The 72089-nt window shown below is 46.7% G+C and overlaps 2 long non-coding RNA genes and 4 pseudogenes across 3 annotated transcripts in view; 2 read left to right on the top strand and 4 right to left on the bottom strand.

Moving 5' to 3' along the window:
- LOC143958950 (uncharacterized) overlaps window positions 1-30637 on the top strand; it is a 61590-nt gene extending 30953 nt beyond the window's left edge. Inside the window, exon 3 of the long non-coding RNA XR_013270160.1 lies at window positions 30126-30637. This is a non-coding gene — a long non-coding RNA (uncharacterized LOC143958950). The remainder of the gene's footprint in view (window positions 1-30125) is intronic.
- A 13123-nt stretch (window positions 30638-43760) lies between these two features.
- Window positions 43761-43879, bottom strand: LOC143959059 (5S ribosomal RNA; annotated as a pseudogene).
- A 776-nt stretch (window positions 43880-44655) lies between these two features.
- Window positions 44656-44774, bottom strand: LOC143959018 (5S ribosomal RNA; annotated as a pseudogene).
- Window positions 44775-45061: 287 nt separating this feature from the next.
- LOC143959091 (5S ribosomal RNA) lies at window positions 45062-45180 on the bottom strand (annotated as a pseudogene).
- A 2823-nt stretch (window positions 45181-48003) lies between these two features.
- On the top strand, window positions 48004-64233 carry LOC143958949 (uncharacterized). Of its 2 annotated transcripts, none has more exons than XR_013270158.1 (3): window positions 48004-48234; window positions 58869-58982; window positions 64038-64233. It is a non-coding gene; the product is annotated as an uncharacterized LOC143958949 (long non-coding RNA). The 2 variants fall into 2 exon arrangements; XR_013270159.1 differs by having other exon boundaries at window positions 48004-48280.
- LOC143959086 (5S ribosomal RNA) lies at window positions 59261-59378 on the bottom strand (annotated as a pseudogene).
- Window positions 64234-72089: the final 7856 nt, after the last annotated feature.

Raw genomic sequence — 72089 nt, 5'->3', positions numbered from 1 at the left:
CCCAACTCTCGGGTGGGGAATCGCCTTCAGGAATTTGCAGCCCAATGGACCTCTCTACTGTCCGACCAGTGGGTTTGTGAGCTGGTTTCATCGGGATACAAGATGGCGTTTCTTTCTTGTCCACCAAACAGATTTTTGCCCTCCAATGTACCTCTACTTCCAGCTCACCGGAAGCCCTGTTCGGGGGCCGTACAGGACCTGCTACTGCGCGGTGTGATAGTACCTGTACCGACTCTGGAAAGGTTTCAGGAATTCTACTCAAATCTGTTTGTAGTCCTCAAAAAGAAAGGGGTATGTCCAATCCTGGACCTCAAGGCCCTCAACAGCTTTGTGAAATTGCAAAGGTTCAGGATGGTATAAGCACTCCATCAGGGGGACTTCCTGGCATCCCTGGATATCCAGGATACGTGCTTACCTGTACTCATATGCTTCAGGCATCAGATTTCTGCGATTTGCATTTGGAAGAGCACTATCAGTTTGTGGCTCTCCTTTTTTGGCCTTGCGTCAGCACCCAAAGTTCTTTCAAAGTGTTAGGCCCAATTCTGCTGCTGTTAAGGCAACGTGGAGTCACAATCGTGGGTTACCTAGACAACCTCCTGAGAGCAGCTTCCGCCTCAGACTTAAGGGAGGGTGTAGTGATCACCATGCAGACTCTCCGGGAGTTTAGTTGGGTGCTGAACCTAAAGATGTTGGCGTTGGTGCTGACTCAACACCTGGAGTGCCTGGGCTTGCTGTTGGAGTCCTCCAGAAGCAAGCGGTTTTTATCCCTTCAGACAAGCTGCAGACTGTTCAAACTGCAGTGAAGTTGATAAACTGCATATGGTCGTTGCTGCGCTTCTGCATGCGCTTTCTGGACCTCAAGGTAGCCACATTCGAGGTGGGACCGTATGCTCAATTTCACACGAGTCTTGCAGAAGGAGATTTTGTCAAAATGGAACAAATGATCCCTGGATTGTCAAATTGGGGTGAACCAGTTAGTCAGGGATTCCCTTCTCTGGTGGCTGAGATCTCTGGCCAGATTGTTCCTTCCTCTCAATTGGACAGTGATCACAACGGATGCCAGCCTGACCGGTTGGGGGGGGGGGTGGGAGTGCTGGGTGTACAGTCGGCCCAGGTCCTTTGGTCGCGGGAAGAATTCCATCTGCCAATCAATGTGCTAGAGCTTCGGGCAATCAGACTTTGCCTCTCCATATGGTCAATGAGGCTACAAGGGCAGGATCATCAGACTTTGCCTCTCCATATGGTCAATGAGGCTACAAGGGCAGGATCCAGTCAAACAATGCACGCAGGAAAATGTCAGGAAAGACTTTATAGAACTGAACTTTATTGGGGTTAATCGGAAGAATTTTAAATGATGGCACTTAGAAATAAAGTAGCGGCTAGTGTGCCAACATCCCTGAGATGGATCTCACAAAAGTGAGTATACCCCTCAGTTTTTTAAATGTTTTGTTAGCTTTTATGTGACAACACTGAAGAAATTACACTTTGCTACAATGTATAGTAGTGAGTGTATAACAGTGCAAATTCGCTGTCCCCCTCAAAATAACGCAACAGCCATTCATGTTGAAATTGACAACAAAAGTGAGTAAAACCCCTAAGTGAAACTGTGTCCGATTTGGGCCCAATTAGTCACTTTCCCCCTCTGCTGTCATGTGACTCATTAGTGCTGCAAGGTCTCAGGTGTGAATGAGAAGCAGTTGTGTTAAATTTGGGGTTATCGCTCACTTTCATACTAGTCACTGGAAATTCAGCAAGGCACCTCATGGCAAAGAACTGAGGACCTGAAAAAAAGAATTGTTGCTCTACATAAGGATAGCCTAGGATAGAATGCAGAGACCCTGAAACTGAGCTGCAGCATGGTGGCCAAGACTAACTGCATTTTAACAAGACAGGTTCCGCTCAAAATGGGCCTCACCATGGTCGACCAAACAAGTTGAGTGTGCTCAGCGCCATATCCAGAGGTTGTCTATGGGAAATGTATGAGTGCTGCCAGCTTTGTTGAATGGGTGGGGGTCAGCCATTCAGTGCTCACACCATAAGCCACACCTCAAATTGGTCTGCATGGCTGTCATCCCAGAAGGAAGCCCATTTAAAAGAAGTGCAAAGCCCGCAAACAGTTTGTAGACAAGCGGAATAAGGACATGGTCTGACCATGTCCTGTGGTCTTAGACAAATATAAACTTATTTGGTTCAGATGCTGTCAAGCGTGTGGCAGCAACCAGGTGATGAGTACAGACCAGTGTCTTGCCTACAGTCAAGCATGGTGGTGGGAGTGTCGTGGTCTGTGGCTGCATGAGTGCTGCCGGCACAGGGGCGCTGCAGTTCATTGAGGGAACCATGAATGCCAACATGTACTGTGGCATACCGAAGCAGAGTATGATCCGCTCCTTTTGAAGACTGGGCTGCAGGGCAGAATTCTAACATAACAACCCCAAACGCACCTCCAAGATGACCACTGCCTTACTAAAAAAGCTGAGGAAAGAGGACTTAAGTGGCAACCTGTGAAGCTCTGGTGAACTCCATGCCCAAGAGGGTTAAGACAGTGATGGAAACAATTGGTCCAATTTGAACATTTTCACTTGGATTTAAAAAAAATGAGGGGTGTACTCACTTTTGTGTGTGTATTTCTATATTGCCCTGTTTCCCTGAAAATAAAACCTAGTGTGATTGTCTGTGATGGCTGCAATATAAGCCCTACCCCCCAAATAAGCCCTAGTTAAATTCCTTGTAGGTCTTATTTTCAGGGTAGGGCTTATTTGGAAGGTAGGCCTTATATTTTATTCACCTTCTGACACAGCTCCTCTCTTTAGCCATTGGGTTGTTAGGACACCTTTAGGAGAGGACTAGGCATAACATGTAATGAGAACTCAGAACTTCTAGTTCCACCCAAGGGGCGGTCCCTTAGGTAACAACCCCTCAGCCTGCCATGCAGCTTCAGTTTTATTTTGCCTAGTGGAGAAGGACCTAGGAACCCTGCAGGCCCATCGGTCCATTTTTTATTTTTCTGCAGAAGCTTTGCTTTTTGCGCAAGACAGCAGATCACAGCATCTGCTATCAACAGCCGGCTGGGTGACAGGCTGGATACCCTTATCCTTGTAGTCCAGCCTGGTCAGCAAGCGCGTGCAGACCAGAGATACGCACTGGGCCAGCCACGACGTACCTCAGCTCCAGGTGGTTAATGCTCTGGAGCACACACATGACCGGGGTACTGATATCTGCATCAGTGGGCCGGGCCAACAGCCACCCTGTACTGATCGGCGAGTGGGTTTGTGATGGAATGTCTCCCAGCTCTGCAGGACTGGTAAGTACAGCTCTACCTGCCTCGGTGGGGCTCAGCAGCTGGGAATTCCCTGGGAGGTCTATTTGGGGGTCCCTCACCACCTCTTCTCTCCCTGTCCTCATCTCCCCCCCCCCTCCCCGTGGGGATGCTACGTGAGTCTGCTGAGCCGTGTGTCAGATGCAGAGGCTTTCTGGGGGGGGGGGGGGGGTCTGTGCTGGCTGTGCCCTGATGTGATTCTCTCCCTGGGGGGGGTGTCTGGTGGCTGTGCCTGTCGATCGCTGCAGTGCTGTTCGCCACCATTTCTCTTCCACTGTCCACTGTATACAGTGTTCGGCTATCTTGGGTGAGGGCAAGGAGCAGCATGCTTTCCTGGAGCTTGGCGGCCATTTTCCCTGTTTTTGTGTGGTTTATACTTTGTATGCTCGGTGGCCATTTTTCTTGGCGCCAGAACACCTTGTGGATCAGTTCAGCGCCATAGGCAGCAACTCTAGACAGCGCAGTGTGATCTCCTATGCACCTGGGGGCTGACAAGGGACACGGGCACTACTAGCTGGACAGCGCAGAGCCAGTCAGGGTGGTGAGTCCTGCGGGAAAGAGCCTCTCAGCCAGCAGCAGTTAGGAGGGTGGGACCATCACTGTCCTAAGTCCCCATTGGGTGGCAGACAGGGGTAGGGTCAGCATTGCTTCAGAAACTGGTGTTTCTTCCCCCAAAATCCAGGCAATTGCAACCGGTTCGCCTGCAGATGGATGCTTTGTCGGTTTCCTGCCCCCCACCTTCCTCCGGGGAGAGCTCTGACAAAGACTCGGGCCCTGCTGAGGCTGGTGACCCCTGTTCTGTCGTTTTCAGATGACACTGAGTCCGGTCCATGCGCGACAAAGAGCTTGTTGAAGCACTTATCACAGCTGTGCGTGATACCCTGAAGATTCAGGAGCCAGCAGATCCCTCTGCTGATGTAGCGGTCCCTTTTGGGTCCCGTAAGCCAGCCTGTTAACCTAAGGTGTTCCCGTATCTGACTTATTTTGACAAGTTCATTTACAAGGAATGGGGTCGACCACAACAGACCTTTTCGGTCCCCAAATACATTGCAGTGCGTTACCTCCGGTCGTGGACCCCCCAGTATCCAGGTTAAACAAATTCACCACGATCCCGGGAGAGGGGACTCCTGCATTTAAGGACCCCACAGACAGGAAGGCAGAGGCAATGGCTTGTTTCTTTACGGTTGTGGGGTCAACCATGCAACCAGAACTGCCATCTGCACTTGTCTCAGACACTAACTGATTGGGCAAAACTGTTGCACTGCGAATTGGGAGAACGGGCTTCTCCTGTCTGCGTGGAACTAGAAGACAACTAGTGCAAGACCTTAAGTACGTTTGTGACGCAGCCCTGGATACCCTGCCTCTGTTATCCAGGGCTTCAGTGTCAGCAGTGGTGCTGAGGTCCCTGATTTGGTTAAGATGCTGGTCTACAGACCAGGCATCCAAAAAAGCCCTGACGGATCTTCCCTTCCTTGGCGATCAGCTCTTTGGATGACATTATTAAAAATACCACAGGTGGTAAGAGTAGTCTACTCCCACAGGCCAGGAAGGCTAAGTAGCCATGCTGTAGACAAGGGCCCTCTTTATCCGCTCACAAACTGCTTTTTCGTCTGCCTGGGGCTTCGTCCAAGTGTCCCCAGCACGACAGGACGACTTCTGAAGGACCCAAGAGTCCCTGAAACCGAAAGCCTGTGAGCAAAAGTGCTACCGCATGAAGGTTTGCCACCACCCGTGACACGGTGGGGGTTCGCCTTTGGGAGTTTGCAGCCCGGTGGACCTCTTGGCTGTCTGACCAATGGGTCTTCGATCTGATTTCCTCCTGCTACAAGATAGTTCCTCTCTTGGCCGCAAGGGACCTGCTGAGTCGTGGGGTGATAGTACCTGTTCCGTAATTGGAATGTTTCCAGGGGTTCTACTCAAACCTGTTTGAAGTCCCCAAGAAGGAAGTACCTGCACATACCCATATGCCTCCGGCATCAGAAGTTTCTGCGACTTGCAGTCAAGGAAGCCCACTACCAGTTTGTGGTGCTCCCCTTTGGTTTGGCATCAGCCCCCGAGTCTTTGCCAAGGAATTGTCTCCTGTTTTGGTGTTGCCGTGGGATCGCGATCGTGGGATACCTAGACGATCTCCTCCTGAGAGCATCTTCCGCTTCAGAGTTAGGATGTGGCGATCACCATGCAGACCCTGCAGGAATTTTGGTGGCTGTTGAAAGTAAAAAAACGTCTGTGATTGTACCAACTCAGCGTTTGGAGTACCTATGTTTACTGCTGGACTCCACGGAAGCGAGTGTTTCTCCCTTCAGACAAGCTGCAGACTCATGTTAGTAAAACTGCTAATGAACCGCAGGTAGTCGTCGCTATGTTTCTGCATGCAAGTCCTGGGGCTCATGGTGGCCTCCTTTTTGAGGCAGTACCGTATGCCCAGTTTCACACCAGAGTCCTGCAGAAGGAGATTTTGTCAAAATGGGACATATTTCCGTTGTCCCTGGATCGGCAGATTCAGTTGAGCCAATTAGTCAAGGATTCCCTGCTCTGGTGGCTGAGGTCCCTGGCACTTCCATCGAAGTTGCTCCTACCTCTGAAATGGACACTGATCACAACGGACGCCAGCCTATCAGGCTGGGGTGGAGTAATGGGAGTTCAGTTGACCCATTGTCTCTGGTTGGTGGAGGAATCCAAGTTGCTGGGCAATCTGCTCGAACGGAGAGCGATCAAGCTATACCTCTCCACATGGTCGATAAGACTGCAAGGGCGTCTGATCAGGATCCAGTTAGACAACACCACGGCTGTGGCACACGTCAATCACCCAGGAGGAACAAGAAGCTCGGCCGCTGCACGGAAGGTCGCTCCCATACTTCGGTGGGCAGAGCGACATTTATCGGCCATTTACATCCCGGGAGTGGAACTGGCAGGTGGACTAAGTCGCCAGATGCTGGACCCAGGAGAATGGGCGTGGCATCCGTAGGTGTTCACGCTACTGTGCCTGCGGTGGTCCACACCCATTCTGGATGAAAACCTGTTGGAGTGTGCAAAAGACCTGAAACTGGGACGGAGATTTATCTTTCAACAAGACAATGATCCCAAACATACAGCAAAATCTACAAAGGAATGGTTCACAAATGTATCCAGGTGTTAGAATGGCCAAGTCAAAGTCCAGACCTGAATCCAATCGAGAATCTGTGGAAAGAGCTGAAAACTGCTGTTCACAAACGCTCTCCATCCAACCTCACTGAACTTGAGCTGTTTTGCAAGGAAGAATGGGCAAGAATTTCAGTCTCTCGATGTGCAAAACTGATAGACATACCCCAAGCGACTTGCAGCTGTAATCGCAGCAAAAGGTGGCTCTACAAAGTGTTAACGCAAGGGGGCCGAATAATTTTGCACGCCCCACTTTTCAGTTTTTTATTAGTTAAAGTTTAAAATATCCAATAGATTTCGTTCCACTTCACAATTGTGTCCCACTTGTTGGTGATTCTTCGCAAAAAATTTAAATGTTATATCTTTATGTTTGAAGCCTGAAATGTGCCAAAAGGTTGAAAAGTTCAAGGGGACCGAATACTTTCGCAAGGCACTGTATTTCTCCAGCAAGGAGTTGACCAGAGATTGGCATTAAGCACCATCAAAGGACAAATTTCAGCATTGGCTGTCTTTTTTTTTTTTTTTCCCCAACAACCCCTGTCATAGCACTCCTTAATGAGTACCTTTGTCCAGGGGGTTCCAATGAGCAGAAGTTCCACTGTAGGGTGTAACCCCGCTTTAAGTATGCCTGTGATGTGGCCCTGGATACGGTCCCCCTGCTCTCTAGAGAATCGGTATCGACAGTGGTGCTATGGCGCCTGTTTTAGCTGAAATGCTGGTCTGTGGACCAGGCATCTAAAAAAGCTCTGGCGGATTTGCCCTTCCAAGGTGAGAGGCTTTTTGGAGCTTCGCTGGATGACCTATTAAAAATGTTACCGGTGGGAAGAGCACGTTGCTCCCACAGTCCAGGAAGGATAAGGAGCCATGCCATAGGCAAGGGCCCTCTCTTTCCGCTCGAACTGCTTTTTCGCCCGCCTAGGTCGGCAGGTAAGTGCTCCCACTCAGACAAGGGGCCTGCTGAATGACAAAGTATTCCTGGTTTTGCAAGCCAAACAAGTCTGTGAACAAACATGTTACCGCATGAAGGTTTGCTCCTGCCCAACTCTCGGGTGGGGAATCGCCTTCAGGAATTTGCAGCCCAATGGACCTCTCTACTGTCCGACCAGTGGGTTTGTGAGCTGGTTTCATCGGGATACAAGATGGCGTTTCTTTCTTGTCCACCAAACAGATTTTTGCCCTCCAATGTACCTCTACTTCCAGCTCACCGGAAGCCCTGTTCGGGGGCCGTACAGGACCTGCTACTGCGCGGTGTGATAGTACCTGTACCGACTCTGGAAAGGTTTCAGGAATTCTACTCAAATCTGTTTGTAGTCCTCAAAAAGAAAGGGGTATGTCCAATCCTGGACCTCAAGGCCCTCAACAGCTTTGTGAAATTGCAAAGGTTCAGGATGGTATAAGCACTCCATCAGGGGGACTTCCTGGCATCCCTGGATATCCAGGATACGTGCTTACCTGTACTCATATGCTTCAGGCATCAGATTTCTGCGATTTGCATTTGGAAGAGCACTATCAGTTTGTGGCTCTCCTTTTTTGGCCTTGCGTCAGCACCCAAAGTTCTTTCAAAGTGTTAGGCCCAATTCTGCTGCTGTTAAGGCAACGTGGAGTCACAATCGTGGGTTACCTAGACAACCTCCTGAGAGCAGCTTCCGCCTCAGACTTAAGGGAGGGTGTAGTGATCACCATGCAGACTCTCCGGGAGTTTAGTTGGGTGCTGAACCTAAAGATGTTGGCGTTGGTGCTGACTCAACACCTGGAGTGCCTGGGCTTGCTGTTGGAGTCCTCCAGAAGCAAGCGGTTTTTATCCCTTCAGACAAGCTGCAGACTGTTCAAACTGCAGTGAAGTTGATAAACTGCATATGGTCGTTGCTGCGCTTCTGCATGCGCTTTCTGGACCTCAAGGTAGCCACATTCGAGGTGGGACCGTATGCTCAATTTCACACGAGTCTTGCAGAAGGAGATTTTGTCAAAATGGAACAAATGATCCCTGGATTGTCAAATTGGGGTGAACCAGTTAGTCAGGGATTCCCTTCTCTGGTGGCTGAGATCTCTGGCCAGATTGTTCCTTCCTCTCAATTGGACAGTGATCACAACGGATGCCAGCCTGACCGGTTGGGGGGGGGGGGGAGTGCTGGGTGTACAGTCGGCCCAGGTCCTTTGGTCGCGGGAAGAATTCCATCTGCCAATCAATGTGCTAGAGCTTCGGGCAATCAGACTTTGCCTCTCCATATGGTCAATGAGGCTACAAGGGCAGGATCATCAGACTTTGCCTCTCCATATGGTCAATGAGGCTACAAGGGCAGGATCCAGTCAAACAATGCACGCAGGAAAATGTCAGGAAAGACTTTATAGAACTGAACTTTATTGGGGTTAATCGGAAGAATTTTAAATGATGGCACTTAGAAATAAAGTAGCGGCTAGTGTGCCAACATCCCTGAGATGGATCTCACAAAAGTGAGTATACCCCTCAGTTTTTTAAATGTTTTGTTAGCTTTTATGTGACAACACTGAAGAAATTACACTTTGCTACAATGTATAGTAGTGAGTGTATAACAGTGCAAATTCGCTGTCCCCCTCAAAATAACGCAACAGCCATTCATGTTGAAATTGACAACAAAAGTGAGTAAAACCCCTAAGTGAAACTGTGTCCGATTTGGGCCCAATTAGTCACTTTCCCCCTCTGCTGTCATGTGACTCATTAGTGCTGCAAGGTCTCAGGTGTGAATGAGAAGCAGTTGTGTTAAATTTGGGGTTATCGCTCACTTTCATACTAGTCACTGGAAATTCAGCAAGGCACCTCATGGCAAAGAACTGAGGACCTGAAAAAAAGAATTGTTGCTCTACATAAGGATAGCCTAGGATAGAATGCAGAGACCCTGAAACTGAGCTGCAGCATGGTGGCCAAGACTAACTGCATTTTAACAAGACAGGTTCCGCTCAAAATGGGCCTCACCATGGTCGACCAAACAAGTTGAGTGTGCTCAGCGCCATATCCAGAGGTTGTCTATGGGAAATGTATGAGTGCTGCCAGCTTTGTTGAATGGGTGGGGGTCAGCCATTCAGTGCTCACACCATAAGCCACACCTCAAATTGGTCTGCATGGCTGTCATCCCAGAAGGAAGCCCATTTAAAAGAAGCGCAAAGCCCGCAAACAGTTTGTAGACAAGCGGAATAAGGACATGGTCTGACCATGTCCTGTGGTCTTAGACAAATATAAACTTATTTGGTTCAGATGCTGTCAAGCGTGTGGCAGCAACCAGGTGATGAGTACAGACCAGTGTCTTGCCTACAGTCAAGCATGGTGGTGGGAGTGTCGTGGTCTGTGGCTGCATGAGTGCTGCCGGCACGGGGGCGCTGCAGTTCATTGAGGGAACCATGAATGCCAACATGTACTGTGGCATACCGAAGCAGAGTATGATCCGCTCCTTTTGAAGACTGGGCTGCAGGGCAGAATTCTAACATAACAACCCCAAACGCACCTCCAAGATGACCACTGCCTTACTAAAAAAGCTGAGGAAAGAGGACTTAAGTGGCAACCTGTGAAGCTCTGCTGAACTCCATGCCCAAGAGGGTTAAGACAGTGATGGAAACAATTGGTCCAATTTGAACATTTTCACTTGGATTTAAAAAAAATGAGGGGTGTACTCACTTTTGTGTGTGTATTTCTATATTGCCCTGTTTCCCTGAAAATAAAACCTAGTGTGATTGTCTGTGATGGCTGCAATATAAGCCCTACCCCCCAAATAAGCCCTAGTTAAATTCCTTGTAGGTCTTATTTTCAGGGTAGGGCTTATTTGGAAGGTAGGCCTTATATTTTATTCACCTTCTGACACAGCTCCTCTCTTTAGCCATTGGGTTGTTAGGACACCTTTAGGAGAGGACTAGGCATAACATGTAATGAGAACTCAGAACTTCTAGTTCCACCCAAGGGGCGGTCCCTTAGGTAACAACCCCTCAGCCTGCCATGCAGCTTCAGTTTTATTTTGCCTAGTGGAGAAGGACCTAGGAACCCTGCAGGCCCATCGGTCCATTTTTTATTTTTCTGCAGAAGCTTTGCTTTTTGCGCAAGACAGCAGATCACAGCATCTGCTATCAACAGCCGGCTGGGTGACAGGCTGGATACCCTTATCCTTGTAGTCCAGCCTGGTCAGCAAGCGCGTGCAGACCAGAGCTACGCACTGGGCCAGCCACGACGTACCTCAGCTCCAGGTGGTTAATGCTCTGGAGCACACACATGACCGGGGTACTGATATCTGCGTCAGTGGGCCGGGCCAACAGCCACCCTGTACTGATCGGCGAGTGGGTTTGTGATGGAATGTCTCCCAGCTCTGCAGGACTGGTAAGTACAGCTCTACCTGCCTCGGTGGGGCTCAGCAGCTGGGAATTCCCTGGGAGGTCTATTTGGGGGTCCCTCACCACCTCTTCTCTCCCTGTCCCCATCTCCCCCCCCCCCTCCCCGTGGGGATGCTACGTGAGTCTGCTGAGCCGTGTGTCAGATGCAGAGGCTTTCTGGGGGGGGGGGGGGGGGTCTGTGCTGGCTGTGCCCTGATGTGATTCTCTCCCTGGGGGGGGTGTCTGGTGGCTGTGCCTGTCGATCGCTGCAGTGCTGTTCGCCACCATTTCTCTTCCACTGTCCACTGTATACAGTGTTCGGCTATCTTGGGTGAGGGCAAGGAGCAGCATGCTTTCCTGGAGCTTGGCGGCCATTTTCCCTGTTTTGTGTGGTTTATACTTTGTATGCTCGGTGGCCATTTTTCTTGGCGCCAGAACACGTTGTGGATCAGTTCAGCGCCATAGGCAGCAACTCTAGACAGCGCAGTGTGATCTCCTATGCACCTGGGGGCTGACAAGGGACACGGGCACTACTAGCTGGACAGCGCAGAGCCAGTCAGGGTGGTGAGTCCTGCGGGAAAGAGCCTCTCAGCCAGCAGCAGTTAGGAGGGTGGGACCATCACTGTCCTAAGTCCCCATTGGGTGGCAGACAGGGGTAGGGTCAGCATTGCTTCAGAAACTGGTGTTTCTTCCCCCAAAATCCAGGCAATTGCAACCGGTTCGCCTGCAGATGGATGCTTTGTCGGTTTCCTGCCCCCCACCTTCCTCCGGGGAGAGCTCTGACAAAGACTCGGGCCCTGCTGAGGCTGGTGACCCCTGTTCTGTCGTTTTCAGATGACACTGAGTCCGGTCCATGCGCGACAAAGAGCTTGTTGAAGCACTTATCACAGCTGTGCGTGATACCCTGAAGATTCAGGAGCCAGCAGATCCCTCTGCTGATGTAGCGGTCCCTTTTGGGTCCCGTAAGCCAGCCTGTTAACCTAAGGTGTTCCCGTATCTGACTTATTTTGACAAGTTCATTTACAAGGAATGGGGTCGACCACAACAGACCTTTTCGGTCCCCAAATACATTGCAGTGCGTTACCTCCGGTCGTGGACCCCCCAGTATCCAGGTTAAACAAATTCACCACGATCCCGGGAGAGGGGACTCCTGCATTTAAGGACCCCACAGACAGGAAGGCAGAGGCAATGGCTTGTTTCTTTACGGTTGTGGGGTCAACCATGCAACCAGAACTGCCATCTGCACTTGTCTCAGACACTAACTGATTGGGCAAAACTGTTGCACTGCGAATTGGGAGAACGGGCTTCTCCTGTCTGCGTGGAACTAGAAGACAACTAGTGCAAGACCTTAAGTACGTTTGTGACGCAGCCCTGGATACCCTGCCTCTGTTATCCAGGGCTTCAGTGTCAGCAGTGGTGCTGAGGTCCCTGATTTGGTTAAGATGCTGGTCTACAGACCAGGCATCCAAAAAAGCCCTGACGGATCTTCCCTTCCTTGGCGATCAGCTCTTTGGATGACATTATTAAAAATACCACAGGTGGTAAGAGTAGTCTACTCCCACAGGCCAGGAAGGCTAAGTAGCCATGCTGTAGACAAGGGCCCTCTTTATCCGCTCACAAACTGCTTTTTCGTCTGCCTGGGGCTTCGTCCAAGTGTCCCCAGCACGACAGGACGACTTCTGAAGGACCCAAGAGTCCCTGAAACCGAAAGCCTGTGAGCAAAAGTGCTACCGCATGAAGGTTTGCCACCACCCGTGACACGGTGGGGGTTCGCCTTTGGGAGTTTGCAGCCCGGTGGACCTCTTGGCTGTCTGACCAATGGGTCTTCGATCTGATTTCCTCCTGCTACAAGATAGTTCCTCTCTTGGCCGCAAGGGACCTGCTGAGTCGTGGGGTGATAGTACCTGTTCCGTAATTGGAATGTTTCCAGGGGTTCTACTCAAACCTGTTTGAAGTCCCCAAGAAGGAAGTACCTGCACATACCCATATGCCTCCGGCATCAGAAGTTTCTGCGACTTGCAGTCAAGGAAGCCCACTACCAGTTTGTGGTGCTCCCCTTTGGTTTGGCATCAGCCCCCGAGTCTTTGCCAAGGAATTGTCTCCTGTTTTGGTGTTGCCGTGGGATCGCGATCGTGGGATACCTAGACGATCTCCTCCTGAGAGCATCTTCCGCTTCAGAGTTAGGATGTGGCGATCACCATGCAGACCCTGCAGGAATTTTGGTGGCTGTTGAAAGTAAAAAAACGTCTGTGATTGTACCAACTCAGCGTTTGGAGTACCTATGTTTACTGCTGGACTCCACGGAAGCGAGTGTTTCTCCCTTCAGACAAGCTGCAGACTCATGTTAGTAAAACTGCTAATGAACCGCAGGTAGTCGTCGCTATGTTTCTGCATGCAAGTCCTGGGGCTCATGGTGGCCTCCTTTTTGAGGCAGTACCGTATGCCCAGTTTCACACCAGAGTCCTGCAGAAGGAGATTTTGTCAAAATGGGACATATTTCCGTTGTCCCTGGATCGGCAGATTCAGTTGAGCCAATTAGTCAAGGATTCCCTGCTCTGGTGGCTGAGGTCCCTGGCACTTCCATCGAAGTTGCTCCTACCTCTGAAATGGACACTGATCACAACGGACGCCAGCCTATCAGGCTGGGGTGGAGTAATGGGAGTTCAGTTGACCCATTGTCTCTGGTTGGTGGAGGAATCCAAGTTGCTGGGCAATCTGCTCGAACGGAGAGCGATCAAGCTATACCTCTCCACATGGTCGATAAGACTGCAAGGGCGTCTGATCAGGATCCAGTTAGACAACACCACGGCTGTGGCACACGTCAATCACCCAGGAGGAACAAGAAGCTCGGCCGCTGCACGGAAGGTCGCTCCCATACTTCGGTGGGCAGAGCGACATTTATCGGCCATTTACATCCCGGGAGTGGAACTGGCAGGTGGACTAAGTCGCCAGATGCTGGACCCAGGAGAATGGGCGTGGCATCCGTAGGTGTTCACGCTACTGTGCCTGCGGTGGTCCACACCCATTCTGGATGAAAACCTGTTGGAGTGTGCAAAAGACCTGAAACTGGGACGGAGATTTATCTTTCAACAAGACAATGATCCCAAACATACAGCAAAATCTACAAAGGAATGGTTCACAAATGTATCCAGGTGTTAGAATGGCCAAGTCAAAGTCCAGACCTGAATCCAATCGAGAATCTGTGGAAAGAGCTGAAAACTGCTGTTCACAAACGCTCTCCATCCAACCTCACTGAACTTGAGCTGTTTTGCAAGGAAGAATGGGCAAGAATTTCAGTCTCTCGATGTGCAAAACTGATAGACATACCCCAAGCGACTTGCAGCTGTAATCGCAGCAAAAGGTGGCTCTACAAAGTGTTAACGCAAGGGGGCCGAATAATTTTGCACGCCCCACTTTTCAGTTTTTTATTAGTTAAAGTTTAAAATATCCAATAGATTTCGTTCCACTTCACAATTGTGTCCCACTTGTTGGTGATTCTTCGCAAAAAATTTAAATGTTATATCTTTATGTTTGAAGCCTGAAATGTGCCAAAAGGTTGAAAAGTTCAAGGGGACCGAATACTTTCGCAAGGCACTGTATTTCTCCAGCAAGGAGTTGACCAGAGATTGGCATTAAGCACCATCAAAGGACAAATTTCAGCATTGGCTGTCTTTTTTTTTTTTTTTCCCCAACAACCCCTGTCATAGCACTCCTTAATGAGTACCTTTGTCCAGGGGGTTCCAATGAGCAGAAGTTCCACTGTAGGGTGTAACCCCGCTTTAAGTATGCCTGTGATGTGGCCCTGGATACGGTCCCCCTGCTCTCTAGAGAATCGGTATCGACAGTGGTGCTATGGCGCCTGTTTTAGCTGAAATGCTGGTCTGTGGACCAGGCATCTAAAAAAGCTCTGGCGGATTTGCCCTTCCAAGGTGAGAGGCTTTTTGGAGCTTCGCTGGATGACCTATTAAAAATGTTACCGGTGGGAAGAGCACGTTGCTCCCACAGTCCAGGAAGGATAAGGAGCCATGCCATAGGCAAGGGCCCTCTCTTTCCGCTCGAACTGCTTTTTCGCCCGCCTAGGTCGGCAGGTAAGTGCTCCCACTCAGACAAGGGGCCTGCTGAATGACAAAGTATTCCTGGTTTTGCAAGCCAAACAAGTCTGTGAACAAACATGTTACCGCATGAAGGTTTGCTCCTGCCCAACTCTCGGGTGGGGAATCGCCTTCAGGAATTTGCAGCCCAATGGACCTCTCTACTGTCCGACCAGTGGGTTTGTGAGCTGGTTTCATCGGGATACAAGATGGCGTTTCTTTCTTGTCCACCAAACAGATTTTTGCCCTCCAATGTACCTCTACTTCCAGCTCACCGGAAGCCCTGTTCGGGGGCCGTACAGGACCTGCTACTGCGCGGTGTGATAGTACCTGTACCGACTCTGGAAAGGTTTCAGGAATTCTACTCAAATCTGTTTGTAGTCCTCAAAAAGAAAGGGGTATGTCCAATCCTGGACCTCAAGGCCCTCAACAGCTTTGTGAAATTGCAAAGGTTCAGGATGGTATAAGCACTCCATCAGGGGGACTTCCTGGCATCCCTGGATATCCAGGATACGTGCTTACCTGTACTCATATGCTTCAGGCATCAGATTTCTGCGATTTGCATTTGGAAGAGCACTATCAGTTTGTGGCTCTCCTTTTTTGGCCTTGCGTCAGCACCCAAAGTTCTTTCAAAGTGTTAGGCCCAATTCTGCTGCTGTTAAGGCAACGTGGAGTCACAATCGTGGGTTACCTAGACAACCTCCTGAGAGCAGCTTCCGCCTCAGACTTAAGGGAGGGTGTAGTGATCACCATGCAGACTCTCCGGGAGTTTAGTTGGGTGCTGAACCTAAAGATGTTGGCGTTGGTGCTGACTCAACACCTGGAGTGCCTGGGCTTGCTGTTGGAGTCCTCCAGAAGCAAGCGGTTTTTATCCCTTCAGACAAGCTGCAGACTGTTCAAACTGCAGTGAAGTTGATAAACTGCATATGGTCGTTGCTGCGCTTCTGCATGCGCTTTCTGGACCTCAAGGTAGCCACATTCGAGGTGGGACCGTATGCTCAATTTCACACGAGTCTTGCAGAAGGAGATTTTGTCAAAATGGAACAAATGATCCCTGGATTGTCAAATTGGGGTGAACCAGTTAGTCAGGGATTCCCTTCTCTGGTGGCTGAGATCTCTGGCCAGATTGTTCCTTCCTCTCAATTGGACAGTGATCACAACGGATGCCAGCCTGACCGGTTGGGGGGGGGGGGGGGGGGAGTGCTGGGTGTACAGTCGGCCCAGGTCCTTTGGTCGCGGGAAGAATTCCATCTGCCAATCAATGTGCTAGAGCTTCGGGCAATCAGACTTTGCCTCTCCATATGGTCAATGAGGCTACAAGGGCAGGATCATCAGACTTTGCCTCTCCATATGGTCAATGAGGCTACAAGGGCAGGATCCAGTCAAACAATGCACGCAGTGGCGTACGTCAACCAAGGAGGAACAAGGAGCTCAGCTGCAGCATGTGAGGTTTCTCACATCCTCCAGTGGGCAGAGTGACATGTGCCGGCCATATATATCCCAGGTGTAGAAAACTGGCAGGCGGACTACCTAAGTCATCAGATGCTGGACCCAGGTGAATGGTCGTTGCATTTGGAGGTATTCAGGCTCCATTGCCTAAGGGGGGGGGGGGGGGGGACACCAGATGTGGACTTCTCGGCTCAATCAGAAGGTGCAGAGGTTTGTGTCCAGCACAAGAGACCCCTGGGTGGACGCGTCAAGCACTCAAGCTTCTTCCACGTCTGCTGCGCAGAGTGGAGGCCGAGGGGATTCCAGCAATTCTGATTGTCCCAGATTGGCCTCTGCGTCCTTGGTACGCCGACCTAGTACAACTGGTGGCGTATGTTCCTTGGTGGCTACCGCTGTGAGAGGACCTTCTAGCGCAAGGTCCGATGCTTCATCCTGCTTTACCATCGCTGGTTTTAACGGCATGGCTGTTGAAAGCCAGGTGCTAAAGGACCGAGGTCTGTCAGACTCAGTCATTTCCACAGAAGTCGTCTTCCCTGAAGATTTACCATCGTACATGGAAGGTTCCACGTGTGAAGAGATGGTGTGACGTCCGCACTTATTCAGTTTCCAGTATCCTTGCAGCAAGGAGTGGATCAGAAACTTGCCTTAAGCAACATCGAGGGACAGATATCTGCCTTGGCTGCCCTTTTCCAACATCCCTTGGTGACTCACTCATTGGTGAGTATCTTTGTGCAAGGGGTTCAACACATAGTCCCTGCGGTTTGACCACTGCTACCTCCGTGGGATCTGAATCTGGTGCTATCAGAAACCGGCATTTGAGAACATTGGGGAGATTCCCTTGTTAACACTCAGAAGTTTTTCTAGTAGCTATTAGCTCTGCCAGGAGGGTTTCTGAATTGGTGGCATTGTCATGCAAGTCTCCCTACCTGGTCGTCCGCAGCCCTCTTTCCTTCCAAAGGTGGTTTCGGCATTCCATCTAAATGAGGTCCTTGCGTTGCCTTCCTTAAGTCCTAAGCTGACACACCCAAAACAGGTTGCCTTACATTCCCTGGATGTGGTCTGGGCTCTACGAGCGTATCTGTCTGCTTTAGCTCCCTTCCAGAAGTCAGACTGGTTGTCTCAGGGGCTGGTCCAAACAAAAGCTCTGGCGGTCTCGTCAACCATTTCTCGGTGGATCAAACGGATTGGGGTTCATGCCTATGCCTTAAAGGGGCAGGTCCCCCTTTTCCTGTCACGGCTCATTCCACCAGAGCAATTGGGACCTCCTGGGCTTTCTGACATCATCAAGCGTCTGTCTCCCAGGTGTGTAAGGCGTCCGTTCACACTTTCACTAAATTCTACAAAGTAGACGTAAGTGGATCTCAAAAGCTTGCTTTGTCCAAGGTTTTGCAGGCGGCTGTGTAAGGTTGCAATTACACTTTAAGTTACTAGTTTGTTATGCATCTTTTGATGCATAAGTTTGCTACTGGTTTTGATGGTAGCTGTTTAAGATGGTGACTCCTCTGTTGAGGTGTTCCCTTTGTTGTGGGTGAAGTTATGTTTTGCTGTTTCCACCCCTTGTTTTTTGCTTGGGGACGTCCCTAAGGTCAAGAATTAAAGGGGCTGTGTCCGTCAATCAACGAAAGAGAAAATGGGATTTTTGTACTCACCGTAAAAACCTTTTTCTCTGAAGTTCAGACAGACACAGCACCGACCCCTCCTATTTGTACTGCTTTTTGACGTACTGAGCCGCAGGAAGCGGGGTGAGGCAGTTGTAGCCACAGGGACCGCCCCCTGGGCGGTGCTGAGCAGTCTTGCTGTTTTTACACATGTTACATGTTCTAAGTCCTCTCCTGAAGTGGTTTGATAACCCAAAGGTCAAGAATTAAAGTTGTCAATGAACTTCAGAGAAAAGCATTTTACTGTGAGTACAGAAAGCCAATTTTTTTTTTCAGCTTTCAGTGCTGTCGCACTTTGACAATTGCGCGGCCATGCTACACTGTACCCAAACAAACTTTTCTTCACACAAATAGAACTTTCTTTTGGTGGTCTTCACAACCGGGTTTATTATGTACAATAAAAACCCCAAAAATTTTGGAAAGGTTTTTTTACTCTGTGTTCGTGTTTACATGGCTTAGATTAAGGCTGTGATTGGACGCAGCCAATCACATGGTTAAAGAGCCACAGCTCTTTACACAGATCGGAGTTGCGCCGTGACCTAGCAACATAACGTGGCTGTGCGAGAGTGGCTGTTCTGGGCCGCCGTCCTATGATGCTGTATAGAACAAGAGCTGCACCGCTGTCATTTGACAGTGGTTGGGTAGCAAGCAGTTAGAGATTTAAAAGAATAGCCTTTTTATAATACAAAAACAGCTGATAATCGCTACTATAAGGGGTTAATGTATACTTTGGAACACTGAAAGTAATATAAAAAATTACATACTCACTGGCCACTTTATTAAGTACACCTGTTCAATTGCTTAGCAACACAAATTGCTAATCGGCCAATCACATGGCAGCAACTTCATTTAAGCATCTAGATGTAGGGAAAATTACTTTCTGAAGCTCAAACAGAGCAGCGGAATGGGGAAGAAAGTGACTTTGAACATGGCATGGTTGTTGGTGCCAGATGAGCTGGTCTGAGTATTTCAAAAACTGGGATCTTCAAGCACAACCATCTTTAACCACTTGCTTACTGGGCACTTAACCCCCCTCCAGACCAATTTTCAGTTTTCAGCGCTGATGCACTTTGAATGACAATTGCGCGGCCATATAACACTGTACCCAAATGAAATTTTTATCATTTTTTTCCCCACAAATAGAGCTTTCTTTTGGTGGTATTTAATTACAGCTGGGAGTTTATTTTTTGCTAAACAAACAAAAAAAGATGCAAAAAAAAAATCCTGTTTAATAGTTATAAAATTTTGCAAACAGGCCATTTTTCTCCTTCATTGAAATGCCCTGATGAGGCGGCAGTGGTGGGCACAGATAAGATGGCACGGATGGGTGGCACGGATATGTGGCACTGAGGTGCAGCACTGTTGAGGCAGATTGTGGGCACTGATGGGTGGCACTGTGGGCACTGATGGGTGGCATAGGCAGGGGGCAGGTGGGCACTGATGAGCTGGCCGTGACTGAAGTCCCTCTCACGGCCGCCGGTGATCGGCTTTTTTTTTTTTCCTCGTGCTGTCAGCGTGAGGACTAAAAATAGCCGATTTACCGGCTTTGTGTCACATGATCAGCTGTCATTGGCTGACAGCTGATCACGTGGTAAGGGGTCGGGATCGACCCCTTGCTCCGATCCGTGATCAGGCGAGTCTTATTGACTCGCTGATCAGAGCGCGCCGCGTGCGCCCCTCAGGGGGCGTGCAGGCTGCTCGTGCACGGGACGACGTCAATAGACATCGTCCCGGCAAAGCAGGTCCGCGCTGTAGCCGTCATTCGGCTATAGCGCGGATCGCTATTGGTTAGGGAATGGTCAGAAAGAGAATATCCAGTGAGCGGCAGTTGTGTGGATGGAAAGTAGTTTTGTCAGAAGAATGGGCAGGTTTGAGATGATAAAGGCAACAGTAACGCAAATTAACATTCTTTACAACCAAGGTATGCAGAATGCCATCTCCACTTACCACATTAAACCTTGAAGCAGATGTGCTACAGCAGCAGTAGACCACACAGAGTGCCACTCCTGTCAGCTAAGAGCAGGAAATATAGGCTACAATTCACACAGCCTCACAAAAGTTGCACAATAGATTGGAAAAATGTTGCCTGGTCTGAGTCTTTATTTCAGCTGCGACATTCAGATAGTAGGGTCAAGATTTGGCATAATCATATAAAACGACGTCTGATGAAACAAGCAAGGTGGAGATTGATGCGCAATCATGTCACTTCCGGTTTATTTATACCCGGTCTGTGGAACGCACGCTGTCCCAGACCTATGGACTACTTTGTTTTGATTTGCTCCTGGCAGGTCCTAAGTGCCCAATTTTAGATTTGATTACAAAAAATTCCCTTTTTGGATTTACACTGAGTGTTTGCTTTTCCTATTCGTTCATATGTGGATCTCCCACTATTTAATACGTCGTGAAGGAGGCTATTCCATTGGACATCAGGATCAAAGACAGATATAAATACATGCGCTTTTTCCCCTGCAGGGGTGTAGCTATTTGAGTGTGGAACCAAAAGGGGAGCATGAGTGTTCACTATTTTTGATATAAGATGTGATCTATTCTATTCTATCCACAAGTCACATTGGAAAATCATTTATGGACATTTGCACCAGTTACATTGGAATGCCAAAGGGCAATATATTTGATTTTTGATATTTTTTATCCTGCCATACTTCACATTTTTAATTAGTGCAACATCTAATTATTGTGGTGTATATCTGGACTTTCGGTTAGCATTTTGCACTTATCAGTTTCAACAAATTCTAATGGCAATATTCGGATATTGCTCTACATCAAGTTAATATGGGTTTTACGTTATATATTAGCACCTGCACCACTTTGTCAGTTTGCACATTTATGAAGGATTATGCACTTTAGCACTTCATCGGGTTTATGATCTGACCGTTCACAGTCCTTTTTACTGTTAGCTGTTCTGGCTGTGCCATTTACCTCTTTACATACAATGCAAGCCTTGTATCAGTGGTTCAGGCTGGTAGTGTAATGGTGTGGGGGGTATTTTCTTTGTACACTTGGTATCAATTGAGCATTGTTTAACCACTTCAGCCTCTGAAGAATTTATCCCCTTCCTGACCAGAGAACTTTTTGCGATACGGCACTACGTCGCTTTAATTGCGAATTGCGTGGTTGTGCGACGTTGCACCCAAACAATGTTTTCCTCACAAATCGCTTTCTTTTGGTATTTGATCACCTCTGCAATTTTTTTTTTTTTTTTTTTTTTTTTTTTTTACGCTATAAACAAAATAGCGACTGTTTTAAAGGAAAAATAAAGCTAAGCAAATATTTTTTATTTTGCTATAATGTCCCCAAAAAATATAAAAACAAATTTCTTTCTCAGTTTAGGCAGATATGTATTGTACATATTTTTGGTAAAAAATATTGCAATAAGCGTATATTGATTGGTTTGCTCAAGTTATAGCGTTTTTTACAAAATAGATTTATGACTTTTTTTTCTTTCTTTTTTTTTTATTGCGACTGCGACATTGTGGCGGACGCATCAGACACTTTTGACACTATTTTGGGACCAGTGAAATTTATACAGCATCCGTGATATAAAAATGCACTGATTACTGTGTAAATTACACTGGCAGGGAAGGGGTTGAACACTAGGGGGTGATCAAGGGGTTAAGTGTGTCCTAGGGAGTGATTCTAACTGTGGGGGGTGGGCTCACTAAACATGATGGAGCAGTAGCTCCCTGTCATATTGCTGGGCAGAACAGGGTAATGTCTTGTCTTGTTTACATTAGGCATCTCCCAGTTCTGCCGCTCTGTCACGATTGCAGGCCACCGGAGGACAGAGTATGCAGGGAACCCTCAGAGTACCCGGCGCCCACTAAGCCATGTCTTAAAAGGGACGTACAGGTACGCCCATTTGACCAGCCGTGCCATTGTGCCGACTTGGATCGTGCGCTGGTCGACAAGCAGTCAAATGCCACGGCCTACCTGAGTATTGTTGCGGACCATGTCCACCCCTTCGACTACAGTGTACCCATCTTCTGACGGCTACTTCCAGCAGTATAATGCACCATGTCACAGCTCAAATCCTCTCAAACTGGTTTCTTGAACATGACATTGAGTTTACTGTATTCCAATGGCCTCCAGTCACCAGATCTCAATCCAAAAGTGCACCTTTGGGATGTGGTGGCATGGAGGATTCGCATCATGGATCTGCAGCTGACAAGTCTGCAGCAACTGCATGATATGTCAATATGGACCACATTCTCTGAGGAATGTTTCCAACACCTTGAATTTATGCCATGAAGAATTAAGGCAGTTCTGAAGGCAAAAGGGGGTCCAACCCGGTACTAGCAAGGTGTACCTAATAGTGGCCGGTGAGTGTGTATGTGCAGTGGGAAAAGAGAACAATTGGATCCCCTGCAGATTTTGTAAGTTTGCCAACTTAGAAATTAATGGTCTATAATTTTTATCATGGGTGTATTTTAAGTGTTAGAGACAGAATATCAACCAAAAATCCAGAAAACTCATAAAACAAATGCTATAAATTAAGCTGCAGTTCAGTGCGTAAAATAAGTATTTGATCCCAAAGCAAAACATGACTTGGTACTTGTAGACAAAACACTTTGAATTATAGTAAATGTACCGAAGAATTTTATTGGTACAAACACATTAAAATTGAGGGAAAAAAACCCTATTGTATACAAAATAATTTCAGATCTACAGCAGAAAATCGTAACATGTCCTCTAGTTTGACATATGCTGTTGGATTTACATATTTTCATATAATGAGTAAGTCAATTATTGACCTTGGCAAATGTGAAAAAATGTGGTGTGCATTTGTATTAGGCCTCCCTGAGAATACTTTGTAGAACTGCCTTTTCACTGCAATTACAGCTGAAAGTCTTTTTTGGGTATGTCTCTACCAGCTTTGCACAACTAGAGTGAAATTTTTGCCCATTTCTTAACTGCAAAATAGTCCAATCTCTGTCACATTCGATGGAGAGCATCTGAACAGCAGTTATTAGTCTTGCCACAGATTTGCAATTGGATTTAGGTCTAGGACTTTGACTGGGACATTATATCATATAAATATGCTTTGATCTAAAACATTCAATTGTAGCTCTGACTGTATGTTTAGGGTCATTGTCCTGGAAGGGGAACCTCTGCCCCAGTTTTTTCCCCAACAGGTCTTTGGGTGGGAGAGCAACCTGCCTCTGTAGGTCTGTAGTTGCAGCCCCTCTGTTTACCTCAGTCAATGATCCAGGTTGCTACCTTTTGGAGATCTTAGGTCAGCGATGTTGAAACTTGGCACCCTAGATGTTTTGGAACTACATTTTCATTGATGATACACAGAAGAGTGCGTGAGCCCCATTGGAAATATATTTCCAAAACATTTGGGGTGCCAAGGTCCTTCATCACTGTCCTAGGTGATTGAGGCTGCTCATTCCGTTTGTTTTAAGCTGGTGTCAGGCCTGGCACACTTTGATGGTTTGTGAAAGCCCAACCCCCCCCCCCCCCCAGGACAAGGTGGTCTCGCACCCATTTCTACTCTGATCTGTGAATCTGGCCTTTTGACCTGAGCTCACTCACCTATTCATATCGTTGCTCTTGCATTTGGAAGCGTGCATCTTTACCTAGTCGTGCTCCCGTTTTGACTTGGCTTGCGCTCTCACCGTTTGCTCACCAAGTAGCCGGCTCTGATCTTGGCATGGCTGAGACGGCAGGGGATTTCTGCGATAGGCTATCTGGCCAACTTCTTCCTGTAAGCATAGTCTTATTCTGCACACCCGGACAATGTGGCAATCGCCATGTGTTTTTTTCATGGCTTTAGCAAGGGAGTTTGACCTCAAGTGCTCCGCTCTGACCTCAACCAGTTATCTGAATTGACGGCGTCTTCTTTTTGACCCGGCACGGGCCAAGGCGTTCCCTTGCCGGTTAAGCGTCGCAACCGCTTTTAAAAAAAAATAAATCTTTCATTTTATTTTTTTTTGCTAGGATGCGGGTAGGCCCTTTAGCAATTCACTGGCACGTCAATTATGTTTTACGATGGCTGTCCGTGTGTGGTTTTGGTGATCTTTATGCTTTAGTTTGGTCATTAGGCTATCCGGAGACTTTTAAGTAGCACTATTATGTTTTACTTAATTAGTACTAAAATATAGACTGTATTTCTCTTACGTTCACTGTCTGACACAGCTCGTTATGCCACCTTCAGGAGAGGACTAGGCATAACATGTCATATAAAAACAACAACTTTCTAGTTCTGCCCAAGGGGGACGACCCCACAGCCTGCCTTGCAGCTTCAGTTTTTTGGGGGGTTTTTCTGCCTAGTGAAGGAGAAGGACCTAGTAACCCCGCCGGGGCCATGGGCCCATGGATTTTTTCTTTGCAGAAGCTTTGCTTTTTGCTTAACATTAAAGATCCTGTGATCTGCTATCGGCTGGGTGACAGGCTGGATACTCTTATCCTTGTCTCTCCAGCCTGGCCAGCGAGCGTGTGCAGACCAGAGCCACGACATGCCTCAGCTCCAGAGGTGGCTGGTGAGCGCAAATGCTCCGGGGCACACACGTGACCAGGCTACTCCTTTCTGCGCCTCAGTGGGACGGGCCAGCAGCCATCCCACACTGATTGGAGAGCGGGTCTGTGATGGAATGACTCCCAGCTCTTCAGAACCGGGTAAGTACAGCTCTCCCTGCCTCAGTGGGACTGAGCAGTTGGGCAATCCCTGGGAGGTGGATCTCTGTGTGTGTGTGCGCGCGCCATATACAGGGGCTCTCTGGGGGGCTCTCACCTGGGGGAGGGATTGCGCTTGCTGGCTGTGCCCTGGCTGTGTGTGGATCTCTCCTTGAGGTGTCTGGAGGCTGTGTCTGATCGCTGTAGTGCTGTTTCACCACCATTTATCTGCCTGTTTAGTTCGCTGTCCCTCGTGGTATACAGTGCTCGGCGGCCATCTTTGGTGAGGCAAGGAGCAGCAGGCTCTCTGACCATTTTCATGTGTTTTGGCGGCCGTTTTCCCTGTGATTATGTCCTTTTTATACTGGACGCTCGGCGGCCATTTGATTTTGGTCAGTTTCAGCGCCATTCAAAACGGCTCTGCACAGCGCTGTGCGGTCTCCTATGCATCTGGGAGTTGGCACAGGACACAGGCTCTACTAGCTGGACAGCCAGCGCAGAACCAGTCAGGGTGGGGAGTTCTGTGCGGAAGAGCCCATCAGCCAGCAGCAGTTAGGAGGGTGGGACCATCGCTTTCCTAAGTCCCCAACAGGTGGCAGACAGGGTAGGGCAGTGATGGCAAACCTTGGCACCCCAGATGTTTTGGAACTACATTTCCCATGATGCACCCCTACACTGCAGAGTGCCTGAGCATGGTGGGAAATGTATTTCCAAAACATCTGGGGTGCCAAGTTTTGCCATCGCTGGGGTTGGGTCAGCATGGCTTCAGAAACTGGTGTTTCTTCCCCCGAAATCCAGGCAATTGCAACCGGTTCACCTGCAGGCAGTGCCTCTGGATGCTTTGTCGGCGGTCCTCTATTTGTTGCCAAGATGGAGGCGGTGCGTGGGCGTAAAGGTTGTAAAAACCGGCCCCCGTCCTCTGGAGGGGAGCTCTGATGCAGACTCGGGCCCTGCTGAGGCCGGTGACCCCCCCCCCCCTGCTCTGTCATTTCAGATGACGCTGACCAGGACCGAACTGACAGCGAAGATGAGTCCCCGTCTGGGTCCGTGCGCGAGAATCGCTTGTTTCGAGCACTTATCACAGCTGTGCGTGAAGAATCGGGAGGGAGCCAGAAGATCCCTTTGCTGATGTAGCGGGGTCCCTTTTGCCTTTTGGGTCCCGTAAGCCAGCCCGTTGACTTAAGCTGTTCCCGTATGTGACTTAAGTTCATTTACAAGGAACGGTGTCGACCGCAATTTGAGCTTTTCGGACCCCAAATACATGGTGGTGCGTTATCCCCTTTCTCAAAAAGCTGTCGGCTCCTCTGGTCGTGGACCCCCCCCGGTACAAAGTAACCACCATCCCAGTAGAGGGGACTCCTGCCTTTAAGGACCCCATGGGCAGGAAGGCCGAGGCAGAGGCTCGTTCCTTGTTTACGGATGTGGGGTCAACTAGGCGACCGGTACTGGCATCCACACTCGTGTCTCAGACACTAACCGAGTGGGCAAAACTTTTGCGCCGCGAATTGGGAGAGCAACAGGCTTCTCCTGTCTAACTAGCAGACCAACTAGTGCGAGGCCCGAAGTACAATTTTGTGATGCAGCCCTGGATACCCTTCCTCTGTTATCCAGGCCTTCAGTATCAGCAGTGGTGCTGAGGCGCCCGATTTGCCTAAAATGCTGGCCTGCTCACCAGGCATCCAAAAAAGCCCTGACGGATCTTCCCTTCCTTGGCAACCGTCTCTTTGAAGCCTCATTGCATGACATTATTAAAAATGCCAGAGGTGGTAAGAGTACACTAGTCCCACAGGCCAGGAAGGCTAGGAAGGCTAAGGAGCCACGCCGTTGGCAAGGGCCCTCATTCTCCACTCACAAACGGCTTTTTCGTCCACCCAGGGCTTTGACCAAGCGTCCCCCGACAGGACGACCTTTAAAGGACCAAAGCATGTGTGGAACCACGAGCCTGCGAGCAAAAGTGCTACCTCATGAAGGTTTTCTCCCGTCCGCAAGACGGGGGGGGGGGGGGTGCCTTCGGGAGTTTGCAGCCCGGTTGGCCTCTCGGCTGTCCGACCAATGGGTCTGCGATCTGATTTCCTCAGGCTACAAGATAGAGTTCCTCTCTTGGCCGCAAAAGAGATTCTTCCCCTGAAGCATACCCGTACTCCCAGCTCGCCAGGAGGCCCTGAAGGGGGCGGTAAGGGACCTGCTTAGTCGTGGGGTGATATTACCCGTTCCAGGAATTGGCATGTTTCCAAGGGTTCTACTCGAACCTGCAAAATGGAAGGGGAACGTCCAATTTTGGACCTGAAAGCCCTCAATTACTTTGCAAAAGTACAGAGGTTCAGAACGGAATCGCTGAGAAATCGCTGCACTCCATCAAGGGTACTCCCTGGTGGCCTTGAACATCCAGAATGCGTACCTGCACATACCCATATGCCTTCGGCATCAGAGATTTCTGCGATTTGCAGTCTAGGAAGCCCACTACCAGTTTGTGGCTCTGCCTTTTTGGTTTTGCCTCTGCCCTCCCCCAAGGTATTGTCTCTTGTTTTGCAACGCTGTGGGATCGCGATCGGGGGATACCTAGGCGATCTCCTTCCGAGAGCATCTTCTGCTTCAGAGTTAGGAGGAGGATGTGGCGATCACCATGCAGACCCTGCAGCAATTTTTTGTTGGCTGTTGAACCTAAAGAAGTTGGTGATTGTACCGACTCAGCGTTTGGAGTAGCTAGGCTTACTGCTGGACTCCATGGAAGCAAGAGCGTTTCTCCCTTCAGACAAGCTGCTGCAGACTCTCAGAGCTGCGGTAAAACTGTTGAGGAACCGCACAGGGGGTCGTCGCTACGCTTTGCATGCGAGTTCTGGGACTCATGGTGGCCTCCTTGAGGCATTACCCTATGCCCAGTTTCACACCAGAGTCCTGCTGAAGGAGATTTTAACAAAATGGGACAAATCTCCTTTATCCCTGGATGGGCAGATTCAGGTGAGCCAGCTGGTCAGGGATTCCCTGCTGAGGTCCCCGGCACTTTGGTCCGTGAAGTCGTTCCTACCTCTGAAATGGACAGTGATCACCACGGCCCCCAGCCCAACCGGCTGGGGTAGGGTAATGAAAGTTCAGTCGACTCAGGGCCTCTGGTCGGTGGGTGGTGCGATCCAAGTTGCCGATCAATCTGCTTGAGCCGAGAGCGATCAGGCTATGCCTCTCCACGTGGTCGATAAGACTTTGAGGGGCGTTTGATCAGGTTCCACTCTGACGTATGCCTGCCACTGCCGTGACATTCTGTCGCCAAGGAGGAACAAGAAGCTTGGCCGCTGCACGGGAGGACGCTTGCACTCACATCCTTCAGTGGGCAGAGCGACATGTACCTGCCCCCGTCGGCCGTTTACATCCCGGGAGCGGAGAACTGGCAGGCAGACTACCTAAGTCGCCAGATGCTGGACCCAGGAGAATGGGCATTGCCATTGCATCCGGAGGCGTTCTGGCTACTGTGCCCGCGATGGGGCACACCAGACGTGGCTCTTCTGGCCGCCCGTCTCAACGGGAAGGTGCCGAGGTTCGTGTCCAGGGCAACAGATCCTTGGGCAGACACGCTGGTGGTGCCATGGGGGATCAGTACCAGCTGATCTATGCACCAGCTGATCTATGCACCAGCTGATCTATGCACCAGCTGATCTATGCCTTTCCTCCGTTGAAACGGCCTCCACTCAGCGGAGCAGACGTGGTAACAGAGGGGATCCCAGTAATACCGATTGCCCCAGATCGGTCCCAGCGACCCTGGTACTCAGACCTGGTGGCGGACGCCCCGTGTCGACTGCCGTTACGAGAGGACCTTCTGTCTCGATTTCCGATTCTCCGTTCTGCTTTACCATCGCTGGTTTTAACGGCATGGCTATTGAGAGTTGGGTGTTGAGGAACCGGGGTCTTTGGGACTCGGCGATTCCAACTATGCCGAGAGCACGGAAAGCTTCTTCTCGGTAGGTCATCGTACCTGGAAGGCCTACATCTCCATGTGTGAGAAGGGATGGCGTCCGCGCTCCCTTTTTTTTTTTTTTTTCCCCTATATCCAGGATTGATCCTGTTTCTACAGCAATGAGTAGTTCAGAAATTGGCTTTAAGCACCATATTTAAAGGACAAATATCAGCGTTGGCTGTCTTTTTTTTTTTTTTTTTTTTTCCAGCGAGCACTTTTTGTTCAAGCTGTCCAAAATGTAGTTCCTCCGTGCGTGGGCCGTTACCCCCGTGGGATCTGAACCTGGCGTTATCGGTGCTTGAAAAAACCGCCATTTGAAAATATCAGAGATCCCTCTGTTGACTCTTTCCCAGAAAGTGGTCTTTCTAGCGGCCATTACTTTCGGCCAGGAGGGTTTTGTACCCGGCGGCCTGGTCTTGCAAGTCGCCCTATCTGGTGATCCACAAGGATAAGGTGATGTTGTGTCCAACAGTCTTTTCTGCCGAAGGTGGTTTTGGCAGAAAAGCATCAACGAAGACATTGTCTTACCATCTCTGTGTGCTAAGTCGACACATTCTAAGGAGGTGGCTCTTCATGCCCTGGACGTGGTTAAGGCTCTGAGGGTGTATTTGTCTGCTACACCTCCCTTTCAGAAGTCAGACTCCTTGTTTGTTTTTCGGTGGCTGTTTGAAAAAAAAAAAAAGCACGGCGGTCTCGTCGGCCACCATTTCCAGGGGGGGATCAGACAGATTGTAGTACAGGCCTATGCTTTGAAGAGGCAGGTGCCCCCCTTTCTGGTCACGGCTCACTCCACAAGGCAATCGGAACGACTTTGGCCTTCCGACATCAAGCGTCTGTGAACAGGCGACCAAGTCACCCCCTGAGCGACAGTTTCAAAATTCTACAAGGTCGACGTCGGTGCATGGGGCCGATGCCCATTTTGGCCGCAAAGTTTTGCAGGCGGCTGTACAATTGCACTTACGTTTTTTTTTCCTTGTTTTTTGGTAAAAACGCAGTACCTTTTTAAGTAATGCACTGTTGCATTTGTTACCGCAGTTCTGGTGCAGTTTGGTGGTAGTGCCTTAGTTGAGGAGCATCCTGCCTTTTTGGTGGGTAAAAAAAGTTTTGGTCACACTCACAATGTCGTTTTTTGTGGTTAAAGTTTTATACTAGTGGGTGTAGTTTTTATGCTGTTTTGCCACCCCTCATTTTGGCACTGCTTGGGGATGTCCCAGTGGTCTAAGAGCAGCTGTGTCAGGTGGTGAACTGCAGAGAAAAGGATTTTATGGTAAGTATAAAAATCATATCTTTTCTTAAAGATATATCACTGTATTTTCGTGCCTATAAAGTCCATAGGGTTCCAAAAAAGCAAATCAATGTTGTAATTCATTTTGTGATGTGGTGCTGTTTCAACCATATTCCCATCCGCACGATCACCCTGTGAGTATGCAAATAGGACAGTGACTGGGTCCATCATTTAGCCATGCCTGCTCTAGGGGATGTTACTCCCAATAATTAATGTTCACAAATCGGTAAGGCATCTTTGAACTTGCATTCACCTGTTTACTCTCTATTTCTTTTGTAAGGAATCAACTTGATGGGATGTAATTACACAAACAACAGAGGGATCTGCATGTGAGAAAATGAGAAATAGAACAAACCGCAAGAGCATCCTATGAGCGTGGTTGAAGAATACCAAGCTGAATGTCACGGGACCCATGCCTCCATCCAAAAAAAAAAAACTAAAAAGGAAATAAACCTGCATTTTTTTTTTTTTTTTTTAAATAAAGGACACTGAAAGGCAAGAAGAGGGCACACCTGTTAATACAGAGTTTAATTGTATTTACATACTCTAGTTATGTGGGGAGGGAGAGGAGAGAAGAGAGACATGGTGGGCAGGGGGAGAAAGATGACTTTTTGCACCATCTATAACATGACGTTTCTTCCATCTTGATGTATTCTGAGCTTGTAGTGTTACTTGTAATATTTACTTCCCTCTGTGTAATTTTGATTCTAAAATTCATGTGGTGAGCTTCCTTAAGCACTGATCTGAAAAACAACAAAAATAAATAAATCTTAATTAAGTTATAAAAAAAAATCAATTGTTTTTATTTTATCTGTTTTAGAGATTGTAAGCTCTAATGAGCAGGCTACCCTCATGTCTCCTGTATTGAATTGTATTTCCAATATACGGTTTACTCATAAGTTCCTAAAGCTCTTTGGTAATTGCCATGCTGGACACGCAGAACACTCTCTGTGCCACAACTGAGGTATGGGATCGCAGGTAAGTACCAGACCCTGGATGTCACGATCCCCCCTTAATTTCACACTTTCCCCTGCAACATCACTGTCCTTGAACCTTCCTTCACATCATAGCCCCAACACTCCTGGCCCTCCTTTTCCTCACAGCCTCTTTATGCTCTGGCCCCCTTCACCCAACAAACACTCATCCTACTGTATGTGTATGACATTTATTTTCCATCAAATCACACATCTTTGATCCTCCATCAATGTGTATCTTGGCATGAACCGGTTTCTCCAATGAGATTGCCTGACCTGTAAAGCACACTTGCATTGTAAAGCTAGCTCATACACGTGATCCCATGATTTATTTTTTTCTAATTACTCGTATCTCTAGCTATAGATAGAGGTTGAGCACAACCCATGTTTTTTTTTTGCAATAGCGTTGATGCGTTCCTTCAAACGATCGCATAGCGAACACGTGCTCTGTTTTAAATGTAGTGACCATTGGAGTAAACATTGTTGCGGTATTTGAAGAAAAATTTACTTTTTTTTTTTTTAATGAGATTGCCTGACGTTTAAAGCCGCAACCTCATCCATGGGATCCCATGTTTTATTTTTATTTATAAGTACTTGTAAAAATATATATGTGCATCGCATCCCAGATTTTTTTAACCTCTTCGCGCCCGCCCTATAGCCGAATGACGGCCGTAGAGCAGGCGCTTTCATTCCGGGTGGCCATCCCTGGACGTCCTGTTTACTTCGGCAATGCGCGCCGCCGCGGGCGCGCATTGGAAGTTCTGTGTTTGCCGTGTCACCCGGGGACAGGCAAACACAGATCGCTGTAAACTGCCAATCACAGCGGCCGTTTACATCGCGATCGGCGTGTCCAATTGGAGATGATCTCATATGTAAACATATGAGATCTCTCAGCGCCGCTCTCCCTCCTCACACAGACAGAGTGTGAGAAGGGAGAGATGAATGGTTGCAGCGGCCGTCATTGTTAAAAAAATAAAAATAAAATTTAAAGTGCCATCCTGCCCCAGTGCCACCTGTTAGTGCTATCTGTCCCCAGTGCCACATGTTGTCAGTGCCATTTGTCCCCAGTTCCATCTGTCATCAGTGCAATCTCATCAGTGCCACGTATTAATGCCATCTGTCAGTGCCACCTGTCAGTGTCACGTGTCATCAACGCCACTTATCAGTGCCATGCGTCATCGGTGCCACATTTGTGCCATCTGTCATCTGTGCCACATTTGTGCCATCTGTCATCTGTGCCACATTTGTGCCATCTGTCATCGGTGCCACATTTGTGCCATCTGTCATCGGTGCCACATTTGTGCCATCTGTCATCGGTGCCACATTTGTGCCATCTGTCATCGGTGCCACATATTAGTGCCATCTTTCATCGGTGCCACCTGTCATCGGTGCCACATATTAGTGCCATCTTTCATCGGTGCCACATTTGTGCCATCTGTCATCGGTGGCACATATTAGTGCCATCTGTCATCAGTGCCACGTGTCATTGTCCTGGTGCTCCAGGGCATTCAAAAGTGTAATAAGTAGTCAACAAGTTAGATGTGTAATTTATGCTCCTAGAACACGTGATGGCGCTCCCTGCATGTTGGGCCTCTCTATCTGTGAAAAAGTCCCACACATGTGGTAATGTAATACTCAGGAGTAGCAGAATTTTTTTGGGTGTGTCATTTGTAGTATACACATGCCATGTTGGAGAAATAACCTATTACAATGACAATTTTGTGGAGTAATTTTGCAAAGAATAGTGGGAAAAAAATGACATCAAAAAGCTCACCATGCCTCTTACTAAATACCTTGGAATGTCTACTTTCCAAAAAGGGGTCATTTGGGGGGTATTTGTACTTTCCTGACCTGTTCGGGTCACAAGAAGCGAGATAGGCCACCAGTACATCAGATGTGATCAATTTTGTGTGATTCGCACCACAGCTTGTAGACTCTCTAACTTTCACAAAGACCAAATAATATCCACTAATTTGGGTTATTTTTACCAAAGATATATAGCAGTATAAATTGTGGCCAAAATTTATGAAGAAAAATTAATAATTTGTATAATTCTGTCACAGAAACAAAGAAATATGCGTTTTTTTCAAAATTTTCGGTCTTTTTTCATTTATAGCGCAAAAAATAAAAACCCCAGAGGTGATCAAATACCACCAAAAGAAAGCTCTATTCGTGGGAAAAAAAAGGACAAAAAATTAATTTGGGTACAGTGTTGCATGACTGAGTAATTGTCATTCAAAGTGTGAGAGCACCGAAAGCTGAAAATTGGTCTGGGCAGGAAGTGTTTTTAAAGTGGTTGTAAACCCTTACAAACCACTTTGACCTACAGGTAAGCCTAGATTAAGGCTTACCTGTAGGTCCAAGAAATATCTCCCAAACCTATACGGTTTAGGAGATATTTGCCCGAAGACGGGCACCGCTATCTACGGCGCATGCGCCGTAGACAGCGGTGCACTGAGCGGGGTATCGTCGATGATGGCAATGCCGAGAGTCTCAGCTCCCGTGCACATGTGCAGCAGTGACGACATCGCTGCTCCAGCGAATCACAGTGCCGGAGCAGCGAGACCCACCAAGAAGATGGACGCTTGGAACTACAGGGGACAGCGGTGACTTTGCTGGCTCCTGTGTCAGGTAAGTGACACATAATGGACTACTATGTGATGCATAGTAGTCCATTATGCTTTGCCTTTACAGGGAATGAAAGTGGAAGTAAACTCATCAGGGTTTACTTCCTCTTTAAGTGCCCAGTAAGCAAGTGGTTAAATAGCATCAATGTGTTCCTTCAAATGGTGACATAGCAGAATACTTGCTCTGTTTTAAAGGTGCATTCCTTGGAGTAAACGTTTACATCATTTACAAAATCAGGGTCATGATGGCAAAACCATTTTCGCCAATGAGATTGCCGGACATGGCCATCACCCTTGCACTGCACAGTTATGGTTTATTTATTTGCAAGTACTTGTAAATATATGTAGATGTGACTTCAAAGGCCTGATTTTTGAAAAAGCGTCGATACATTGCTTCAAACAATTGCATAGCAGAATATGTGCTCTGTTTTAAAGGGTGTGACCATTGGCGTAAACATCGTTGCGGTATCTCCCAAATCTGGGTCGCAATGGCAAAACTGTTTTCTCCAATGAGATGGCCTGCCACGGAAAGCACCCTTGCACTGCACAGCCACCTCATACAGGGTATGCCCTGTTTTATTTATGTATTTAGAATTCCTTGTAAATGTAGATGTTCATTCAAAGGTCAGATTTTTTTAAATAGCGTTGGTACGTTGCTTTAAAGAATCGCATAGCAGAACACATGCTCTGTTTTAAAGGGTGCAACCATTGGAGTAAACATCGTTGTGTTTTTTCCCAAATCTGGGTCGCATCGGCAAAGCTGTTTTCTCCAATGAGATTGCCTGCCACGGAAAGCTGGGGTTTGCTGTGAGTGGGCCAGGTATGCCAACAGCCTACTATTCTTATTACCAAATTCAAATATGCGCTGCGCCTGGTATAAAAAAATGTTTCCGGGTCTTTTCTACTAATACAAGATCTAAGTGGCGCACCCCTTCCCTCCAACCTCTATATGTATCTGAATTGGGGTTTGCTATGTATTCCACCTCTGCATCTGTCACTTTCCTTTCTGCCTCCAGGAGTTTCTACTGCCTATCCGATCTAAGTTGTTTAATAACAACGGGCTACTGAGCCCCTAAGTGTGGCCTTAAACGCATCCCAGGTGACTCCGACAGGGGCCCCTGCCCGGTTGTCCACCCAGAAGTCACCAATAGACGACTGCGTAGACCTCTCAAAACTTTCCTCCTTGAGCCACAATGGGCTCAACCTCCACACCACGTACCCTCTCGGTCTCTCCATGTCAAAGGTGACCAGAAGTGGGGAGTGATCCGAGACAGCACGAGGCAGATATTGGGCCTCCAGCACTCTCGGCAATAATTCATTGGACACAAAACATAAATCAATCCTAGAAAGAGTATTAAACATGGTGGAGTGACAGGAGTAAGCTCTAACATGTGGGTTTTTCCACCTCCAGGCCTCCACCAGGTTATATGACCCAATACACTGAGCCAGCGGGGAGCCATGCTTAGGCGCCATTCCAAATCTGTCAGCATCAGGTGAGAGCACCACATTCATATCCCCAGCAAGAATAATGAGACCCTCTGCAACTCGGAGGGCAGCATCCATTATTATTCCCCATACTTCTATAGTAAAGGGGGGAGGAATGAAGAGGTTAGATTCATCACCACATTCAAAGAACAACATTTGCAAATTAAAGGAATCCTTCAGAGATACTGGTATCTCTTGAAGGGGGATCTCCTCTTAGCAAAACATCTCCCGGAATATCCGGGTATCACGTATAGGAGATCACGATCTTTGAAGGATTCTCTAGTACAAAGTCATTTCTCCCCCCCCCCCGTAAAGGTGGGTCCTAAACAAACAGGATGTACCCCGTGCCACAAATGTGGTTTTTGCAGATATTTACATGCATCGAGATCCATATGTCTGCCAAATGGTCGTTTATTTGAACCCAAATTTGCTGTGACCTGTCAATCAGTGGGGGTGGTGTACATTATGGTTTGTCAATGCAATGCTTTCTATGTTGGGAAGACAAAGCGTCCCTTCTTCCACCGCATCAGGGACCATGTGTCCCTGGTGCGGGGGAAGAAGATGGAAACTCCAATCAGCCGACATTTTGGTTTATATCATCAGTTCAACGATGGTCTCATGCACTTCTTTCCTTTGGAATATGTTCCCCCGGGAGATAGAGGGGGGGATTATAATCATACTCTTTTACAACGAGAGACTCGATGGATATTTAATTTGGAGGCTACCCGATCCCCGGGACTTAATGATGCAATCAGTTTCGAACCTTTTCTTTAAATGACTTTTTTTTTTTTTTTTTACCCCCTGGTATATTGTAATAATAAATGATTGTATTTTGTCAAATAGGCAATATATTGGCGTGGATGTCTGATGGCTCGCGGATTGGGAGGGGGCTCCATACCTGAGGGGGACCCTCCGAGTGCTCCTTGCCCTTCCTGGGTCTGTACGGGCACCCCGGGGCGGGTCTGACCTACAACCTTTTCCAACCAGTTGGGGGTTCGATCGGCCCGCCCCGTTTCTAAATGTGAGGTCCCCTTCTCTCTTTTTTTGCTTGTCTGTTGCAAACAATTCTTTTTTCCATCTTTGAAATCAGGGATGTATGGTGATTGACATTTATGTCGGCCCATTTTCATCTCTGTGTATTTGCACTTTGATTTATCCGAGAGTAAGATCAGGGCATATTGCCCTTAGCCATCATGGCTGCCTGTCTCTGACCGAATGTCAGGTCTCTATCAGAGTACTGGCACAGATGGATCATCACTGGCAAATTTCCTGACTCTGGCCAGAATCCAACATGGCCGACGCGCTATACGGACGTAAATCACGTCCTTCGCGCATGCGCATCTGCCATCTAGACGCGCACGAAGGAGATCGCTTGTAAATCTCCTGACTTTTAGCCAGAATCCAACATGGCCGACGCGCTATATGGACGTAAATTACGTCCTTTGCGCATGCGCACTCGCCATCTAGACACGCACGGAGGAGATCCTCCCAGTAGGTGTGCCCGCAGCCCGGCGGTGACGTCAGATGCCGCCGGGCTGGAAGCACGAGTTATAATGCGGGTCCCGGTCAGTGTCATCCAAGCAAGCGATGGAAGCCGACATGTGGAGCTGCTGCACGTATGAAAAAGCACTTAAACCTTTTTGACTGTATCATACCACTATATTCAACAGGTAGGAATGGAATGGCTCTGATGGGACTAGACGGATGATCCGGAAGTCCAAGTCTAGAGTCACGCATTCTATATTCTTGAGATGTTTATACAACACTGATGGGGACATGGCTTTTCTTCTTTTCTTTCAGAAAACAGCACAGAGAGATCTCTTGTGTTCAGAATTTATACCTTGTTTAATCTCTATCTGACAACACATAGGGTTCGTAGGTACTGGGTATGCCTAACTGGTTCTAGTTCAGCCATTTCCTTGGCTCCACCAGGTATGTTCTATAGTGTTTATTGTGCCATTTTTGACACTTCATTGAAGTGGTCTACATATATTATATTATATATATGTTTCTCGTGCTTCTGCAGATCCCTGGGGGGGAGCAATTGGGGGGTCCTCGGTGGGTGCCCTCGCCACGGTCCGCATGCTTGATGACAAAAAAGTTTGTCCTCACTTAAGTACTAATAGATGCATAGAACATTTGAAAACTACGATAGACAATTTGTATTAATTTACCAGACATATTGGGTAAGATGCTTTTCTTGTTCTCATTTGTTATATATTTTTTTATTTTCATTACAATATTTTTTACTTTTATTTTTCACCTTTTTCATTGTATTTGTATTCTTCACACATTTTATTTTATTTTCATTCTTATCTTTATTTTGACCCTATCTGCAATCTCCATAGAGGAGAACTATATTTTATACCTTATGTATTCAATCTTGGGACACCATCCATATGGTATGGTCTGGTTGTTCCCTTTTGGAGAACTAATAGGTTACTGAATATTGATATGCAAACTATGCTCTGTGTTTTAATACTCTAAGGGTGGGGGCTTCATTCCTCTCCAACCAATATGCTGGACATGAATGAATCCTACCACCAGATCTACTCAATGTAGATGTGTCAGCCTATGTGGGCAAAACACCTCTTGTACCCCTCGGGGTTGTGTGTGTACAGAACTATCTATGTATTTGTATCTCTAAACAAATGATCTGTTTGTATAATTTCAGTTTTCTACTGATTGCCGTATTCTGCAATTGTCCTGAGGAAGCTCAGAAGAGCGAAACATGTAGGAAAGAGACAATGCAGTTTAAATCGTATATAAATGTGGTAACTTATGGAGCCTTGTAGGCTTATATACCAACTTTTGTATACCCGCATCTTTTATTTTATATGGAAATGGATGTAATTGTTTGATAAATGCTTTTTGTACACTAAAATAAAAACTTCAATGATTTTATTTATGGATTGAATATATTTGGTGCCGTTGTAAAAGTCCCGGGGGTTGGTTACCCTCCAGTCCCCCTTTTTTTCAATTTCCCCTTTTCTTCAAATAATATTAGCCAGAATGGTTTTTGGCCAGAAAATTAAATGAGGGGGGCAACCCCCTCATTATTCACTTAATAAGTTTCTAATTATGTGAGATCCAACGTCAAAACCACTTGATCTTACCGGATCTAACAAATATTTTTTTTCTGGCCAAAATTGCATGTGGGGGGCTAATCCGTCCATAATATCTCTATTTTGATGGGAAAGGAGATAAGGGGAGGGGGCAGCCCCTCTCATTAATCTCTTAATAAGTCTCTAATTATGTGAGATCTAACATTAAAACCACTTGATCTTAGCGGATCTAACAAATATATTTATCAGCCTGAATGATTTTTGGCCAGAAAATTTGATAAGGCGGGCTGATGACGGGTTAGCCCCCCTGCAAATAACTGTTAATATTGCTTCTTCTGTGTGAGAACTAACGCAAACAGTTGATCTAACCTGATCTAAAAAAGATCTAACAAACTGAATACGATTTTTTTTAAATATTGATATGGGGGGGGCTAACCCGGCAAAGGTACTTTTACCTACTGTGCATTGTAATAAATCACAGCAGAGGGAGGCTAGAGGTTACAGAAAGGTCACTGTGCAATACAAACAACCAAACATTGAATACCAAAAATGGTCCTCAGTGATCAAAAAAAGCCTGGCCCTTCTAGGCTAAATATTATCCTTGGAGGCCAAAAATGGGCCCCAGTGAAAAAAAACAGCACACCCAGCTGTTTTTGGTCACCGACAGGGGCGGACGGACCAGTCGGTCACTCGGGTGCCGCCCGAGGTCATTAGGGGCCCGGCCCGGTCTCGGCCACATGAGAGGCCACTTGAAGTGGCTGTGCCGTATCACATGCCGTGATCATGCCGATTACAGTACTGCTAACGGTACTTCTAACGGTGCGCTGCTCCCCGCCGCCCCCCTCCTTCCCTCCCGTCCGTCCCAGGTGATGTCACAACGCATACCGTACAAGCACCTGGGACGGACGGGAGGGGAGGAGGGGCCAGCGGGGAGCAGTGCGCCGTTAGCAGTATTGTAATTGGCATGATCGCGGCATGTGATACGGGCACAGCAGAAGAGTGGAGGGGCCGGCGGGGAGCTGCGCCGTTATTATCGGCATTCGGTAAGTGAAGCCTGGGCCTGCCACAAGTGATGGGAGGCGGCGGTACAGAATGCATGGGGCCCCGGATCCCCCCCAACCCACAGTGTCCCCCGTGTGTGTGTGTCCCCCTGTGTTTGTGTCCCCGTGTGTGTGTGTCCCTGTCCACCTGTGTGTGTCTCCCCCTGTGTGAGTGTGCGTGTCCCCCTGTGTGTGTGTGAGTGTATCCCCCCTCTGTGTGTGTGTGTGTGTGTGTCCCTGTGTGTGGTGTGTGTGTGTGTCCCCGTGTGTGTGTCCCCCTGTTTGAGAGAATGTGTCCCCCTGTGTGTGTGTGTGTGCCTCCCCTTGTGTGTCTCCCCCTGTGTGTGTGTGTGTGAGAGAGTCTTCCCCCCTGTGTGTGTGTTTCCCCCTGTATAAATGTGTGTGTCTGTGTGAGTGATTGTGTGTCCCACCATGTGATTGTGTGTCCCCCCCGTGTGAGTGTGCGTGCCCCCCGTGTGAGTGTGTGGTGTGTGTGTGTCCCTGTGTGTGTCCCCCTGTGTGTGTGTGTGTCTCCCCCTGTGTGTGTGTGTGTGTGTGTGTGTTTCTTGCCCTGTGTCTCTCCCCCTGTGTGCGAGTGTCTCCCCCTGTGTGTGTGTGTCTTCCCCTGTGTGTGTCCCCGTGTGTGTGTAAGTGGTTCCCCCTGTGTGTGTGTGTGTCCCTGTGTGAGCGTGTGCATTCTTCCTCCAGTTTCCCCCCTGTGTGCTCCCCCCGTGTCTGCCTGTGCAGGTGTGGCGCCCAAGGGGGCCCCATGAGCTTCTATTGCCTGGGGGCCCCATTAGTTGTCAGTCCGCCCCTGGTCACCTGACCTTTGAATGCCAAAAAGGTCCTCGGAGTGTGCCTTTTTTAGTCACCAAGGACCATTTTGGGCATTTAATCACTTCAGCGCCGGACCATTTGGCTGGCCAAATACCAGAGCACTTTTTGCAATTCGGCACTGCTTCGCTTTAACCACTTGCCGACCATTGCATTCTGATGTACGTCCCTACTTTGGGGACAAACAGAGGCGTCTTTAGGGGGTGGCCATAGTCTGGGACCAATAGCCCAGAGTCTTGAGTCTCGGTCCAGAATGCAGGGAACAGGGGCAGACTGAGCCATGGTTGGCTCCAGCTTTAGCTCTGCCCCGCTTCCACCCGACTTTACTCTTGGTCACTGATTGCTATAGCCGCCTGGCGGCTAGCAACCATTAACATCACTGCCCACTGTGCCCACACTGCCCAACATTCAAAGCAGAGGAGGATTGCACTTCCTCCTCCTCCGCGCTAGTGCTCATGGGGCCTGGCCTACGACTTCTGGTCTGGATTGTCCCGCAGCTGTTATGGTAGCGTGGAGTGTAGAGCCCAGGAGGGAGAGAAAGGGATGACGTCGCCACCCTGAGCAGCATTCGCAGCGGCTCCCTTAGCCTACACTCCTCCAATCTTAGTCCTCTCCCAGCTCGCTGTCCTGGAGCAGGAAGAAGGCAGCAGAAATGACAATGCGGCGGCCGCACCACATCAATACCCACTTGGGTGGGCGGCTCTCCTCTGGCTGCCTTGCACACCAGCACCACGGATGAGCTGCTGCTGTAGTACCTGAACAAATGAAGTCTATCTCCTCCTGGTCAGGTAGGTCAATCAAGTTTGTATGTCAGGTACCAGGTCAGTGTGTGTCAGGTAGGTCAGTGTATGTCAGTGTGTGTCGTGTAGGTCAGTATATGTATGTCAGGTAGGTCAGAGTGTGTCGTGTGGGTCAGGTAGGTCAGTGTATGTATGTCGGGTAGGTCAGTGTGGGTCACGTAGGTCAGTGTATGTATGTCAGGTAGGTCAGTGTATGTATGTCAGGTAGGTCAGCGTGTGTCGGGTAGGTCAGTGTGGGTCACGTAGGTCATCCTTTTTTCCCACAAATAGAGCTTTATTTTGAAGGTATTTGATTGCCTCTGCAATTTTTTATTTTTTTTGCGATATAAACGGAAAAATCTAAAATATTGAAAGAAATTTATATTTTCTGCTTTTTGTTAAAAGAAAAATCCAATAAACTCAATTTTATTCATACTTTAAGGTCAAAATTTATTCAGCCACATGTCTTTGGTAATGTTAATAAGCGTATATTTATTGGTTTGCGCAAATGTTATAGCATCTGAAAACGATGGTACATTTTCTGGAATTTACGCATCTTTTAGTTTATGACTGCCTATCTCATTTCTTTAGGTGCTAATATGGCATAGTTGACTTCTTTTTTTCCCTTGTTTCCCAAGGTGACCATCTTGGTGTTAAGAGGGTTGAGGGTGCCAAAAGTGAGTGCCTATGGCAACATCACCCTGAAAGCATCTGATACTAAGCAGGGACGGGCCTGATTAGTACCTAGATGGGAGACCGCCTGGGAATACCCTCTTGAGAAATGCCAAGATGGTCACCTTGGGGAACCACAAAAAAAGGCGGTCTCCCATCTAGGTACTAAACAGGCCCATCTCTGCTTAGCCTTCAAGGCCAGGTGAGCTTGGGTGCTTTCAGAGTGGAATGGCCAGAGGCAATCTCTTCTGGCACCCAAAACCCTCTTGAGAAATGCCAAGAAGGTCATCTTGGGAAACCAGAAATAAAAAACAGGTCAACTCTAAAAAAAAAAAAAAAAAGCCTACAGCACCTGGTATTCCCAGACGGTCTCCCATCCAGGTACTAACCAGGCCCTACCCAGCCCATAGGCAATCTCTTTGGGCACCCTCATCCCTCTTGACAAATGCAAAGATGGTCACTAGGCCCGACCCTGCTTAGCCTTCGAGATCAGACGAGATTGGGCGCTTTCACGGTGATATGGCCGTAGGCAATCTCTTTGGGTATCCCCAACCCTCTTTGACAAGCGCCAAGATGGTCACCTTGAGAAACAAGGGAAAAAAACAAGTCAACGGCAAAAAAATAAAAAATTACGGCACCTTGTATTCCCAGGCGGTCTCCCACTCAGGTACTAACCAGGCCCGACCCTGCTTAGCCTCTGAGATTAAACGAGATTGGTTGCTTTCAGGGTGTCGTGGCCATAAGCAATACCTTTGGGCACTCTCAACCCTCTTGACAAGCACCAAGATGGTCACCTAGGGAAAGTAGGGGAAAAAACAAGTCAACGCCCAAAAAAAAAAAGAAGCAAATGGGACTGGTTATTGCCAGGATGTCTCACATTTGTTACTAACTAGTAGACATGTGCGCTTCGTTTCGTACGAATCGCAAATTCGTACGAATTTCTCAAAATTTGTACGTTCGGGAGGATCCGAAATACAAATTGCCGTGCGTCCGAATTCTGTACGGAATACGAACTTTTGTTTACGAATTCCGGATCTCAATCATTATGCTTATCATGACTTGCAGAAGACTTCTGTGATAGAAGTCAATGTAAATTGCCTGAAGACATCAGTGAAGGACTTTCAACCTCTCTGGGCAGGCTGCCAAGAAAAGAACAAAATGATACAATGTTTCTTCTTCAATGGGCTGAACTCCGTGTGTAGAAGTTTTCAGTTTAACCATTTAAAGACTAAATCTTTTCTGACACTTGTTGCTTACAAGTAAAAATCCAGTATTTTCTGCTAGAAAATCACTCAGAAGCCCCAAAAATTATATATTTTTTTTTTAGCAGAGACCCTAGGTAATAAAATAGCGGTTGTTGCAATATTTTGTGACGTGGTATTTGTGCAGAGGTCTTTCAAATGCAAATTAGCCCTTTATCATGGTGCAGGTGTCATTGCTGTATGTCACACTGCTGTCAGTGCTCTCTATCACGGTGCAGGTGTCATTGCTGTATGTCACGCTGCTGATGTCAGTGCTCTCTATCACGGTGCTGTTGTCAGATCACTCTATCACGGTGCAGGTGTCATTGCTGTATGTCACGCTACTAATGTCACTGCTCCCTAGAGGTCGACTGAAAAAAAAAAGGGCTAACTTGCGTTTGAAAGACCTACTGGATTTTTACTTGTAAGCAACAAGTGTCAGAAAAGATTTAGTCTTTAAATGGTTAAACTGAGAACTTCTACACATGGAGTTCAGCCCATTGAAGAAGAAACATTGTATCATTTTGTTCTTTTCTTGGCAGCCTGCCCAGAGAGGATGAACGTCCTTCACTGATGTCTTCAGGCAACTTACATTGACTTCTATCACAGAAGTCTTCTGCAAGTCATAATAAGCATAATGAGCAATGTTTTTGCCTTTAAATTTATCGTAAAGAACGTTCGTACACGTTAACGACAATTCGTATTTCGTACGAAACAGAACGGAATTTCGGGCACGAAATACGAAGTACGAATTAATTTTATTACGAATCAAAATGGAACAGAACGAAATGAATTTATCGACGGCGTCCATGTCTACTAACCAGGGCAGACGCTGCTCAGCCTCCGAGATCAGACAAGATCAGGCACTTTCAGGGTGATGTGGCCGTATTAAATCTCTTTCGGCACCCTCAACCCTCTTGAGAAACTCCAAGATGGTCACCTTGGGAAACAAGTGAAAAAAACTAATCGTCGCCAAAGAAAAAAAAAAAAAGAAACCTACGGCACTTGATAATCCCAGGGGGTCTCCCCATCCAGGTTCTAGCCAAGCCCGACCCTGCTAAGCCTCCGAGATCAGGCGCTTTCAGGGTCATGTTCCCATAGGCAATGTCTTTCGGCACCCTCAACCCTCTTGACAAACGCCAAGATGGTCACCTTAGGAAACAAGGGAAAAAAACAAGTCAACAACAAAAAAAAAAGAAACCTACAGCACTTGGTATTCCTAGGGGGTCTCCCATCCAGGTTCTAACCAGGCCCAACCCTGCTAAGCATCCGAGATCAGATGAGATTAGTTGCTTTCAGGGAGATGTGGCCATGGGCAATCGCTTTGGGCACCCTGAACCCTCTTGAAAAAAAAAGCCAAAAAAAGAAAAAAAAGAGAAGCCTATGGCACCTGGTATTCCCAGGCAGTCTCTCATCCGGGTACTAACCAGGCCTGACCATGCTTAGCCTCCGAGATTAGTCACTTTGAGGGTGATGTGGCCATAGTCAATTTCTTCAGACACCCTCAACCATCTTGACAAACGCCAATATAGTCACCTTGGGAAACAAGGGAAAAAAACAAGTAAACGCAAAAAAAAATAAGCCTACGGCACCTGGTATTCCCAGGCGGTCTGCCATCCAGGTATTAACCAGGCTCAGCCCCTGCTTAGCCTCTGAGGTGAGACAAGATGGGGCGCTTTCAAGGTGATGTGGCCGTAGCCAATCTTTTTGGGCACCGTCAACCCCCTTGACAAATGCCAAAATGCACTTTGGGGAAACAAGGGAAAAAACAAGTCAACGCCCAAATGAAAAAAAAAAGGAAGCCTACAGCACCTTGTATTCCTAGGTGATCTCCCATCCAGGTACTTACCAGGCCCGACCCTACCCATGGGCAATCTCTATAGGCAACCTCATCCCTCTTGACAAACGCAAAGATGATCACTAGGCTCGACCATGCTTAGCCTCCGAGATCAGATGAGATTGGGCGCTTTCACAGTGATATGGCTGTATGCAATCTCTTTGGGTATCCTCAACCCTTTTTGACAAACGCCAAGCTGGTCACCTTGAGAAACAAGGGAAAAAAACAAGTCAATGCCAAAAAGAAAAAAAAAAGAAGCCTATAGCACCTGATATTGCCAGGCGGTCTCCCATCCAAGTACTAACCAGGCCCACCACTGCTTAGTCTCCGAGATCAGATGAGATGGTGCGCTTTCAGGGTGATGTGGCCGTAGGCAATCTTTGTGCAACTTCAACCCTCTTGACAAATGCCAAGATGGTATCCATGGGTAAAAAGAGAAAAAAAGAAAAGAAACCTACATCACCTAGTATTCCCAGGCGCTCTCCCATCTGCGTACTAACCCGGCCCGCCCCTACTTCTCCTCAGATATGCGGTGAGATGGGGCGCTTTTAGGGTGATGTGCCCGTAGACAATCTCTTTGGGCACCCTCAACCCTCTTGACAAATGCCAAGATTGTCACCTTGGGAAACAAGGGAAAAAAACAAGTCAACACCAAAAAAATAAACCTACGGCACCTGGTATTCCCAGGCGGTCTCCCATCCAGGTACTAACCAGGCTCGACCCTGCATAACATCCGAGATCGGATGAGATGGGGTGTTTTCAGGGTGATGTGCCCATAGGCAATTGCTTTGGGCACCCTCAACCCTCTTGACAAACACCAACATTGTCACCTTGGGAAACGAGAGAAAAAAACAAGTCAACACCAAAAAAAAATAATAATAATATTTACGGCACCTGGTATTCCCAGGCGGTCTCCCAACTAGGTATAAATCAGGCCCGATGCTGCTTAGCCTCTGAGATAAGACGAGATTTGTCGCTTTCAGGGTGATGTGGTCTTAGGCAACCACTTTGCGCATGCTCAACCCTCTTGACAAAATGCCAAGATGGTCACCTTGGGAAACAAGGGAAATAACAAGTCAACGCCAAAAAAAAGAAAAAAAAAAAGAAGCATGTGGCAATGGGTATTCCCAGGCAGTCTCCCATCCAGCTACTAACCAGGCCCAACCCTGCTTAGCCTTTGAGATCAGGTTCTTTCAGGGTCATGTGCCCATAGGCAATCTTTTTGGACAGCCTCAGCCCTCTTGACAAACGCTACAGTGGTCACCTTGGGAAACCAGGGAAAAAAACAAGTTGATGCCAAACCTACGGCACATGGTATTCCTGGGGGTCTCCTATCCAGATCTAACCAGGCCCGACCCTGCTTAGCCTCTGAGATCAAACAAGATCGGTTGATTTCAGGGTGTCGTGGCCATAGGCAATCTCTTTGGGCACCCTCAACCCTCTTGACAAGCGCCAAGATGGTCACCTCAACGCCAAGTCAACGCCAAAAAAAAAACAAAAAACAAAAAGAAGCCCGTGGCACTGGGTATTCCCAGGAGGTCTCCCGTTTGTTACTAACCATTTCAGACGCTGCTCAGCCTCCGAGATCAGACAAGATCGAGCACTTTCAGGGTGATGTGGCTGTAAGAAATCTCTTTCTGCACCCTCAACCCTCTTGACAAACGCCAAGATGGTCACCTTGGGAAACAAAGGAAAAAAACAAGTCAACGCCAAAAAAAAAAAGAAACCTACTGCACATGGTATTCCTGGGGGTCTCCCACCCAGGTTCTAACCAGGCCTGACCCTGCTAAGCCTCCGAGATCAGACAAGATCGGTTGCTTTAAGGGAGATGTGGCCTTAGGCAATAGCTTTGGGCACCCTGAACTCTCTTGAAAAACGTCAAGATGGTCACCTTGGTAAACAAGGGAAAAAAACAAACTAATGCCAAAAAAAAAAAGAAGCATATGGCACCTGGTATTCCCAGGCGGTCTGCCATCCAGGTACTAACAAGTCCTGAATCTGCTTAGCCTCTGAGATCAGACGCTTTCAGGGTGATGAGTCCATAGACAATCTCTTTGGGCACCCTCAACCCTCTTGACAAACGCCAAGACTGCCACCATGGAAAACAAAGTAAAAACAAGTCAACGGCAAAAAAAAAAAAAAAATTCCTAGAGCACCTGGTATTCCCAGGTGGTCTCCCATCCAAGTACTAACCAGGACCGCCACTGCTTAGTCTCCGAGATCAGATGACATGGTGCGCTTTCAGGGTGATGTGGCCATAGGCAATCTCTTTGGGCACCTTCAACCCTCTTTTTTTTTTTTCAGTTTAGTTTTTATTAGAAATATTTTCAGAACATAACAGAAGTATAAATTTCCATACATATTTGTTACAAGAGGTCGTTATAGGTGTATAAAATTCCATAATGTCATGATAGTATCAATAATCAGCAGTAAATCTTGAGCCAGTATACATATATCACACATGGAACATTTGGATCAATAGTCAACAGCATTGATTAAAATTTTTTACAGGTGATTAATGTAGTACTTAACAGTTGCAGACTTTCCTTTACACGTAAAAGGATATATACGCCTCTAAGTTAGGAAAGCAGATATATAGAAAAGGTGAAAGAAAAAGAAGACCATAGAAAAAGAAAAAGAGAACTGAGAAAAACCAAGACCGGGATTTAAGTGGTCTGGCAATAAATCCTCTAACAAAATATAATCTGAAGAGTATTATATTACCAATTTGGACCTCCAGTATGGACCTATAGGTATATATCCGCTATGGTACAGCATAAATAACTTCCTGCCTTATCTCTTGAAAGTAATGGACTCACCCTTTTGGGCAAACTTCAGTATTTACTAGTATAATCTCACGACTACTGTGGAAATTTTTCCAGCCAGCATTTCCACCTACCATCAATCTGTCTCTTGGAACCTGATTTTACAGCCCATAAGGCTTCCCCATTTGTAGTGTGTTTGTATGATAGGATATATGTCCGAAATGTTTTTGGGAACATCACTTTTCCACTTCCTAGTAATAAGTAATCTAGCCGCAATCAGTATATGTGTAACCACCGTGCGAAAATCTGGCGGAAATACCTCAATTCCCAGATTAAATAGAGCCAAGCTGTTCTTTGGATATGTAATCAACCCGGTAATAGAGGAAATTAATCGAAACACAGCATTCCAAAAACTAGTTATATGTTTACAGGTCCACATGATGTGCATAACGTTACTCACCTCTCCACATCCCCTCCAGCATAAAGAGGAATGACCTGGAAAAAACGTATGAAGACGGTATGGAGTCAAGTACCATCTCAATGTGATTTTGTGAGTCAATTCCCAGTGATTCACACACTTTGATGATTTATACACAGTGTTTAGGGCTTTTTTCCATTGTTGAGATGTGAATGTGGTCTGCATTTCTGTCTCCCATTTCTGAAATGGTACTGATTTAATAAAGGTGGTTTTGCGTTGAAAAAGCGTGTAAAAAAATGGAGATCCCTTTTGGGGTAGCAGCAGAGACTGTGAAAAATTTCCAAGCAGCTTCTTGAATATATAAATGATGAACCCCTAACGGTTTTAAGAGATGGGAGATCTGATCATATGTGTAACGTTTCATTACTTGGAAGACCGTATTGTTCTTGCCGCTGTGGGAATGTTTTTAGGAAGTCGTTATGGAACATATCACTTAACTGGGTAATCCCCCTGGACGTCCAATTAATAAGTCTGTTTGGAATAGCACCTTCAATTGTAACCAGGGGTATTGGTATTTCTATTTGTTTATCCGACGGGGTTAAGGCACCACATAGATCCCTCCAAGCTTTTCATGAGGCCCGGAGGGTCATGGGTAAGTTTTGTAAAGGAACATGGCTCCAACTATCAAGTAAAAGAAGGTGAGAAAGATCTCTGGTGGGGCTTAGGGTCTGTTCTAGTTTGCACCACGGAATGTCCGCTCCACATAGGAACCATGTTCTAAGTTGAGTGAGCAGAGATGCACGGTAGTAGTCCAGCAGGACTGGGAACCCCATACCCCCTGCCCCTCTTTGTTTAGCTAATATGACTGTGGTACATCTCAGTTTTTTTTTTAGTTAGATATATTTTGTCAGTATGGAATCTAGTGCTTTTAAATGGGTGGTCTTGAGGGGTATTGGGAGGGTGCGGAAGATGTATAAGATTTGGGGAAGAAGTAACATCTTAAAAGACGCTAGGCGTCCAGACCATGTTAATTCGGATTTGGCAAGTCGAGCGGTTTGTAAGGTTAATTTCTTTATAAGGGCATGATAGTTAGTATCTGCTAATTTAGAGGGGTCTTGGTAATTTGGAGGCCAAGATAAGTTATTTGTTCTGCAGTCCATGAGTAGGGGAATTGGAGTTGTAGTCGATTTTGAAGAGCAGGTGGGACATGTATAGGGAGAGTTAGTGATTTGGTGAAATTAACTTTATAATAGGAGATTTTACGAAATTCGTTAAGGACTATGTGGGCATTGATTAAGGAATGTGACGGGGAGGTTAGGAATAAAATAACATCGTCGGCAAATACGTTTATTTTATGAGTATGATTGGGGAAAGAGAAACCTGTGATATTTGGGTGGGATCTAATTTTTTCCGCTAGGGGCTCCATAAGAAGGTTGGAAATAAAAGGGGAGAGGGGGCACCCCTGTCTAGTCCCGTTGGAGATTGTAAAGGATCGCGATAGTGTATTGGATGTGTATACTTGTGCGGAAGGTGAGGAGTATAAGGCTAATATGGCTGACAATATAGGTCCCCCAAGGCCAAACTTTTTAAGGGTATGGACCATGTATTCCCAGTGTATCCTGTCAAACGCCTTCTCCACATCCAAAGATAGGAGCAGAGAAGGCGTCCGACAGGAATTTTTACAGTGGAGGATATCCACCACCCTGCGAGTTGCGTCCGATGGCTGCCTACCAGGTGTGAAACCCGATTGGTCAGGATTAAATTTTAAAAGAGGAATAAGCTGGGCTAGTCTCTGGGCAATTATTTTAGCGTATAATTTAACATCTGTATTTAAAAGAGAAATCGGACGGAAATTGGTGGGTTCATCAGGGCTTTTCCCCGGTTTGGGTATAGTGACAATGTATGCTTTAAGCATTTCAGGGGGGGAACGAAAATGTCTGTATTGCATGAGTAAATGTATCTTTTAGAGGAGACACTAGAGTGGAGGCAAATGTTTTGTAATAATCATTGGGTAGCCCATCTGGGCCTGGGGATTTGCCAATCGGTTGAGAGTGGATTGCTTTCTGTATTTCTAGTGGTGAGATTGGTGCATTTAAAGATTGTAGTTGTTCCCGGGAAAGGGCCGGGAGAGCTATCTCCTCCAAAAAACCTTATATGTCTGATTCTGAGGGTTGATAGGTGTTTCCATCCTGCTGGAGGTTGTACAGGGTAGAATAATAATTAGCGAAGGCATCAGCAATACCCTTAGGATCAATGATCCTGCCGTTGCCCACAGAGCATTTAATATAAGGGATTCTGGTACGGGCTCTGTGTTCTTTTAAAATATAGGCCAGTAATTTACTTGCTCTATTGCCCAGAGCATAATGATTAAACCTTAATAGCTGCGATATATTTATCATAGCGTTCTAAAAGCATACATCTAAGATCACAACGAAGTTTGGTCAATTTATCTGCCAGAGAAACCATGGGTGCGACCTTATTCTGGATTTCAAGTGATTTAATCTCTTGTAATAGGAGATCTAGTTGTTTATTTTTTTGTTTATTAATTCTCGAATTTAGTTGTATCATTATGCCCCTTATGTATGCCTTATGGGCACACCACAGAACTGACGGGTCAGAGACTGAGGATGAATTAATTTCAAAATATTCCTTTAATTTGTTTGATATGAAGGTCGCATGTTCGGGTACACTGAGCAGATTAGAATTGGCCCTCCACACAAAATCTCCCAAATAAGCGTTCCCCCTCCGCCACCGCGACTGACACTGTAGCATGGTCAGACCATGAGATGTCGTGGATGGTGGAGGAGGACAGCTGTTGCAATAAAACTCTATCTACTAAAATCATGTCAATACGAGAGTAGGAATTATGTCTGGCATTATGTGGAATGAAAAGTCCCTTTCTCCTGGGTGCTGACACCTCCAGGCGTCGTAGAGCTCTTCCGAATGAAAGAGCGTTTGTAGGGAAGACAAAGGGCGTCTGGACTTAGTGGTAGTGTCGATTGCATAGTCTGCGGTAAGATTGAAATCTCCAAAAACCACCAAGGGCCCTTTCTTAACAGTGGATATGCTCTTTAATAGCCATTTTAGGAAACACATCTGGTGGGAGTTTGGAGCATAGAGACAAACGATCGTGTAGGTTTTGTTATTTATATCTCCTATTAAGATCAAATACCTCCCTTCCTACCTTCCTACCAAATACCTCCCTACCTCCCTTCCTTATCCGGGATTGTCTCCAGTTCTTTAAAAGAAACAGTATCTCTAATGGCGATGGCAACTCCTCTGGTTTTTTGTGCAGCAGAAGCAAAAAAGATTTGGGGATATCTGGGATGTTTTAATCGAAACTGATCAGATGGTAGCAGATGGGACTCCTGGATGCATAAAATATCAGCCTGCAGTTTCAGAGCTTCCTTCCATAGAGCAGTTCTTTCCACAGGGTGATTTAAGCCGTAAGTGTTAAAAGAGATTATGTTCAACATTTTACCTTACTATCGGATGATAGGTAGTTGCGTTCGTATTGGACGTGACTGGACTGTCACATCATGGGGACTGGTAATACATCATCGCCTCCCGGAAGCGATTCGATGTGCCGATGCCATTCGATGTGCTGATGCGATTCGATATGCTGGGGTGATGCAATGTGCTTTGGGAGATGCGATGTGCTTTGGGAGTTGCGATGGGGAGATGCGATTCTATGTCCTGGGAGCAAAGTGATGCAATGTGCTGGGGCGATGTGATTCGATGTGTTGCGGGTGATGCAATGTACTTTGGGAGATGCGATGCGCTGGGGGTGATTCGATGTGCTGGGGAGATGTGATTCGATGTGCTGGGGGAGATGCGATTCGATATGCTGGGGGAGATGCGATTCGATATGCTGGGGGAGATGCGATTCGATGTGATGCCATGTGCTGGGGGGCGATGCGATGTGCTGGGGTGATGCGATTCGATGTGATGTGCTGGGGGCGATTCTATGTTCTGGGGAGATGTGATGCGATTGGGCGAAGGGATTCGAGGTGTTGGGGTGAAGCGATTCGATGTGCTGATACGATTCGATGTGTTGGGGGTGATGCAATGTGCTTTGGGCGATGCAATGTGCTTTGGGCAATGCGTTGTGCTGGGGGTGATTTAATGTGCTGGGGGAGTTGCGATTCGATGTGCCGGGGGAGATGCGATTCTATGTGCTGGGGGAGATGCGATTCTATGTGCTGGGGGCAATGTGATGTGATATGCTGGGGGCCCTGCGATGTGCTGGGACGATGTGATTCAATGTGATGTGCTGTGGGCGATGCGATGTGCTTTGGGGAGAGTTGATGTTCTGGGGAGATGCGATGCGATTGGGCGATGGGATTCGATGTGCTGATGCGATTCGATGTTTTGGGGGTGATGCAATGTTCTTTGGGCGATGCGATGTGCTGGGGCCAATGTGATGTGCTGGGGCGATTCGATGTGCTGGGGTGATGCAATGTGCTGGGGTGATGCAATGTGCTGGGGGTTATGCGATTCGATGTTCTGGGGAGATGCGATTCGATGTGCTGGGGCGATGCGATGTGCTTGGGTGATGCGTTTCGATGCGTTGCGTGGAGGAACGTGACTGGAATGCAGAGTCCTGACCTCAACCCAATAGAACACCTTTGGGGTGAAATAGAGTGAAGGCTGCGAGATGGGCCTTTCTCGTCCAACATCAGTGCCTGACCTCACAAATGTACTATTGGAAGAATGGTCAAATATTCCCATAGACACACTCCTAAACCTTGTAGACAGCCTTCCCAGAATAGTTGAAGCTGTTATAACTGCAAAGAGTGTGGCAACTAAATATTGAACCCTATGGATGAAGACTGATATTCCATTAAAGTTTATGTGTGTTCGTGTGTAAAGGCAGGTGTCCCAATACTTTTGACAATATAGTGTATGTGGAAGGGGGCACTCTGCCACACTCTGATGCAAGGGGGCGATACTCTGCTATAAAGTGGGACTCTGATGTAAGGTGTTGTGGGTGATGCAATGGGCTTTGGGGCGATTCGATGTTCTGGGGAGAGGTGATTGGGCGATGGGATTCAATGTGTTGGGGCGAAGCGATTCGATGTGCTGATGCGATTCGATGTGATGCGATGTGCTGCGATGTGCTGGGGGCGATGCGATGTGATGTGCTGGGGGCGATTCGATGTTCTGGGGATATGTGATGCGATTGGGCGATGGGATTCTAGGTGTTGGGGTGAAGCGATTCGATGTGCTGATGCAATTCGATGTGTTGGGGGTGATGCAATGTGCTATGGGCGTTGCGATGTGCTGGGGGTGATTCGATGTGCTGGGGAGATGTGATTCGATGTGCTGGGGGAGATGCAATTCGATGTGCTGGGGGTGAAGCGATTCGATGTGCTGGGGGAGATGCGATTCTATGTGCTGGGAGCAATGTGATGTGCTGGGGCGATGCGATTCGATTTGATGTGCTGGGGGCGATGCGATTCGATGTGTTGCGGGTGATGCAATGTACTTTGGGAGATGCGATGCGCTGGGGGTGATTCGATGTGCTGGGGAGATGCGATTCGATGTGCTGGGGGGAGATGCAATTCGATGTGATGACATGTGCTGGGGGCGATGCGATGTGCTGGGGTGATGCGATTCGATGTGATGTGCTGGGGGCGATTCGATGTTCTGCGTTTGGGCGATGGGATTCGAGGTGTTGGGGTGAAGCGATTCGATGTGCTGATGCGATTCGATGTGTTGGGGGTGATGCAATGTGCTTTGGGCGATGCAATGTGCTTTGGGCGATGCGTTGTGCTGGGGGTGATTCAATGTGCTGGGGGAGTTGCGATTCGATTTGCTGGGGGAGATGTGATTCTATGTGCTGGGGAGATGCAATTCTATGTGCTGGGGGCAATGTGATGTGATATGCTGGGGGCGATGCGATGTGCTGGGGCGATGTGATTCAATGTGATGTGCTGTGGGGGCGATGCGATTTGATGTGTTGCGGGTGATGCAATGTGTTTTGGGGAGATGCGATGTGCTGGGGGTTATGCGTTTCGAAGTTCTGGGGAGATGCGATTCGATGTGCTGGGGCGATGCGATGTGCTGGGGTGATGCGTTTCAATGCGATGTGGTGTGGCAAGGCAATTCGATGTGCTGATGTGATTCGATGTGTTGGGGGTGATGCAATGTGCTTTGGGCGAATTGATGTGCTGGGGCGATTCGATGTGCTGGGAAAGATGCAATGTGCTGGGGGAGATGCGATTCGATTTGCTGGGGAGATGTGATGTGCTGGGGGCGATGAGATGTGCTGGGGCTATGCGATTCGATGTGCTGATGCAATTCGAAGTGTTGGGGGTGATGCAATGTGCTGGGGTGATGCGATTCGATGTTTTGGGGGAGATGCGATTCGATGTGCTGGGGCGATTCAATGCGATGTGCTTGGGTGATGCGATTCGATGCGATGGGTGATGCGATTTGATGTGCTGGGGCGATGCGATGTGCTTGGGCAATGCGTTTTGATGCTATGTGGTGGGGCCAACCGATTTGATGTGCTGATGTGATTCGATGTTTTGGGGGTAATGCAATGTGCTTTGGGCGATTCGATGTGCTGGGGCGATTCGATGTGCTGGGAGATGCAATGTGCTGGGGGAGATGCGTTTCGATTTGCTGGGGCAATGCAATTCGATGTGATGATGCAATTCGAAGTGTTGGGGGTGATACAATGTGCTGGGGTGATGTGATTCGATGTTCTGGGGAGATGCAATTTGATGTGCTGGGGCGATTCAATGCGATGTGCTTGGGTGATGTGATTTGATACGATGTGTTGGGGGCGGCGCGATTCGATGTTCTGATGCGATTTGATGTGTTGGGGTGATGCAATGTGCTTTGGGCGATGCGATGTGCTGGGGGCGATTCGATGTGCTGGGGGAGATGCGATTCGATGTTCTGGGGAGATGCGATTCGATGTGCTGAGGCGATGCGATGTGCTTGGGCTATGCATTTCTATGCGATATGGTGGGGCGAAGCGATTCGATGTGCTGATGCGATTCGATGTGTTGTAGGTGATGCAATGTGCTTTGGGCATTTCGATGCGCTGGGGGTGATGCAATGTGCTGGGGGAGATGCAATGTGATGGGGGTGATGCGATTCGATTTGCTGGGGTGATGAGATGTGCTGGGGCGATGCGATTCGATGTGCTGATGCAATTCGAAGTGTTGGGGGTGATGCAATGTGCTGGGGGTGATGCGATTCGATGTTCTGGGGGAGATGCGATTCAATGTGCTGGGGCGATTCAATGCGATGTGCTTGGGTGATGCGATTGGATGCGATCTGTTGGGGGCGACGCGTTTCGATGTTCTGATCCGATTTGATGTGTCGGGGGTGATGCAATGTGCTTTGGGCGATGCGATGAGAAGTGTTGGGGGAGATGCGATTCGATGTGCTGGGGGCGTTGTGATGCAATGTGCTGGGGCGATGCGATTTTACGGGGAGGGGGATCGATGTGCTGGGGGAATATTTTCTTATTTTTAACCCGATTATCTATGTAACATAGAGAAAGTTGTTTGTGCAAATAGTTGTAAATAAGCAGTTTTTTTTTTTAAATACTCCCACCATCCCATCTAAGGCCCCATTCACACATGCGGACATTATGTGCGTATTTCATCCATCCGTTTACGGATGAAGTACGGACATACATGCATTCCTATGGGATAGCGGGTGTCGGCGGATGAACATCCGCAAACACCCGATATCGTCCGCCTCCGCAATTGTCCGATTCTGCAGACGGAGGAAAATCCTATTTTTCTATCCGTCTGCAGAGCGGATCGGATGAACACGGACAGACGGTCCGTTCTCATCCGATCCCCCGTAGAGGAGAGCGGAGAGCTGACAGGGCGGTCCCTGCACAGTGTGCTGGGACCGCCCTGTTATCCTCCGGCTCAGCGGGGACAACAGAGCGATCCCCGCAGAGCAAGCGGATCATCACGGGGCGGATCATTACTGATCCATCCCGTGTGAAAGGGGCCTAACACCAAAACACAAGCACCATTTTTCAAAATTAATATGCACAGTTTGAACTTCATAAAGTCGTCTTCAATACGTCTAGATGCATAAATGAATTGTGTTTCTGAGATTATTATTTTTTTAATTATTTTTTTTTCTTTTTAAATGAAAAGCTGTACAGAAAAATGTATCAACTGAGTGTAGATATGTGTGTGTATATATGTACAGAACACGATGTATATATAGTGTGTGTTTCTTGAATAATATTCCTTGTACATGCAGTATATTTACTGGTTCCTGGAGGGAGGAGGGGTTTGCATAGATATGGGTGGCAACTTCCTCTAACACTGCCGTTGCCATGGAAACCTGACCTGAAACTTATTACACCGCTTGTGCAGCATTGAGCATGTGCGAGATCTGCAAGGCTGAAATCCAAGAAGAAATACAGTCTGGCTTCAGATGCCCACACTAAAGATGGCCACAGTCTGCTGCTAGTTTATAAACTTTCAAAATGCTGTATTAACCTAACAAAACGGACCTTAGTTTACAGACCAACTTTACTGAATACATTATTAAGCTTGTGTATTATAGGGTTATTTTTATTTAAAAAGTGTAATTTTGGCCGGAGCACCACTTTAACCACTTGCTTACTAGGCACTTAAACCCCCCTCCTGCCCAGACCAATTTTCAAGCTTTCAGCGCTGATGCACGTTGAATGACAATTGCGCGGTCATACAACACGCTGAGGTTCACTGCCCAAGGGAAACACGGCCTCTTCGGCCAGTACGGCAGAATAGCGATCACTCTGACTGGCTCCATCGATAATCTGATTAAAAACTTTGCGATCAAGGGTCTGGGGGGAAACGCATACGCGGTCTCGCATCGCCACGGACTCGAGAGGGCATCTACTGCTTCTGCACGGGGATGAGGCAGACGGGATGGAAATCTCGGCAGCTTCGCATTCATTGGAGAAGCAAAGAGATCTATTTCTGGTGGCTTCTGCAGACTCATGATCCAACTGAACTCTGATGGGTGCACTGCCCACTCGTTGCTGTCTGGAAAACAACTTGATAGGCGATCCGCCTGCTGATTCAAACGGCCCGGAAGGTAAACTGCCTTTAAATCCAACAAATTTCTTTCTGCCCATAACATAATGGGCTCTACTTCCTTTAATAATGTGATGCTGTGCGTTCACCCCTGCCGTTATATATATGAAACTGCTGCTCTGTTGTCTAGCCGCAATAGCACTTGTTTCTGCCGTAGATGTTCTTTTAGACTCAGCAGAGCCAAGTACACTGCTCGCAGCTCTAAGATGTTGGAGACTACCCCCGCCACAGGGACGTCCCATTTCCCTTGCACTGCCAGGTGATCTCAGGCGATTCGATGTTCTGATGTGATTTGATGTGTCGGGGGTGATGCAATGTGCTTTGGGCGATGCGATGAGAAGTGTTGGGGGAGATGCGATTCGATGTGCTGGGGGCGTTGTGATGCAATGTGCTGGGGGGATGCGATTTTACCGGGAGGGGGGCGATGCGATGTGCTGGGGGAATATTTTCTTATTTTTAACCCGATTATCTATGTAACATAGAGAAAGTTGTTTGTGCAAATAGTTGTAAATAAGCAGTTTTTTTAAATACTCCCACCATCCCATCTAAGGCCCCATTCACACATGCGGACATTATGTGCGTATTTCATCCATCCGTTTGCGGATGAAGTACGGACATACATGCATTCCTATGGGATAGCGGGTGTCGGCGGATGAACATCCGCAAACACCCGATATCGTCCGCCTCCGCAATTGTCGGATTCTGCAGACGGAGGAAAATCCTATTTTTCAATCCGTCTGCAGAGCGGATCGGATGAACACGGACAGACGATCCCCCATAGAGGAGAGCGGAGAGCTGACAGGGCGGTCCATGCACAGTGTGCTGGGACCGCCCTGTTATCCTCCGGCTCAGCGGGGACAACAGAGCGATCCCCGCTGAGCAAGCGGATTATCACGGGGCGGATCATTACTGATCCATCCCGTGTGAAAGGGGCCTAACACCAAAACACAAGCACAATTTTTCAAAATTAATATGCACAGTTTGAACTTCATAAAGTCGTCTTCAATACGTCTAGATGCATAAATGAATTGTGTTGCTGAGATTATTATTTTTTTAATTATTATTTTTTTCTTTTTAAATGAAAAGCTGTACAGAAAAAAGTATCAGCTGAGTGTAGATATAGTGTGTGTGTGTGTTTCTTGAATAATATTCCTTGTACATGCAGTATATTTACTGGTTCCTGGAGGGAGGAGGGGTTTGCATAGATATGGGTGGCAACTTCCTCTAACACTGCCGTTGCCATGGAAACCTGACCTGAAACTTATTACACTGCTTGTGCAGCATTGAGCATGTGCGAGATCTGCAAGGCTGAAATCCAGGAAGAAATACAGTCTGGCTTCAGATGCCCACACTTCAGATGGTCACAGTCTGCTGCTAGTTTATAAACTTTCAAAATGCTGTAATAACCTAACAAAACAGACCTTAGTTTACAGACCAACTTTACTGAATACATTAAGCTTGTGTATTATAGGGGTATTTTTATTTAAAAAGTGTAATTTTGGCCGGAGCACCACTTTAACCACTTGCTTACTGGGCACTTAAACCCCCCTCCTGCCCAGACCAATTTTCAGCTTTCAGCGCTGATGCACTAATTCTAGCACTAGACCTCCTCTGAAACTCTAACCTGGTAACCGTAAAAAAATGTTTAAAGCGTCGCCTATTGAGGTTTTTAGGTACCGTACTTTGTCGTCAATCCACAAGTGCATGCAATTATAAAGTGTGGCATGTTTGGTATCTATTTACTTGGCGTAACATTATCTTTCACATTATGCAAAAAAAAAAAATGGGATAATTTTACTGTTTTTTTTTTTTATTCATGAAAGTGTCCCTTTTCCCAAAAAGTTGCATTTAAAACACCGCTGAGCAAATACCGTGTGACATAAAATATTGCAACAATCGCCGTTTTATTCTCTAGAGTCTCTGTTAAAAAATATATATATATATATATATAATGTTTGGGGGTTCCAAGTAATTTTCTAGCAAAAAATATGGATTTTAACTTGTAAACACCAAATGCCAAAAATAGGCTTAGTCATGAATGGGTTAAGCCAGGTTTAACCATGAAGTAAGCATTTTAGGTTAACAGTAAAAAAAATGTATATCGTGCCATGGTTTCGATTTTGTATTTTTAACCCAAACCTCAGATTTCATTATCTCTGGATAAGTAAGCATAATTCCATTGTAAATTTTCTCTTTTTCATGACTGTTTGATAAGCCATGAAATCTTCAAGCAAGATGGGAAGCTATGATCTCTCAAAGCAAGATGGGAAGCCAGGCACACTCCAAGCAAGACGGAATCCCTTTTCTGCTTCTGCAGCATTAGCAGATGGTGGGTACCTACATAAAAATCATGGATGATGATAAAATAAATATTCTAAATGTACCATTTCAGAATGTATTCCCAGGGGGTCTTCCATCCAGGCTCTAACCAGGCCCGACCCTGGTTAGTATCCGAGATCAGACGAGATCAGGCGCATTCAGGGTGATGTGGCCGTAGGCGATCTTTTTGGCCACTCTCAACCCTCTTGAAAAACACCAAGATGGTCACCTCGGCAAAAAAGCAGAAAAATAAAAGAGGTTGTCGACATCAACAACATATTAAAAAAAAGCCTACAGCTCCTGGTATTCCCATGCAGTGTACTATCCAGGTACTAACCAGGTTCGACCCTGCTTAGCATCCGAGATCAGATGAGATCGGGCGCATTCAGGGTGATGTACAGTAAGCGATCTTTCTGGCCACTCTCAACCCTCTTGACAAACGCCAACATATTCACCTTGGCAAACAACCAGCAAAATAAAACAGGTCGTCGACGCCAACAACATATTAAGAAAAAGTCTACGGCACCTGGAATTCCCAGGCGGAATCCCACCCAGGTACTAAACAGGCCCGACCCTGCTTAGCATCCAAAATCAAATGAGATCTGGCAAATTCAGGCTGATTTGGTCGTAGGCGATCTTTCTGGCCACTCTCAACCCTCTTGACAAATGCCAAGATGGTCACCTCGGCAAACAAGCAGAAAAATAAAACAGGTCATCGACGCCAACAACATATTAAAAAAAAGAATACGGCACCTGGTATTCCCTGGCGGTTTCCCATCCAGGTGCTAACCATGTCACCCTGAATGTCCCTAGACCTAAGTGCAGCGTAAACCATTATTGGGCAGTATATCGGGGTACCTAGCTCTATAAAAACCTGGCGGTGAACCTAAAAAAAATAAAAGTGCAGTGCTTGGCCTCTTAAATATAAATGTGTATTAATGTGACTTAATAGGAAAAATGTGTGTGTATGGAAAATGTGAAAAACCTAAATAATGTGAAAAATCATTAGTGAAAAATACTTTGAAAACCCAAATGTCCAATGAAGTCAAAAGAAATGAATCTGTAACTCAAATGTCCATTAAAGTGAAAAACCAAATAATCATAAAAAATAATGTGACACAATATAAAGTCCCATGTGAAATATAAGACAAAAAATGATGATTGATCTTGTATGTTCAAAACAACAATAATAATGCTTGACCACGTGGACCCTTCACCTCTGTAAACCAATAATGAATGCACCTGGGGTGATTAGGGTGTGCCCAGGCACGCAGCGTGCCTGGGCACACCCTAATCACCCCAGGTGCATTAGCATTATCCAGGAGCAGCACCAGTGATATGACGTTTTGAGGCCTAAGAGAGGATCCGAGCGTATTTGGAGACTACGTGATATCCGAAGGATTGGGTCGTTTCCCGGCTTCTTGCACCGAAACGATTGGGTCGGCTTTCGGCTTCCTTATCGAAACGTCTATGTGATCGTATCTGCGCAGACTGACCTCCCTTAACAGGGGGTCACTGGAGATCTGGTAAGCCTCCATTCATTATTGGTTTACAGAGGTGAAGGGTCCACGTGGTCAAGCATTATTATTGTTGTTTTGAACATACAAGATCAATCATCATTTTTTGTCTTATATTTCACATGGGACTTTATATTGTGTCACATTATTTTTTATGATTATTTGGTTTTTCATTTTAATGGACATTTGAGTTACAGATTAATTTCTTTTGACTTCATTGGAAATTTGGGTTTTCAAAGTATTTTTCACTAATGATTTTTCACATTATTTAGGTTTTTCACATTTTCCATACACACACATTTTCCCTATTAAGTCACATTTATATTTAAGAGGCCAAGCAAAGCACTTTTACTTTTTTCTGCTTTTGTGTGCCCAGTATCCAGGTTATAGTGTTCAGCTGCTGTTTTTATATCATTTTATTTTATTTTATTTTACTAAGCGCAGATTTCTAATTTCTTTTGTAACCTAAAAAAAATAACTAGCTACTTAGCGGCACCAGTGACACTAATGGAGCGATCAGAAAAACGATCGCTTAGTGACACTGGCAAAAGGGGGTGAAAGGGTTAACTCTAGGGGCAATCAGGGGGTTAAACCTTTATTGGGGGGGTAGGGGGCTACCCTGGACCTAACATTAACTGCCCTGACAGTATTTACTGTCACAACTGACACTAAATGCAGTGATCAATAAATAAATGATCACTGCAATCAGTGACACTGTGACTGGGAGGGGGGGAGATGGGGGGGGGGGGGGGGGGGTTGTGTACCTACATGTCAGTGTAGTGTTGGTGCACACTTACTTTCACTGTTCTCCTCGTAGTCCGGTCAATAAGACCGCCCCGAGGAGAATGACATCACTTCCTCCCTGCCTGTGTTTACTATACACAGCTGGGGAAGCTTCTCATTCGCCAGGAGCGATCGAGAGGGGATGGCCAGAAACCAACGGCCATCCCCTCATCCCGGATCGCTCCTGAAGCGAAACGGACCGCCGCATCCAGCGGGAGGGGGGTCCGATCGGACCCCCCACCCACTGGAAGGCAAGCACGTACATGTACGTGCTTTCATAGTTTCATAGTTAGTTAGGTTGAAAAAAGACACCAGTCCATCCAGTTCAACCTAAGTGAGTGTCTACAATTGTCCCTATTCCTGTACATTGCACACTCACATTGGTCCCTACCCTCAAGGAGCCCACAATCCAAGGTCCCCATGCATATACTAGGGCCAACTTTGGACAGAGGCCAATTAACCTACCTGCATGTCTTTGGATTGTGGGAGGAAACCGGAGTACCCGGAGAAAACCCACGCAGACACAGGGAGAACATGCAAACTCCAAGCAGGTAGTGTTGTGGTTGGGATTTGAACCAGTGACCCTTCTTATTCCTAGGTGAGAGTGCCAACCACTACACCACTGTGCTGCCCTTGTGCCTGTCGGTGCCATTGCACCGACGTACATTGCCATGCGGCGGTCCTTAAGTGGTTAAGGATGATAAAATAAATTGTCTAACATGCTATAGAAGCAGTGTCAGAGTTATGAGCTTTAATCATAACTCATTGCTTGGGTTCATCACTGAATTTTGTGGACCCAAAAATATTGCTTGACTGCGTTAGGAATGAAAAAGTATATAGCTCAATTAACTGCCTGAGTTATGAGCTTTAATCAGAACTCATTGCTTGGGTTTACCCACTGAATTTTGTGGACCCAAAAATATTGCTGGATGGAGTTAGGAATAAGAAAGAGAGCAGGGATTTCAGTCTGATCCCTCTTGGGAAAGTCTACAGAGAGCCCCCGCTCTCTGGAAGTAAAGGGCGGCTGTTGGAAGACCATCTTACATTTCAATTGTAAGCTATAATTAAGCCTCTAGTCTGGTTGCTAGGTTGTTCTGAAGTAGAAGGCTGAGGGACTGGGTCAATCTCAGTTCGTGCTGGACTTGCGGAAGAGTGCTCATTCCTCTGAGAAGGCCGGGCTAGATCTGATTCAGTCTCTCTTCCAACTGCTTCTAGGGCAACATGGCAGGCAGTCCAAATGTTTGGTTATGGCCTATGAAGTGAATGGCAGATCCTATTCTAACTATTCATCCTTTCTTCCTGGGAATTCGGTGTTTTGATCTTGGAATGGTTCTTAGCTTTTCTTGGTTAGAGTATGAGGGCACCATACTACAGCCAACAAACTTTGGCCAGGCCAAAATCAATGTGCCCTATTCTTGGTTCAGACTTTAGGGACTGGGTCAAGATGTCTTCTCCCCATAGGGGAAAAGGTATGACACATGCCATTCCCACACAAATGGGTTTAAACGTCCATAATTTAAACCATATGAAAGTTTTCAATGAAAACTATTCATTAATGTCCATGTATAGTGTAGCCAGTAGCAAGCAAAAACAGAGTAGGGTTCAGTTTCAATGCACATAGATATCACTTGCTGCCCATTTGCTAGAGCGGGATTTAGACAGGACCCCCTCCCAAGCCCACTGTAGCATTGTTTGTATATAATGCTGTTAACTACCCGTTTGCTGCTCATTAGTATGCCCACCTTGGAGCAGTGTAGAATGCATTGCCAGTGATTTCCCCTTGCACATATGCTCTGTGGTCCCAACAGAGCAGATTTCATAGGCAATGTAAATAGTAAATGGCTGCTCTACTAGAGCCGGCCTTTGGTTTATATGAAATTCAAATGATGTGTTGTGCAATCAAGCCCACTGAAGCATTGTTTGTTTACAATGCCATTATTTCCCCTCCACTACTCATTTATATGCCCAACTTGGAGCAGTGTAGAATGCATTGCAAATGATTTCACCTTGCGCATATGCTTTTTGTGGTCCCAACAAAGCAGCATTCATAAGCAATGCAGATAGTGATTGGCTGCTCTAGGGGAGCCAGTTATATGAAATGCAAATGATGTGTTGCACAATCAAGCCCACTGTAGCATTGGTTTTATACAATGCCATTAATTCGCCCTTTGCTGCTGATTCATACCCAGTCTGGCGCAGCATAGAATGTATTGCGCCTGATTTCCCTTTTCAGGCTCTCTGTGGTCCCAACAGAGCAGTGTTCAGATGCAATGCACATAGATTTCTTGCTGCCCATTTGTTGCAGCTAGGCTTTCGACAGGACCCCCTCCCAAGCCCATGGTAGCATTGTTTGTATACAATGCCATTAATTTGCCCTTTGCTGCTGATTCATGCCCAGCCTGGCGCAGCATAGAATGCATTGCGATTGATTTCCCATTGGTTTCCAGCTCTTTGTGGTCCCAACAGAGGAGTATTCAGACACAATGCACATAATTGATTTATTTTTATTTTTTTGTTAGGCTTTAGTACGGTTATTAGTTAGCATTAGAACCATATTGTTTAATGTGAAAATGATGTATATTTTTACTGCTGAATGCTTTATTTTTTTAGAAACCAGGAAAGCATTTTATTGTTTTAAAATGCCTAGCTTGTCAATATTACAATTGAGTGCAGTGTGTTTTAAAGGTTGTTAATGCAATAATTGGGGCCCAAAGCCCCATATCATCCTCCTTGTGTTTTTTAATGTTACCAATATCTCGTTGCAGATGACTGGAATGAGCACAAGATGTATGTGTGAAATGCGTCCACATGACCATAGTTTGGTGTCTTTGGTGTTATCTTTGTGAAACAATATAAAAGGCAATCGGAAGTTCTGGATCTGTGGTCATTTCTTTCTTCCTTTTGACTGGAATGATCCAGTATGGCTGGGCTGCTGTTCGATCTAAAGTAAGTGAAGGGTACACATTCTTTTTTCATTTTATACATTTATTTTTCTTTAAAGATGCATTTAGCCTTTAACTCCAGGGCACGTTCATCCCATTGGTGGTCAATGGGCAGCATGTCTCCCCTTGGTGGTCAATGGGCAGCATGTCTCCCCTTGGTGGTCAATGGGCAGCATGTCTCCCCTTGGTGGTCAATGATGGGCAGCATGTCTCCCCTTGGTGGTCAATGATGGGCAGCATGTCTCCCCTTGGTGGTCAATGATGGGCAGCACGTCTCCCCTTGGTGGTCAATGATAGGCAGCACGTCTCCCCTTGGTGGTCAATGATGGGCAGCATGTCTCCCCTTGATGCTCAATGATGGGCAGCACGTCTCCCCTTGGTGGTCAATGAGGATTCACTATTGAGTTGGCCCACCCTTTTGCAGCTACAACAGCTTCAATTCTTCTGGACAGGCTGACCACAAGGTGTAGGTGTGTGTCTTTGGGAATGTTTGACCATTCTTCCAGGGAGAGCATTTGTGAAGTCAGGCACTGATGTGGACGAGTAGGCTTGGCTCGGGATTCTCTGCTCTAATTCATCCCAAAGGTGTTCTATTGGGTTGAGGTCAAGAATCTGTCCAGCCCAGTAAAGCTCCTCCATCCCAAACTCGCTCATCCATGTCTTTTATGGATTAGTGACAGGAGGGAAGTTGGGGCTACTTCCCCAGGATAGAAGGGTGAGGCATTCACATGTAGTATCAACAAAATTCCAAGCTTCCAGGAATAGGAATTTCTCCAACTTTAGACAAGGCAGAGACCCCAAAAAGAATTGGAGGAGTACTCAGGCCACGTTTCTAAAGGCAAATAGAGAAGCCTCTCCAATAATCAGGAGGGGACAAAGTCCATTTGACAAAAGGCCACTGCAGCCAGGTTGAAGAGGTTTGCGGAGGTATCAAGCAGTCGTTGCGAAGATCCGTGGGTGGTTTCTACAGTCCGTTTTACCCATTTTTGGACCTTCCAAGATGTGCCCCCATAGGACTCGTTAGTTCTAACAAAAAGTCCAACTTCACAGCAGAAAGCGGAAGCTCGAGGGTGGAGCTTGGAGATGGTGGAGGAGTGAGACACACGCTCTGGGAGCCCTGACCCTCCACCTGGTCATTAGACGGTGATCGATTACCTGGAGTGCTAAGCCATGAGGCTGTAGCCTACATGCAGTAACCTGCACAGGGATGAATAGAAGAGAGAGGCAGAGGAGACAGACAGCACAGCCTGAGATTGAATTGTTTTTCCCCCGTACACGAGCCTCACGGAGACAAGCAGAGCCTGATACAGAGAACGCTGAGGGACGAGTGGTGCACGTGACACACCAGGAAGTGAGAGCCGGTGTGGTCTTCCTCCACTGTATCAGCAGAGTGTGACATGGAGGAACAACATGCTGAGCACAAGGGACAGAAAGGAGGGAGAGTGGGAGAGCTGGACCTGAGAACATTACTACAAGCTCTCCCTACCCGTGCAGACCTGCTGGCATTACCAACTCGAACGGACATGGAGGCGATGGTGGCCCGTTTGGAGGAGATGCACTGCAGAGAGCTCAAGGCAGTACAGGCAGAAGTTCAGCAGCTGACAGAGAGACTGGTGAGTGGGGAGACCGCATGGTCCTCCCTGGAAAACCGAGTTTACCATCTAGAACAGGTACAGAATGTACAATCCTCCCAGGTCTCTGCTATGCAATTACGGCTGGAAGAGTTAGAAGACCGCAGTAGACGTCAGAACTTACGGTTTAGGGGGGTCCCGGAGGCTATAGGACGGGATATGCTGCAGGCTACAATTTCTTCAATATGTGAAAAATTAGCTGGTCCCCTCTCCCAACCTTTGGAATTTGAAAGAGTGCATAGAGCCCCGGGTCCCCCGGTGACAAACACAAATAGACCAAGGGATGTGATATGTCGTTTTTTCCGTTTTGCACAGAAGGAGTTAATAAGCCGTAAGGCTTGGGAAAGTGGAGATTTAGAACAGAACGGGGCCTTGGTGAAAATACTGCCTGATCTCTCACGGGCCACCCTGCAGCGCAGGGCAATGTTGCGCCCACTTTTGGATAAAATCAAGATGATGGGGGGGTCCTATAGGTGGGGTTACCCCATCGCGTTAATTATAAAAAAAAATTCAAAGACATTTACCTTGCGATACCCGTCGGAACTCCCGGAATTATTTGCCTTCCTTGAAGCGGAGACGTTTGGGATACAGAACTGGCTGCAGCCAATAGTAAACACTTTAAGAAATAAGGTCGCTAGTAGAGAAAGAAGACCATGTATTCCAGAAAAAGATGGACTGACAAGAGAAAGGACAATCTCACTTTAAATAGAAGGGAAGATATGGGATTCGGACGGGATGCCTCTCTATTATGGTCCCCTTTTTTTTTTAGCTAAAAGGGGTTGCTCCCTCCGGACCCCACCCTTTTTTTATTTTTTTTTTACTTCCCCTTTCCCCGGTTTTTTTTTCCCCTTGGGGAGGGCTGGGTGGAGCGGGTGTCTCGGGGGGGGGTTAAGGGGGGGATTTTTTCTCTCCTTTGTCCCCCCCCCCGGGGGGCACTCGGGGTGTTCACCCGGGCTCTCCCTGAATTCAGATATCACCCCTTTATATACCCGAGATGAAGGAAGGAACCCGCTTTTTTTTTATTTTATTTTTTTTATTATTGATGTCAGTGGGTACGCACACACAGATGTGTGTTTATAGGAATGAATAGGTTGGTTTATATACACGGGGAAAAGAAAAAATTCCAGAGTGTAATGGAAAATATAAGAGGAGTGGTATTATTGTTTCTATTGTAAATATATTATTAGATTGTAATTATGTTATGAAATAAGGAAACTAGCATTGTATTCCCTTTTTTTTTGGGGGGGGGGGGGTTGGTTTTTTGGTGTGTTGTGTGTTTTTTTTTTTTTTTTTGGTATGGGGGGTTTGGTTCATTTGGGGCAGGAAAATGGAGGTAGTAGGCGCACAGAGAGTTTTTTAAGAGGGAGAGGTGGGAGGTGGTTACACTGGAAGGGGGAGTATATAGGGTATTTGGGGAAGATATAACAGGGACACATTTGAGGAATGTTTTTTTTTTTTTTTTGTGTTTGTTTGCCGTGAAAATTAATATTATATTACTGTGGTATCACTGTACAATTCGATGGTGTCTAATAGAAATGGCACCCCTATTTAAAAAACACATGTTTTTTTTTGGGGGGGGGTTTAGGAGGTGGGGGGGGGAGAAGGCAATGGGTAAAGAGGGGTGGTGGGTTTTTTTTTTTTTATGTCAATGAGTGCGCACACACAGATGTGTGTTTATAGGAACGGATAGGTTGGTTTATATACACGGGGAAAGAAAAAATTACAGAGTGCAATGGAAAAATATAAGAGGAGTGATATTATTGTTTCTATTGTAATTATATTATTAGATTGTAATTATGTTATGAAATAAGGAAACTAGCACTGTATTTTATTTTATTTTTTGCATAATTTAGGTGGCACTATACAACTTGGTATGTGTATATGGAATATTAGGGGGGAATATTCTGATAAAGTTTTGAAATATATGGAATAAACGGGAAAAACAGGAAAATCTGGAGGGAAGATATAAATAATAAATAAGAGGGGAGAACATACCAGATCTGTTCATACCGACAGCTTAAACAAGATGGGAACTTTAGGGAATCTAAGATGGAACACACGGTAACGGTAATTAGGAGGAAGCAAGAGAGAGTTAGAAAGGGGAAAGGGTAAGAATGAGGAATGTGGGAGAAGATTATCACTACCCCTTGGGGGATGGTGGGATGGAAGATGCAATGGGAGGAGGGGAAGGAAGGCAGGCATGTAGGTATAGGTAAAAAGGCGAGGTAACATGGAAAGGTAGCCCTAGATGGGGGCTATAGGACTGGGTGGAGGGGACTGGGAACAGAGCTCTCGGTTCTGTGCCAAATCCAGGCCGAACCCCAAATTAGGTTTACACCCACCTGAGCCAGACGGTCGGAGGCTCAGAGGGGGGTGTCTCTCTTAGGGGTATTTGGGTTTCCCCTTTTTTTTTTTTTTTTTTTTTTGTGTGTTTTTGTTTTTCTGTGGGGTTTTTTTTTTTTTTTTTTTTTTTTTCTTCTTCTTCTCTCCCTCTCTCTCTCCTCCCCTCCCCCAGGATGGAGGGGATAAGGGTGACCTCTATGAATGTTAAGGGACTTAATGTCCCTGAAAAAAGAAGGATGTTATTAAATGATTTGAAACGTCATCGTACAGATGTAGCATTTGTACAGGAAACGCATTTTAGGACGGGTGGACTCCCCTTACTTCAGAACAGATTTTTTCCCTGTGTTTATCACGCACACAATCAAGAAGCAAAATCTAAGGGGGTGTCCATTCTCATATCTAATCGGATATCTTGGTCCCTTTTGGACAAACAAGTGGATGGGAATGGACGCTTCCTATTTCTTAAAGGCCATATTGATGGAGTAAAAGTAACTTTGGCTACGATATATGCACCAAACATACAACAAGATGCTTTCTTAAATAAAATTTTGAGAAAACTAGCAGAATTTGTAGAAGGAAAGTTGATTCTGGGAGGAGACTTTAATGTCTCCTTGGACCCCGGAATGGATACCTCTATGGGCTCATCCTCAACCCCAGACGGTGTTAGGAAGAGGGTCAAACGGGAGATGCAGGAGATGCAGTTGGTAGATGTATGGCGGATTTTCCATGCAGGAGAAAAGGATTATACTTTTTTTTCCAACCCGCATCAACAATACTCCCGTATTGATCCATTTCTTGTGCCACACTATCTACTCACGTCGGTAATAGAGGTGACGATAGGAAATATAACCTGGTCAGACCATGCACCGGTTACATCGCAGATCTCCCTGTCTAGCCCGGCTCGCTCCTCGGGACGTAGTTGGCGTTTGAATGAAAGTCTGCTACAGAAAGCAGATATACAGGAGGATATTATAAAGGAAATGATGGCATACTTTCAGACCAACGACACCCCGGGGAGCGACCCGGGCATGATATGGGAGGCACATAAGGTGGTCATGCGGGGGATTTTGATTAAACATGGCTCCCAAATGAAAAAAGCACGAGAAGCGCAGATAATAAAAATATCGGAAGAAATTCAAAAACTTGAAACGCAACATAAGAAAGTACAGACACCACTCCTAGGGAAAGATTTGGCACATTTGAGGAGGCAGATGACAGACCTTCACCGCTATAAGGCGAAAGCGGTGATACAGGCAGGGAAGAGAACAGGGTATGAACTAGGAGATAAGTGTGGTAGAGTGTTAGCGGGGAAGCTTAAGGAGAAGGAGAGGACAATCTATGTACCCAATATAAAGGGAAGAAATGGACAGCTAATTACAATGCCCAAAGATATAGCGCAGAGGTTCAAAGAATACTATGCGGCCCTCTATAATCTGACATCCCCTTCCTTCCCCATGGCCAAAGTGGAGGACTATTTAGCCTCAGCAGGTCTTCATAGATTGCCCTCTCCGGTCCGTAACAGCTTAGAAATCCCAATAACTGTTGAAGAACTAAGTGTAGCAATAAAATCAGTCAAAAAAGGGAAGACACCAGGTCCGGACGGATATACAATACAATATTATAGGAACTTCTTTTCAATATTAGGCCCACATATGGTAAAGGTTTTCAATGCGCTTGGCCGGACTGCCGCACCCCCTCCGGATATGCTTAGGGCACATATTTCGGTTATTCCAAAGGAAGGGAAGGACCCGGCGGAGTGCGGCAGTTACCGGCCGATCTCATTGCTAAACGTGGATTTAAAACTTTTCACTAAAATATTGGCCTCCCGTCTACAATCGCACTTACATCAGCTGGTACATTTGGACCAAGTAGGGTTTATCCCCTCACGTGAAGCGAGAGATAACGTAATCAAAGTATTAAACTTGGTACATTTTTCCAACCTAACAAAAACCCTGAGTGTCTTTTTAAGTACGGATGCAGAAAAGGCATTTGACCGAGTCAATTGGAGATTTATGTTTGCGGTATTAAGACACATGGGGGTGGGAGAGGTTATGCTACGGTGGATTGCTGGGATATATGCCTCCCCACAGGCTTTAGTGAAGGTAAATGGAGTTTTTTCAGAACCATTTAAGATCTCAAATGGAACCCGCCAGGGCTGCCCTCTCTCACCCCTATTGTTTGTCCTTTCATTAGAACCACTATTGAATAAAATCCGACAAAACCCAGATATCCAGGGACTCCAAATAGGGGGGCATAACTACAAAATATCAGCATATGCGGATGACCTTTTGTTTTCCCTATCCAGACCACACATCTCCTTACCAAACCTTATGGAGGAAATCGTAAGATATGGGGAGATATCAAATCTAAAAATAAATTATACAAAATCGGAGGCAATGGGGGTAGCTCTGCCTATAGGGGTACAACAGACTATACGGCCTAATTATAGCTTTAAATGGGTGAATGTAGCACTTAAGTATTTAGGTACATATATACCAGATAAGATGGAAAAGACTTTTAAAGTAAATTTCCCCCCGTTACTACAGGAAATTCGGGTACTATTAGACAAATGGAAACAGGGATTACACTCGTGGTTCGCCAGATGTAATATTATAAAAATGAACATACTGCCAAAACTGTTATATCTATTTCAGACCTTACCTATAGATATTCCAACACCTTTTTTCCGCCAGATAGATACTCTTTTCACTAAATTTATATGGGCAAACAAACGTCCAAGGATCAATAGAAACATCATGAGAGCTCCTAAAGGCTACGGCGGCCTGGCAGTACCAGATATGTTTAAATATTACCAGGCAGTACACATTGGCAGAGCGATAGACTGGTGTAGACATACAGAATCTAAATTATGGACAGAAATAGAACAAAAATGCAGTTCAATACCCCTACGCAGAGCAATCTGGTGTTATACAACATTACCAGAATCGCTTAAAAAACACCCACTTATAGGTCCAACGTTGCGGATAGGGGCTAAGATCTGTCGAAATCCTCAATTCTCTACAACAAATTCACCACTATTTCCCATTCTGGGTAACCCTAGTTTTTTACCGGGAATGGAACCAGGAGCATTTCAGGGGCTTATAGAAAGGGGCTATACACAAGCATCGCACTTTCTACAATTGGAAACATGGCCTTCGATCGCCACATTGACGCAACAAGGAGGTCGATATGAAATACATTTTTGGGAGGCATTACAGTTGCGACATTTTCTTCAAACACTAGGACCGGCGACGAACTATCAAAGACAACTGACAAAGTTTGAGATATATTTTGAGGAGAAAGAGCCCCTTTCACGGGTAATCTCTAAGATATATGAATTGCTGAATGCCCCTCCAGAAGGTTTTAAAATGCCTGGAATTGAGAAATGGGAGAAAGACCTGGGAAAGACTTTTTCACCCACACAACGGCAGAAGATTATATATCTGGCATTGAACTCATCGATCTGTTCGCGGACTCAGGAATCTAATTATAAGATATTGACGCAGTGGTATTATACCCCGTCAAAACTCTGTAAGTTCTTTCCAGAGGCTTCTGACTGTTGTTGGCGGTGTAAAAAGGAACGGGGGACTTTGATGCATATATTTTGGCAATGCCCTAAGATAAGACAATATTGGCTAGAAGTACAAAAGATCTCTCAAAAATTTACATCATACCAGATCCCAGAAGATCCGGCCTTTTTTTTGCTTCACTGTACAGAAATACCTTTACAAACATATAGGAAATCGGTGATATGCCATCTAGTTAATGCAGCTAAGGTAGGCATTGCACTCAGATGGAAAGACCCCAGACCACCTTCAATTGCAATGTGGCTAAATAGAGTAAGAAATGTAGGTGCCATAGAGGACTTAATTCTCTCTGCCCAAGATAGAAAGGATCAATA

Source organism: Lithobates pipiens, unplaced genomic scaffold (genome assembly GCF_037356315.1).
Source record: "Lithobates pipiens isolate NorthernLeopardFrog02 unplaced genomic scaffold, aLitPip1_a1.2 Scaffold_66, whole genome shotgun sequence".
Classification (NCBI taxonomy): domain Eukaryota; kingdom Metazoa; phylum Chordata; class Amphibia; order Anura; family Ranidae; genus Lithobates; species Lithobates pipiens.
This window is presented reverse-complemented; position numbering and strand designations above follow the sequence as displayed.